The sequence below is a fragment of the Gymnodraco acuticeps genome, unplaced genomic scaffold (genome assembly GCF_902827175.1).
Source record: "Gymnodraco acuticeps unplaced genomic scaffold, fGymAcu1.1, whole genome shotgun sequence".
Taxonomy (NCBI): domain Eukaryota; kingdom Metazoa; phylum Chordata; class Actinopteri; order Perciformes; family Bathydraconidae; genus Gymnodraco; species Gymnodraco acuticeps.
The window spans coordinates 4443758-4506144 of NW_022992250.1; the positions used below are offsets into that span (position 1 = coordinate 4443758).

General features: G+C 40.6%; 3 protein-coding genes across 6 annotated transcripts; 1 reads left to right on the top strand and 2 right to left on the bottom strand.

Annotated features, from left to right (window-relative positions):
• Positions 1 to 4621: 4621 nt before the first annotated feature.
• On the bottom strand, positions 4622 to 9220 carry plac8l1 (PLAC8 like 1). 2 transcript variants are annotated; one of them, XM_034206461.1, is made up of 5 exons: positions 8427 to 9220; positions 7823 to 8081; positions 7084 to 7316; positions 6221 to 6357; positions 4622 to 5332 (listed from the first exon to the last, which is right to left on the bottom strand). In XM_034206461.1, exons 2-5 carry the CDS (start codon positions 7846 to 7848, stop codon positions 5201 to 5203), a joined length of 528 nt encoding a protein of 175 aa, XP_034062352.1. In that variant the 5' UTR covers positions 7849 to 8081; positions 8427 to 9220; the 3' UTR covers positions 4622 to 5200. The 2 variants fall into 2 exon arrangements, with proteins under 2 accessions (XP_034062352.1, XP_034062353.1); XM_034206462.1 differs by having other exon boundaries at positions 7823 to 8011; positions 8427 to 8512.
• A 6609-nt stretch (positions 9221 to 15829) lies between these two features.
• lars1b (leucyl-tRNA synthetase 1b) lies at positions 15830 to 38153 on the bottom strand. The gene is made up of 32 exons (XM_034206454.1): positions 37994 to 38153; positions 37543 to 37664; positions 36065 to 36152; positions 35834 to 35914; positions 35369 to 35506; positions 35090 to 35251; positions 34685 to 34797; positions 33947 to 34010; positions 33490 to 33578; positions 33086 to 33311; positions 32712 to 32799; positions 31839 to 31915; positions 31529 to 31582; positions 31266 to 31406; positions 29734 to 29811; positions 29431 to 29516; positions 29145 to 29210; positions 28884 to 28966; positions 27451 to 27589; positions 26794 to 27006; positions 26150 to 26207; positions 25675 to 25738; positions 24190 to 24373; positions 23216 to 23306; positions 22837 to 22977; positions 22037 to 22177; positions 20373 to 20483; positions 20045 to 20155; positions 19301 to 19405; positions 18476 to 18571; positions 17907 to 18039; positions 15830 to 16964 (listed from the first exon to the last, which is right to left on the bottom strand). Exons 1-32 carry the CDS (start codon positions 37997 to 37999, stop codon positions 16759 to 16761), a joined length of 3555 nt encoding a protein of 1184 aa, XP_034062345.1. The 5' UTR covers positions 38000 to 38153; the 3' UTR covers positions 15830 to 16758.
• A 117-nt stretch (positions 38154 to 38270) lies between these two features.
• Positions 38271 to 57255, top strand: rbm27 (RNA binding motif protein 27). Of its 3 annotated transcripts, none has more exons than XM_034206455.1 (21): positions 38271 to 38553; positions 39831 to 39949; positions 40366 to 40493; positions 40751 to 40818; positions 43611 to 43822; positions 44189 to 44503; positions 45194 to 45424; positions 46059 to 46247; positions 47069 to 47215; positions 47343 to 47496; positions 48576 to 48729; positions 48845 to 49078; positions 49435 to 49572; positions 50211 to 50336; positions 50432 to 50506; positions 50608 to 50784; positions 50939 to 51043; positions 53360 to 53587; positions 53702 to 53785; positions 53910 to 54029; positions 56210 to 57255. In XM_034206455.1, exons 1-21 carry the CDS (start codon positions 38495 to 38497, stop codon positions 56303 to 56305), a joined length of 3159 nt encoding a protein of 1052 aa, XP_034062346.1. In that variant the 5' UTR covers positions 38271 to 38494; the 3' UTR covers positions 56306 to 57255. The 3 variants fall into 3 exon arrangements, with proteins under 3 accessions (XP_034062346.1, XP_034062347.1, XP_034062349.1); XM_034206456.1 differs by having other exon boundaries at positions 50608 to 50736; XM_034206458.1 differs by lacking the exon at positions 46059 to 46247.
• The last annotated feature ends 5132 nt before the right edge of the window (positions 57256 to 62387 follow it).

Sequence of the window (62387 nt, forward strand, 5' to 3'; positions counted from 1 at the left end):
ATGCCAACAAATTCCTCCTGGCCAAAACACTCTCTTTGAAGTTGTCACAAGAGAGAAGCCACCATGACACCTTCAAAGGGAGTGTGTATCACCTCAGGTTTTCTGTGGGACATTTAGGAATAGTGCTTCATATGGTGCAATAGTGGGCCTCCAGGCCTCCAATGAGAAATCAAGGACCTGTCCTTTCATAATCATCATGATGCATGTTTCTGCAAGAATCAAAAGGCCATGAAGGCACTAAGGTTTCTGTATTTGATCTCAACAGGGACTCAAATAAATGTTGGACGATTATACCTCTACAAGAATAGCAAGACATTTGCAAAGCAGGATAGAAAGAAAAATAACCTGATTCTTTCTTTTATTCTTGTTTTAGCTTTAATCTCATGGCCTCTAATTGTCGAACCATTTCATTTAAAAAAAAAAATGCTTCTAATTGTATTGAGCACCAGTGTGCACAGAGACTGAGAAATGTTCTGCGATTGGTTTCGACCTTGAGCTTAAACGGTGTTTAGGAATAATCCTGATTATTAAATTGTGATTATTATAATATTTTGTAATCGTTCAGGATTATTTCGAACTTCATTTATCCTACTTGTTAATGTGTTTAATGTATAACCCTGTCCAAAGGTTTTTGAGACTGTCACACTCAATTACAATTGCATGTTCAATTCACTACCCTGGAAGTTAATAAAGTTGTTAAAGTTGGAACAGCCTGTGAACAGCCGTTCTTCCTCGCACGTCAGTCGCCGACAACTTCTTGCAGAGGACAGGAAAATCTAGCTAGAGCACGACCCGTATATTTTCGCACGCCGTGTTCTCAACAGACTGTACTCTTTGCATATTAATTATGTTTTCTCCTGGAAAACAAAGGTTTAGACTTTTGGACCTGTTTTAACCTTCTTTTTGTTTTCCTTATATTGCTTCAGCTCACTTATAAATGTGGTCACATAAGACTTCCTTTCAATAAGACACGTACCTCTAATTTAAATGTAACTTTGAAGTCAAGGTTCAAGGTTCTTTATTTGTCATACGAACATAGTTACAGTGTAGTTATGCCCATGAAAATCTTGTGTCACAGGCTTCTCCAAAAGAGCGACACAAATCACAGAACAAATATAGTGCTAGTAAATAAAAAAAGAAAAATCGTTTTAAAAAGTGAAATAGTGCAATAAGAGTCTATATGCAAGTTATTGAAATAGGATATACTGTATAGGTCAAATGTAGTGTTATATGCTTATTTATTCATAAACCTTTTCAATGTGTAGGTACAATGTTAACACACAACAAACACATTTGTTATTATTCAGTATCAACAACATTGTAACCATAGCCCATATTTGTTTATTTTAATTAATGCTAGAGGAAAAGAAAGCCATCTGCCATGTTTTCTAGTTCTGGCAACTGCCACAGTGTAATGACCTCAAAGGACACACAGTTTATATCGTGAAACAAAATCAACCTCCCTTTTCTTTTCATACAATGAATTTAGTGATACATTGTTTTCCAGAGGCACAACAACTACAAGAGCGGGCAAATCTCTAGTATTCTAATCCCTCTGTATGACAGTGGTTTTCAAATCATTCCTACAATGAAATCCTACTCCTGTCTGTCTTTGGGAGGAAACATCTATAAAACCGCCTCCTTAGCCTGAGGAGCGGAGCGGTGCCAACAAATTCCAGGCTTCCATCATCACACATAAACACACACAACCCAAAACAAGACAAGTGATGTGTGTGAGAGAAAGACAGAATGAAAAACAGAGAGGGCAAGGTGAAAGTGATATGAAGAGAGAGTGTGAGGAAGTGTGTGTTATGTAAACCCCAGGTGATGCTTATTGTCCTGGATAGAAGAATCACCAGGGGGACGAGTGCTCCAGCTTAGCAGCTCTCTCCACACCTCGCTCTCAAACACACCCACGAGCAGGAGTCAGAAAGAAGTAAATAAATAAAAGAGGACAGAGGAAATGTGGGAATAGACATAAGATTATTGAGGGTAGAGGGTGGGCAAGAAAAAGAGGATGATGAAGAGAAAATAGATGCAGGAGAGGCGAAGGAAGAGAGAAGTGAAAGGTATTATCCATTTCAGAAATGTCAGTGTGTCGTTTCTGGAAGCACAAACACTCCACCTTCAGCTGGTTGTTGTTCAGTCCTGTGCAGCTCAGGAGGGGATGAATTATTTCCCCCCCTGTGCGGTGTTTTGTGTTTTATCTGTTTACTGGCTCGTCCTCTGTACCAGTAACTGTCCACGATGAGCGCAATTATGGGAAGGGCCTTCCAGGATACATCTGCATACATCACACACATTTCCACACCCACACTAACATGGCTCCCAGAGGGGCCACTGTCGATAACATCCTACTCTGCACCTGATGCATGGGGGGGGTGGGTCGTGTTTGTGCTGAAACAGCAGGAAACATCCTCTGCAGAGATGCTTTATGGTCTCTGTCGGGCTGCTGAGTGAGGATGGGCTTCACTGTTCCAAATCTTGACCTGTAGGCTACAACTGCTGTGGAAATCCCAACTCTGACCCCAGATCAGCACTTAAGACGAGGCTGTGGGAATAGGAAACAGCCAACGGGGGTCCAGATCCGGAGCAACACTGCCCCCTAATGGTTCAGGAGTGGAGGTGTGTCTGGTAGAGATGACGTAAGGCCGGGCTGTGTGAGTATGTGTGGTGATCATGGTGGTGATGCAGTAAAAATATAAAATGTGTAAACTATCAGCAGACATGTTCATTCAATAATTGGATATTTTGTGTCATGTTCAATCAAACTAAATACATAAATTCACCCCAAATAGAAATAGGAAAATGTTAAAATTACCCTTTAAAGTGAAAAAGATTAGCCTTACTTCAAACAACAGTGATACATCACTTATTACTTAAAATCTGTGTAGATAAAGATATACAGTTGGAATGAGCATGTAGGGCATTTTAAATTGGCTTGGTAAATTGGAAATACATTTGCTTTGCAATTCAAATACACCCTTAAAGCTATTGATGCTGAAGCAATAACATTTGGTCAATACACAGGGAGGGAAAGATGCTACCACGGCGCCTGAAGGCAGCATGGCTCGAGGCAGATCTGCTCACTAACAACCCCCGGTAGGCAGAGAGCAGTGGAGCAGCACGGAGATGTATTCATTCAGAGCGACTCAGTAAACACTGGAGCCTAATGCAGACATCGCAATCCTTATTATCCAGAATTTACAGTATGTCACTGCTGTCATGAAACTTTCATTAACATATTTCTGTAACTGAGGACCGAACATAAAATATACAATCTTGGAAACAACAACAACTTCTGTTTTGAGGTTATTCTGGGTAGTTTTACTGATCTGCGCCATTTGCTATATTTTACTCTATGAATCATGTTCCAAGCTGGGAATTGAAAGACATTTTTTGCTGAAGTTTCTCTGATGTTCAGTGAAACACAGCAGCGACTGTTCTTTGTGTGAATTCAAAAAGTCACAATGGGACATACATCTGTAGGTGGAATCCCCCATAATGCAAACCAAAGCATTATTTTTTCACTAAAGCTTTTAGTGGGAAGAAATTGCTTGCACACCGCTGCGTTTGATTGAATGGTGCAAGGCCTACAATCTGAAGTGATTTGTTCTCATGCAATGTGGATAATTCGGTCCTTCTGACACTTCATCCGTCTTTACTTCAGTAACACCCCACGTCAGACAAGAATGATGAGTTCCAATATGTTTAAAATCAACAACAAAATAATCAGATAAAAGGGAAATCTAGTTATGAAAATGTGCAATGATTTAACAGATTAGTGTGTAAAATAAGATTATAATTCATTATTCACATCTCTCCACACTTAAACCCATTTTATTATTTCCCCCAGTTCATTTGAAGCAGTTGCATGGTAGGGCACCATATGCTTAAGAGTTAACAAATTACATATTTGCCCTTTGAGAACCCGTCTGCTTTGTGTCGAAATAACATTTTCCGTATCCGCTCTCGCTGGTTGACATTTTGGGCTCAGGGAACCAGAGCAATCAGGTCTGGATTGATAATATCATTGAATGCTTGAAGTGAAATAAAGAATAGAAAGATAAAATAATTTCAGAAATATGGAAATGATCTTTACTATCATCAGGCTGTATACTCGAACTGTGACTGTAATCAGAGCTACGGCCTGTTTTCCGGGTAATCGGAAAAATTGTTCTGTATATTAAATGGATTGGCGCACTGAGATCAATGAAACAACTCTTAAAGCCATTGAGTCTTATTTAAGAAACCAAATGACCACTTATATCAAATCGAGCTGAAAAGGCTTTTCTGAGCTTCTCCGGCTTTACTTGAATTTGTATCTGTGTGAGGCTGAAATGAGAAGTGTTAAGTCTGATTTGTAGATTTACTATGTTGAATTATGTCCACATTTCACAATTTATACCTCAAGGTCTTGAACGTTTTATGTTTCTACACTTCATCTTCCCTTTATGTCTAAGAGGGACAAAGCACAATGTCTGGTGCCCTTTGGAATACGTGACAAAATGAAAGAGTCGGTTCACCTAATTCACTTTTTGACTTCACCTGTATCGCTTTCTGTTAAAGAATGTTGGTCAATAAACTCTTCTCAGCATACTTCATTGAATATCTGGAAATATAAGTTGTTACTGAGTTTTCTTTATTCAAACATTCAAAGGCATATGGGTAAACTGACTTCTATAGAAATACATACAAACATGTGTATTGCATATAAAAAAATATATATATTAAAAATGGTTTTATAACTTATAATATGGCTGTATCTTGCTCAAGTTACTCAGGAAGCCACTTCAGTTTGCATGCTTCAAAACGTATTCAGAACTCAAGAAAGTTGCCCGTTTTTTGTTTATTTTCTGTTGACTGACTGTACCAGATGTTTAGCTGACAGTGACAGCTGCTGAAACTAAATAAGCGTGCGTCCTGCTACCTGCTTCACCTAACTCAAAATAAAGCTGATGAGTTCTTGTTGTTGTTCTTGCAAAAAAAAACGAATATGGTTACAATCTCAAAATCTCTGAGGCCTTTTTAAGCACTTCAAACTACATTTAGACTTTACAGTTCTAATTTTCCTGCATCCCCAGGGGCATCTAAAACGTTATTGATTTTGTTGTGCTATTCATACTGTAATCTCATAAGACCCTCACCAGTCGTTCTTGCATTGTAAAAGGAAAGTCCTTGTTTACTGTATAGAGTTTCTTCAGGAGCATTCAAGGGCAGTGGACACATGATAGGTCTGTGTCTTCATCCTCCGCTTCATCTCTCTTATCATCTGACATACAGCCAGAGGGTAACAGCAACACACTGCGGTCCAGTCCTCACACACACTGCCCTGTGAATTAACATGCAGACAGGAAAACACAAGCATGCAAAAAACAAACACAGGAAGCGGCACACATGCAGAGACAACAACATAGCAGGAAAACACCCGGAACCATGAGATGCATATATGAAAATACATTAAAAAGTAAGTAGTAATATTATTGAATCTTTTCTGTACTCTCCTGGTAGGTATTGGTTTTCCATTTATTGTGAAGTATTAAAGGTCACCTATTATGCAAAATCCACTTGTTCATGTCTTTTATACATACATACATGTGTCCCGTCTGTGAGAGTTTCTGAAAGTTTCAGGCAAAAAGATTAACTCGCTTTTTTTCCTTATCCATATAAAAACCTGTCTGAAAATGAGCTGATCAGATTTTGGCCACTTTATGATGTCATAACGATTTATTTGGCTTGTGTAACCATTAGCCAATCAGCAACCAAGGTAACCCCCCCCCCCCACCTTATCACCTGAATCTCCTCCGAGAGCACCATTGTGTTCTTTTTAACCGAATATCTTGCAGAAGGGCGTGGGGAGTGGCTCCTTATTTAATCTAAAGTAACAGACCCAGAATCAGCACTTTTGAAACAGGGCTGAAACAGAGGGGTTTATGGGATGCTACAATGATCTGTTTGGTATTTCGAGCCAAACACTTCAGAGACATGTTTTTTATATATCTGAGACCTATAATATATTGATGAAAAAGAGTATAATAGGGGACCTTTAAAGCAGATTTTTCAGTGGGTATCAGTGTTATGGATATGGTTAAGAAGGGGCCTACTTCACCTACTGTGCAAACATTCATATTGATCTTTTGCCTGGTAGGTGCAGTTTCGCAATATAGGTGATAACAACTGATAATGGTTATTAAATAGGCTGATATAAGAACACACTCACCCGTATCTTATAGCGCTCTCTGATCCCAACTCGCATGGCAAAAGTGGATCCTGGCAGCAGAGGAATACACAGACACTCGCCATAATGGTGAGCTAAACTCAGGTCCAAACAGCACGGCACCAGAGCCCCGAGGACACCTGCAAGCATAGATTAGCACAATATGTGTGTTAGTGAGGGTCCTTTGTGTATTTGCTTGTGACAAAAATCCGCTTTAAAGGTCCCCTATTATACTCTTTTTCATCAATATATTATAGGTCTCAGATATATACAAACATGTTTCTGAAGTGTTTGGCTGGAAATACCAAACAGTTCATGCATTGTAGCATCCCATAATCCCCTCTGTTTCAGTCCTGTTTCCAAAGTGCTGATTCTTTGTCTGTTACTTTAGATGAATACAAGGAGCCACTCCCCACACCCCTCTGAGAGATATTTGGTTAAAAAGAACACCATGGTGCTCTAGGAGGAGATTCAGGTGATAAGGTGGGCGGGTGTTACCTTGGTTGGTTATTGGCTAATGGTTACACAAGACAAAAAATCATGACATCATAAAGTGGCCAAAATCTGATCAGCTCATTTTTAGGTAGGTTTTTATATAAATGAATCGGGACAAAAAGAGAGAGAATCTTTTTTCCTTAAACCTTCAGAATCTGTTTACACAGAGGGGACACATATTTATGTATAAAATAAATGAAAAAGTGGATTTTGCATAATAGGTGACCTTTAAAAGAAATGTGAGACAAAACTAAGATTGAATTCATTGTGATTTGTTGGTTCCTAATTGCTGAGAAAGTCGTAAAGCTCTGATCCGTGTGTAGGACCCTGCGTATATGAGAATACAGCTTCTGTCTGTGTTTTCACTTTACATGTAGTCTTGTCTCCACAGACGTTGAACAGGCCAGTGCTCCAGCCCCCTCCCGTCTGTGTGATGGTGGTGATGGTTGTCGTGGTAATGCCGAGGCCGGGCTGTGTGAGTATTGGGTCTGTAAATGCATAGATATTGCTTGACTCCAAGTCATCTTGACTTCCTGTGGTGAACCCCCCCTCTTCCTCCTCTTGAATCGCTGATGCTGAGGCGTCTGTGACTGAGAGCCTCGGTCTGAAATTAGATTTGTACATGTCTTTAGATAGATGTTTGAACAATGTCCCCCCAGCTTATTAAGCCTTTAACTGTTGCTAAACCAAAGGCTCAATGTTAAACTAGTCCCAAAGTAGAACATTTTTACTTACCTGTGAGTAGAAATGTCATGTCACTCATTCAGCCAGTTTAATTTTCTTAGAGGAGCAATTTTTTTTTTATTCAGCTGGCTTTCTTTAAAAATGTTCAGCAGCATGGCCCCACAATTTTACTCGAATGCCACTGATATTATCGTACCACTTTATATGATACAGCATTTATTCATGAATTTGAGTGATTAAGGCCTTCAGCAACACTTCAATCACTGCACATTTTTAAGTTTGTGGAAATAATAGATTAAAGAAATGTTCCTGTTTAGTTAGAAGCATGTAAAAGCAGAGTAAGTGAGCTGTTTGCTGTAATTCCATTGCGGTCAGTGGTGACAACACAGTGTGCTGGTAAGGGCAACACAAAAAAAATACACTTACTGGTGTGTGACTGTCGTCTGCTCCATGACTAAAAGCTCCTGGCATTCAGAGAGGGGTGAGGCGAGAAAGGAGAGGGTGAGCAGGGAGTCAGCAGGAATGAGGAGGAGGAGGGGGCTGCGGAGTGACACTTCCCCAGTGAGAGGGTGTGTGGCTCCAGATAAACCAGCTGTCGGATGGCTCGGCCAGAAGCTGTGTGAGAGAGATAAGTCTTGTAGTTGTCTCCCGTCTGCGACTTTACCTCGCCCGCCTGCTAATACAGCTAATGCCAAAAGGGCAGATAGACATCAGGGTGCATGAACATACACGTGTGGCATTATATTATCAGATGTAAAATGCATTCATGAACATAAAATAAACACACCAGCAGCTCTGAATATGCCGAAAACATTGAAAAAAAGTACCATGATTACTTAGAACTTAAAAAAAACATTTAACTTCTAAAATAAGGACACAAATAAAAATAAATTTGACATAAGCACATTTTATTATGGATGTCCAACGTTATCTCAAACTCATTAAACAATTCAAACTGTTTGTTTGACCTATAGATTTAAAAACATTGTTTTAATTAAATATATCTAAAAAGGCGTACGGTTACACTTACCTTTAAGTCAGAAAGAGAGTCATGCAGTGAAGAGCTGGGAAGTGAAAGACATGTTGAACGCAGAAGTGATTTTGTGTGTGTGTGTGTGAAACAGAAAGAGAGAAGTGAGGGGAGATTTACGTGGTGTAAGGACACGTAGTGAAACTATTTTCTAGAAATAGGTGTCTGAGGAGGCACAGAGAGTATACTCACATATTGAGTGGTTTAGGAGAAACATTCAGTACATTAAATGTGGATGCTTTTATCTTATCTATTTCAGAAAGTTTAAAATGTATGAGTGACATGTTTGAGTATATGCATCACAGAAAGTAAACAGCCATAAACAAAACATGATTAAAGTGTTATTGGGTCTTTGGAATGTAAGGGAAACTTTTCTTAAATGTTTTATTATTGGCAGTTATTTAGTGATCCATTTGATGATCATTCTTTTGAGCTAGTCAGATTTGTAACTTAAATGCAAAAATGAACGATCATATTTACACACATCAAACTGCACTGCAGTGGTGCATGAATACAACACGTTCTCACTCCCAACCCGTCACATGTTGACGGGTGGTCAGGGCCCCTCCCCGTCACCATATTACGCACAGGGTACCCCTTGAGAGTCAGTTTTCAACGGGTAGGGCGTCCCATTGACTTGCATAGAGCTCCCTGAACGTTGGTAATAGACGAGTTGTGATCGCGGTGAAATGTTCTCCGCAGATTCATTCTCACAGCGTTTATTAACCTTTTTCTTACTCAATATCAAGCCACACTTATTGTTTTTACTTCTTTATTTTAATTGAATAATGTAGGACTTTTGTTGCCGTCAGTTATGGGGAGAGTAGGGGCTCAGAATACTGAAATCTGTATTGTTTCATCGTTTTTTCCTTCTAATTTTGTATTATTTTCTAAACCACACACTGTTATTTACTCAACAATAACACATAATTATCCTTGTGTTTATTTATTTGTTTGATTAATAAACACAAGTTGGAGTCCGTCAGGACCGAGGGTCGGACTCGGACTCAGAGCAGCTCATAGTAGTTGCTTTAGGAAGTAAGTATTCTCTCCGCTTCGCTTGACAAACCCCGTGATTAGTCCTCAAGCTCTGTGATTGGATGTTTGAGTGTGCGCCGAGGGTTACGCCGAGCGTCGAACAGCACTTTGAAATGGGATGGAACCACGGCAGACTGTCCAAAACTGGATTTGAACGGGTCCACCCCGTCCCCCCCTCCCCCACTCCGTCCCCAGAACTACACATGCTGGCTATTGTGTGTTCTATTTCATACTTACTGACCGCCAGAGGCGGTGCTTTAGCACTGGATATCTTCCGTCTTGCGCATGCGTAGGTCGAATATTTATATCAACAAAGTCACGTGTGACTTCGTATGACCCCGGAAGGCATAAGTTCCGGTGTTGTCAACGAGTTCAGTCCTTTTTCATCTTCTCGCTGCGCAGGTTACTACTTTTTGAGTAGAAGCCAAGCTAGCTTATTGAAAATTAAGATTCTAGCTCATCGCTACCTGTAGCCTTGTGATCGTCTCGATCGGAGCTGCGGGCTAGGAAAACGCTCGCCCTCCAAAGGCTGCGACGAGCTAGCTGTCCGCCCTCCCAAGGGAGGGGACTGCGGTGTTCACCGCTCGGACCCTATAGGTGCTCCGGACCGGTAAAGAGCGGACGCTCCTGCACGTCAGCCGGTGAGATCGCTACCATGTATCGCTGATTGTGCTATCTATTCTCAAGCTAATGAGATAACTGTGTACAAGTTAGCCGGGGGCTCTCGCTAATTTGTTACTGCGCTAGTGAATGGAGCGTCTCCGCCCCCCTCTCACTACATACATGTGGTTCCTTGCCTGTTCTATCGTCCAGTTAGCTGAGTGTTTTCGTTCAAGCTAACTGTTACGGCGCTAGTGAAGGGAGCGTCTCCGCCCCCCTCTCACTACATACATTTGGTTCCTTGCCTGTTTTTATCGTCCAGTTAGCTGAGTGTTTTCGTTCAAGCTAACAGTTACGGCGCTAGTGAAGGGAGCATCCGGTTTCGCTATGAGTGGTCGCATTTTCGAGAGCTCCCGCTTTGGAGGTTATTCTTCACGATTTTTTACATATGTCATCCTCCTGACAATATGGATTATGGACTCCTACCTCAACTCATCAATGAGGCAACATCACTTAGAGAAGGAGAGTAATGAAAGCGGGGATAAATGAACCACAATGACTTTTACCTTCTCAACGGCTGGGAAAGGAAACACCTCGCTTTTGGAAGTGCAAGCATTCATGCATTATTAACTGCAAACCCGACGCGAAAGTACTTACCCCCGTCAGGCAAACTAGACCGAAGAAGTATGATCATCTTGGTCTTATTGTTAGCGGGAGACATCCATCTGAATCCGGGCCCGGTGCAGACAAGAAGCCAGTCCCGCAGGCTCGAGGAGCTAGCATCACAACTAGCATCTCTTCCGCTGCAGCAACAACTACGCGACGACAACAGAGACCGTGGAGACAGCGGAGACCGAGGAATTAACGGAGACTTCGACATTCCCCCGGGGACGCCTCGGCAGACAGACACGCATGAGGCAGTGACGAGAGGAAGAGAACCGAGATCCGAGGGAACAAATATCCGCCATGTTGTTAGCCACCCTGCTAGCATATCAACGGCTAAAGCTACAACGGAGCCTCCCTCCCCCCACCACCACCCCACCTCTCCAAACACCACGGCAGGCCGCAAGCCGGTTGCTGTAACGGACAAAGACACATATCTGCAAGCTGACGACATTGTGCATTTAAGCAACAAAAATGGACTACATATTTTTCATCTGAACACTAACAGCCTGAGACACAAACTGGCTGAACTCAGGCAGCTATTCATGAATGGTAAGGCAAGCATATTATGCTTTTCTGAGACCAAATTGGACAATTCCATTACAGCTTCAGAGATTGAAATTGAAGATTATCTTGTAGTGAGAAGGGACAGGAACGTGAATGGAGGTGGTGTCTGCATGTACATACATAAAGACACCAATTTCAAAAACGGTACTGACCTGCATCATGAAAATATTGAATCTGTGGGTTGAAATTATTTTTGACAATGCTAAATCTGTAATAGTCGGGACAATCTATAGACCACCGGAACAGAGTGACTTTTATGATACATTAGATGGGTGTTTGGCTGATGTGGGGGATGTAGAGACAATTATTATTGGAGACTGGAACACGGATATGCAACGTAAAGACACGTCCGTCTTCAAGTCCTTCAGTAGGATTTGTGATCTGCACGGCTTCAGCCAGCTAATCACCCAACCCACCCGGGTATGTGAAACAACACAAACTACCATTGATCTCATTCTGACCTCTGACAAGTCCAGGATCTCCAGTAAAGGGGTTATAGCATGCGGTTTAAGTGATCATTATATGATATTCTGTACCCGCAAAAAGCTAAAACAAAGGGCCGGCTGTCACAAAACAGTCATATCTAGAGACCTCAAAAACTACTCTAGCGAGGCCTTTAACCTAGAACTGGAGAGCCTGGACTGGTCAGATGAGCTCAGTGGTACACAAGTTGAAGAAACATGGCTTGGTTTCAAAAACAAATTCTCTGCAATACTCAATGATTTGGCCCCCCTAAGAACAACCAGGGTAACAAATCGTGCTGAGCCGTGGATGCACTCCGGCATACTGACCGCCATGAAAACCAGAGACAAAAAATGCTCTGAGTTTCATAAAAGTCAGTCAATGCTTTCCAAAAGCACGAGCAGTGAACTCCAGGCCCACGTGACTGAACTCAAAATTGAAAGAAACGGACTAAGAAATGACGTAAGCTCCATGATCAAAACTGCCAAAAAGAATTTCATCAATGTCAAAACTGAGGAAAACAAAAATAAACCCTGTGAACTTTGGAAATTACTCAATAACCAGCTTGGCTGCAGTAAAAAACTCAAAACGAGATTTTCTAACTTAAACATAAAGACAGATAACAGGCTCATCACAGACAAACTGGATGTGGCCAAGTACTTGAAAAAATGTTTCACAAACATAGCCACAACTCTTGTAAATAAATTACCCTCCCACTCAGGGCTTTTTGGAGTAGATCACATCATGACCTACTACCAGTGGCGAGCCGTGACTTTTATACCTAGGCCCTCTGAACCCCCTTCCCTCGAGAAAAAAAAGAAGAGATATTACGTCACAGCGTATACTTCAGCGGAATATCAAAACCGCGGCCCGGGGTGCAAAACGCATTAATGACAGCGACCCTCTACCACACAAAACAACACCATTTATATAAACACCTATCATGACAGGGCACCCACAGCCAATAAACAATTACAAATGAATTAAGTCGGCACGGCGGCCCGCATTGAAAATGACTTTGGCCTACCTTTGATGATCAAATCACTTAAACACAAAGTCTATCCTCCTGTCCTTTTGGATGAAGCACTTGCGGGTCATTCAGCTGATCCTTTGTCACTCCAGTTTATCATTGTAACTCAATCTTGAAAATGACTCGGTTAATAATTTCGCAACGATGTCATCACTATCACTGAAGTGAGCCATCATGAACGAATTTATGCTAATTATAAATCTATCGATCATAAATCTATCGTTTAGATTTATGATTCGAAAATAATAAAAGTAGGGTAGACATGTGGATATTATCCGGCTGAACAAAACGTGCATTTATCTAACAGGTTCGTTTTCCACAGACCTTATTTCGAGCTATTTTCCAAAATCCTATGGAGAAATCCATTGCTCTTTTGTCGAGGGAATCCGAGTGAAGCTTACTTCCGGGTTTTAGGACGCGTCACTGCACCATTTGCATAGACTAGCAACTAGCATTAGCAAGACGTTGATCGCAACTGCGCAGTTGCGATCAACGTCTTGCTAGTGCGTTGCATGATGGTTAGTCATTTTGTCCGACTTGCTCTGTAGGCTCGCCTACACGACACGTTGAAATCTCGCGGGACAAAGACGCCCGCAGCCTTGAGAGCGAGGTTCCTCTCCACGGGCTGCGGAAGCGAAATGCTTGATGGGAAACGACTCGCTGGTATCTCGAGCTGAGCGCTCATTGGTGGTTTTTACCACGTGCTGGTGATGAAACTCTCCAATTGGCTCAGCAAAAGTTTGTTGTTGTTTTGTGTCAGTTTTACGTCGCTACATCCATTCCCATTTTTCATCATTGTTCCACAATGTTTATCATCATTAAATTAATATCTATATATTTTATACTATACTTGCACTGCTTACCGTTTTCATACTTTATATATCTTAGCATATTCATACACACTGTTCATACTGCTCACAGGCTGATATCTAGTGTATTCCTACCCCTCACTGTTTATTCATCATTCAATTCATTCTATATTTTATTCTGTAGATTGTGTACATTACTTTTCACTTTACTGCTTGTTGCACCTGGTTAGAAGCTAAACTGCATTTCGTTGTCTCAGTACCTGTAATATTTGCAATAACAATAAAGTTGAATCTAATCTTGAGCAGGAACAAATGTATTTACTTAGTACATATCTGACATTAACGATTAAACACATGTGTGCATTCTTTATAAATGCAAACCGAGTCAAGCCGACTCCGGAGGTGGCGGTATGCACCTTAAAGTTGTTTGCAATCCGCCGAAGAAGAAGAAGAAGAAGAAGCCGACTCCGAGCTGTCCGACTTCAGGCGAGCTTTTTGAGACCTCCCCTGGCTGCGATCGGCTATTCTCGTCTACTTTCGAGGCAATCCCAGCCGATTGTTGGGTAATCTATGGTAGGGCTAACCCATGCAGTGGTGGGGCTCAAGTCAGTATTTGCATTGTAATTACATACACACTCCCCTTGACAGTGAAACGCCACGCGTGAGGTTTAGATTATTTCCCTGTCTCAATCCAAATTGAACTGTATGAAATAAAAAGGCACATTTGTCTTGTAGTAAATAAAAAGGGCGACCTGGAGCCAATTCTGCAATTTCCCCACAGGTGAAAGAGTTGAGATGCTGAAAACCCAACCCCTGCAGGGGGGTCTGGGGGGCTTCTCCCCCAGGAGATTTTTTGAAATACTAACATAAAATACACATTCTGGTACTCTTTTGAGAAGAAAAATAAATATATTACTACACGACATTTAAAAAAATGAATGCCATTTTAGTTTGTTGTTACTTTGTTCTGAAAGCTGAACCTGCTGCTCCCCACAGAGAGAAGAGGGAAGAGGCTGTGAGTTACTTTACATTGTGGATAAGGGTGGATAGCCCCCATTGTTCTGTGTGTTAAAATGAAAGAAAGCCCACACACCTATCAATCATCAAACCGTGGGGTCTTATTTCATTACGTGTTGATTTCTATCAACACGTAATGTTGTATCGATGTATAGAGATGTACTACAGCAAAAGTATTCTCCGTCGGGACTTCCTGCAACAACACCACGCCGTTATCTTGATTCTGATTGGCCAGAAGACATTATCAAAGATGTTCTATTGAGAAGACGATCACTACGTCACAACAGTTTTCAAAACCGTTTCTAGTCTTCGGTATTCTTGTTTTTTGGCGTGAGAATAGTTTGGGCAGCGTGAGAGCGTGAGATTGAGAGTGAAAGCGTGTGTCACACGCCAGATGCGTGAGAGTTGGCAACCCTGATTTAAGTGTCAAATCTGATTAGTAGGTCTACTCCTTCCACCACTGAAACAAGCATTAATTCACTTACCTGCAAGTTGAGCTCTAACAAGCAACATGTTTTACACGAACCATGTCAGTCTTCAACATTTGGTTTGAACTCTCAGCCCGATTAAAGAAAAGGCTTAAACGTTTTAAACACGCGCATATTTTCCTACCGTAGTAAACTCGTAGTTTTGTTGATGTCCCGGATCAGTTGCCCAGCAACAACTTGAGACCGACCGAGATGCTGGTCGAAAAATATTGCGTTATTTCGTTCAATTAATCCATGTTTTTAGACTGGTTTTGCACGGATTAAAAACACACTACATAGAGGGTATTACTTTTTTCATTTGAGAGATGCTGGTAGGCAGGTTAGCTGTTTCCAAAGCAGACTTTATATCCAGTTGAGCTTAGCAGCTAGTGATGCTTACACCACCAGACATGAGGGTAGCATCAATCTTCTCATCTAATAGGCTACTCAGCAAAGCTAATACGTTTATCTGCCTCACTGATGTATTTTCTCCTCGAGTTTCTTGACCCAAACAGCTTTGCTAATATTTGTATTCAACTGGAGAAGTTATTGGCCACATCTCTGTTTAAGATTGCTTGTTGGGGTTGTTTATACTGCATTCTACAAGATTATTCACACTTTCTACACGTGGCCACGATCCAATGGCTTCACCAGATGCATGACACATGTCATATTCTAATAGAACAATTATGTTCTTGAAAAATATAAAACAGCACAAAGATGATGACGATAAACAATGAACACTGAGGCTGAATATTTCATAGGTTTTATTATTTCTCTGGAAAGCAAGAGTGAGATAAACACCATCCACCACTAGAACATTGGAAAGCTGTGTGACAGGTTGACAGAACATGAGGGAATGATATGCCTCGATGTCAATTTATAAAATAACACAGCAGACGCATTACCATCTATATGAAAATAACAGGCATTCAGGAGCATGTGGGAGCAGTCTCACAATGTAATAAAATAAAAGTGGATGGCCATGGCATGATAGTACACGGTGGTATGTTTGCTCAACACCTTCAGAAAAAACTCTATTGTGTTTCATTATAAAGATAGTTGATCACTTATAGTCAGTCATATAAACATGACAAAGAATGGCCTTCAGAGAGAAATATGACAAAATGTACCTTGAACCAACAATGAAAAGACGGAACAGAACACAAATCCTGGTGTTAATCTCCCATATTAAATTCTTGAGGGAAAGATAAGTCGATTTTTAAGATTATATTTGCTTCTTCAACCCACCAAATAACCTTATTGAGTTACTGAAAACCTGATAGTCTGGGGATTTATCAGGGAAATATTCTATTACAGATCCTCCACCATCTCCATTTTGTGCAGACCAAACCCACATCCGAATGTAAAGTAACTGTGTTCTTGTTAAGCGAAGTTGTAAGGTCCCATCGGTTTAGGATAATTCCTTAGGTCACATTCAGCAGGAAAAAGGTTCAAACTATGAACATCTTTGTATCTGTGAAACCTAACACCATGTGCATCTAGCAAATGATACAGTACAGAAACATGAATAATGAAACATACATAGGCTATATGTTTGAGTCAGTGTTTTATGGCTTACCCATTTTGTGGCAACATTTCCTGATGCCTTTTAACCTTTAACAAATCATTCACTGCTGAATGTGCCTGTATGTCTTTGGGAGCGAGTGAAAGTGACTTTAATTAACCAGATAAATCAGAGAGTCTCCGATGTCAACAGTCAGGCTATTGTCAACGAGAGTGACCTTTTTCTCATGCAGATTGACATTGAACACTGATTTGTTGGAGACGGGCAGCTTGCCCTGCTCCTCTCGTCCCAGGATGGGCACCTGGCGGGGACCCTGCACCGGATCCTCGTACCTCATCAACTTGACTCTGGACAGGTCTGTTGGAGGGGAGAGGGCCAAAGTGAGACACATGGGAGGGAGGAAATTAGTTCGCAGAATGTTGAAGTTGAGCAGGGGAATTGATTTTATAATAAGAGCAGAGAGAGATTTTCTTTTCAAATTTGCCAGAATCATATTGCGTTACAAGAATGTGACGAATGTAAGGACAGACGGTCTGATAACCCCAAATCATAATTCCTACAGCCACCACTTTCGCCTGAGGCACTTTCACTTCATCAGGCAGTACAGACTAGTGTTGCACGGTGTACCGATACTTGAAAGGTACCGCGGTATCCTGCCGTTAAAAACGTTACGATTCCTCCGTTTCATTAATATCGGTACTTTAAGAATGACGGGGAAAAGTACTCCGGTGAGAAAGCGCTGTTTTAATAAGAGCCGTGTGTGTTCAGCGCTCTGCTTCCACTCCCTGCACTGCAGCCGTGCCTGCAGTCCCTCCCCTCCCTCGTGCGCGCTAGCTGCCAGAGCATGTGAGAAAGCGAGAAGCATGGCTGCAAGTGGGAGTGCAACAGCTGCTGCGCCTTGGCTTGTTGACAAAAAAGACGCCAGAAGCAAAAAACAAAAAAGTTGTTTATAGATGATGCTTAATTGTATTTAATACAAATTATAGTCATTTTATTTATTGTTCTCATTGTTTAAAAGTTTGTGTTATGGTTCTGGTGTGAAATAATGCACAATAATTACATTTAAGACTGTTTCCCTTTTTTTTAAGAAAAGTATCGAAAAATAATCGGAATCGCAATTCTTGACTTGGTATCGGTATCGAAACCAAAATGTTGGTATCGTGACAACACTAGTACAGACACAAAAGGAACTGATTCAATGTATTTAATAGTGTTCTTCTGGCCCTCTCTAGTTGTTATGCAGATAGTTCCAAACCATCGTCTATGAATTTCTGCTGTATATCCTTTCATCGTACTAACCTTTGATGAGTCTGTTGACCTTGGCTAGCCTGCGGATGATGCTGTCTCCACTGTCGCCCTGCCGGATTTCAACCTTTGTAGAAAACTGTCCGTTGAATGGCTGAGGGTTGACCAGGGACACACACACTCCAGGCTGTGGAAATGGAGGCAAGACGTATTCATGAAACACACATTGTCGATTTGAGGCAAAAAGAAAACATTTTACACACACACACACACACACACACACACACACACACACACACACACACACACACACACACACACACACCACACACACACACACACACACACACACACACACACACACACACACACACACACACACACACACACACACACACCCACACACACACACACACACACACACACACACACACACACACACACACACACACACACACACACACACACACACACACACACACACACACACACACACACACACACACACACACACACACACACACACACACACACACACACACACACACGACTAAAAGGATGTGTTCATGTTCTCACAACTGCATCCTTCTTTGAGAAACGCCAGCACAGCTTATAGCATTTACCTCTGATCTGAAAACACTGAATGGTTTCCCTGGGCAACAGTCCTCCTTCACTTTGTCGTCACCCTCGGTTGCAAACAAGACGTCGATCTGTTCCAACTTTAGAGGATATGAAAAAGAGGGATTATCAGCTAATCAGTCCACCACCAGAGTGTGTATACAGGTGTGTTTGATATGCACACTCAGAGGGCTGTTAGCCAGACCCCTGCATAGATCAGAGAAGTAACACCTGGTTTTAAACTGAATTGTTGCATTTTCGGTATTGGGGATGCAAAAAAAAAACAAATAGCCCAGAAAACTTTCAAAACAACACAAACCACTGGTTATCCAACAGCTACTTTTAAACCCATTTGTTTCAGAAATTATAGATGAATTATCACAGTGGTAGTCCTTAGTAAGTAACACCCCCTTTTACATCCTACATGATTTCTCTATATTTGTCTTTCTGTGTGGCAGCTTATCTTTAGTAGTTATCTGGCTTCACAAAAGTATCCTAGAGACTTGGCTTTTACTTATCGACCATCCAAAGTCTTTGTGCAGACAAAAGTATAAAGGGCTTTCCTGACTGACAACTGAGCTCAGATTTGTCTCAACCTACTTTTGCAGAAGTGGTAAAACTTGGCTTTAAAGCTGAGATATTTTTGAGGGAATCGAAATGCTGCACCTGCAAGTGACAGCTTGAGATTGTAAACACAAACAAAACCTGCTAAAGAGAACTTCTTCTGTTTACTACTCAGTTTTGAGAGAATAGTTAAATATATTAAACCGCTAGGGCTGACTTCAGCTAAATTCGTTTTTTTAAGGGCAGTTTCAGGTAGCAATTCATACCTCTAGAGAATTGGTTAAGTAGACCAGATTTTCCATCACAACTGTCCGCTCATCAAACTCCAGCTCCAGATCCAAGACCCTGGGCCCGTTCTTCTCCAGGTTCTCCTAAAGAACACAAAGCAGAACCAAAATCATCAGATGAACCCAACAATAAAAGCATGACTAATGGACCGTTTGTATGGGAACAAAGTCAAATCAATCAATGTGTAAAATGGCGAACAAGAACAGTGATACAAAGAAATACAGATGCTCTACCTAGCTGTTGTTGACACAACAAATGATGAACCTGGCAAATAAACAAAAGGAAAAAGCTGAGACAACCTGTAAAATGTGTCTTTTGTACTCTTTCAATCAATAAAAACATTGACTACGAAGACCAAGTGTTCTAGATATTTCTTTGAAAAAGCAATATAACACTGTTGTTCAAACAGCATTGGCTACAGTCTTGCACAAAGAAGAAGAATAACAAAACAAAACATATTTAAAGATGCAGACTCCAATCTTCCAACAGAATGACCAGAACAGGCTTTGGACCAATCAGAAGAAGAGCTGTGCACCAAACAACAAATAAGCCATCTTATGTACAACTTGAATAACTCATAGAAACAAAAGAAAACAAAATAGAAAATGCAGTGATTTATTGTCCATGTTAGAGGTATAGAAGGTTAGAGAAGGGACTGGATGTGCCTTTACACAGACACACAAACACTTCTCAACTGTCTGCCCTACTTCCTCCAGGTTTACCTTGATCATGGCTACAAAAGGCATGGCTTTCTTCATGTATTTCTTCAGTTCAGGAAGGGCTCCCAACTCGGTCGCTATCACTTTGTTGTCTGGAAGAGCCCCCTTGTTGTCCTGGAAAGACACGAAGAAAGAAAAAACAAAGACAGGTAAGACAGGAACACAGGCCAGGAGAGGTATACTGGGAAACTGCACAGCATTACCCCCATGATCATTTAAAGAGGCGGGTGGGTATTTCAGGGCATCACTACACTACGGACCCCTGTGCCTTTGCATACAACATACGTAAAAGACTGCCGCTGTGTGTGAATGTCGTGCATTAGTGTGTCACCTTGTAGTGCTTGCCAAGCAGGGATAAAGCGCTGTGCTGCCACGGTGGGTAGCTCTTGGCCACGTAGATGTTGCAGTGGGAGGGCTTGGCTGGAGGCTTTGTGTCACCTTTCTGTTGGGAGGAAAAAACAGCAACAGAAAAAAAGAGGACATTTTTAGAATGATCCATGTATCTACAGCAAGGTACATAAGATGATTTTTGTTGGAGAATTATGGTCACATGACATCTGACTGCTTCAGCCAGAGGGGTCAAGGTTATAGAAACATTTTCCAAAAGAAATGTCTCTGCTTCCTTAACAGATAGGTACAAAAACAGGGTTTCGGAATAATAAAAAGACAGCCTCTTTCCTCGATTATCCTTCAATCTTGCCTCCATGGCAACAAAACATTTACAGCAAATCAATAACAGCAATCTGGAAGCGAGACATATCGGCTTCTCAAAGCTTGTCAATACATGTTTTGTTTATCTCCAAGCTGCCTACAGCCACTTATCCAAGTTCAAAACTGTAATCAAACAATAGATTGATTTTCCTGCTGTGAACAAAAGACAGACTTGAGTCTTCAAGTGTATTTTAAAGGATAGTCAAGTCAATATTATTATTGTTTTATCACTAAAGCATCGAGATGCAGGACGCGTAAAAAGATGGGGACAACATCGATAATCTACAAATGCTACTTCTGAACTGTGGAGCATAAACCAATACATATGTGATTTCTACATATTGTGTATGCATGACTAACACAGGGGCAGTGAAATTGTATTGGAAACAAAAATATATATATATATATTAGCAGAGTTAAAGTTGACCTCTTTTGGCACAGTTTGTAATAAGGTCAGGGTTTCCCACACATAGACTTTACTCGGGTGGGCCGCCCAGGTATATTAACGTCCGCCAAAGCATGTAGCGCGATCCATCTAGGTTTAATCTTCCCCCCCCCCCCCCGTCGATGAGCATGTGCCATCAGCGCCCCCCTTTGATGAGCGTGCTCCACTAGCACACCCCCACCGTTCTCGGCTACCACCACAAGTATATTTCAGATCTGTGGGAAACACTGAAGGTAACTCTTTTATAGTAGCTTTTTTAAATTCCAGTTCCAAGCAGATACATGTATAGTATTTGTATTATCCAAGTAAAGTAAATAGTGCCGTGTTCTTTCTTTATAAGCAAATAATTACTAAGTCAGTTAATTGTGTATTCAAACTGCAACAAAGCTTGAGCTTTAGCTCTTGGTATTAGATTGTCTAATTATTTCTGAACCTTAATAGATGAGATAAATGGCTTGAATTGATTGAGAATCAATACTCAAATTGTTTACAGTTAGGGGTGATGAAATGCTATTAAACCTAAATCTACTTTTGGATGCCTGATATTATTAAGCTTCTCATTGGGCTGTTTTCTGTTATTTTCTGCCTCATTGTGCTCTTCATTAAACAGCCATGAATCTGTTAAACAACACCTAAGGGAGAAAAGACTCTTGCTACGACGCTGCCTCCGATTTAATTATCAAACTCGATACACTCCGACAAGAAATAGATTTTATAAAAACTATTAAAGAAAAAAGCAATCAATGCTGAAATCAATATTAAGTTCCCCAAATGACTTAAAAAGGCATTATTAGCAGTGAATGCAGTGAAGCGTGTGAAACAACAGAGACGTCTCTTACTTTGCTTTTGGGCGGCTGAAGGTACGCTTTGAGTCTCAGTCGGAGGTCGTGTGCGGTCTCCATCAGGTACTGAGAGGAGCGGATCAGAATCTCGTCTACTGGACCCGCCGCGGGCCATAACGCCTTCATCAGAGAACCCGTCTATAAAGGGAAACAGAGAGAAGAAAGAAGGGATGAGGATGAGAAAAGGGATAACAAGTGCATTAGTGTCACATAAAATAACAAAACCAGACACATGTGGAGAAATGCCCGACTGTTTCGTGACACCATGTCCACTGATTGCCTCTTAGCTCTTTAGAAAGCGAGGCTGAATACATGATTGGAGTGAACACTGGTTGTAGGGCTTTTGTTGCTAAGCGACAACCAAAAAAAAAACGACTCCAGAGCAGCAGCACTCTTTTATATTCATACATTTGAATGTTAAAAATATTCTCTACTCTCTGTGCTGTTGGGATCGTACAGCAGTTTGTGTGCCACCAACAGAAGGAATGTGTGTGTGTGTGTGTGTGTGTGTGTGTGTGTGTGTGTGAGCAGCAATTTCACACGAGTAAAGAGCAGCGGGAAAAGCACTTCCGCAGACCTACATGAATATTATCTTAGCCCGTTGATCCCAGGTGTATTGAGGAAAATAAAAAACACGGGAAGATCAAATGTTTCTTTCATAAAGTAGTTCTGTTTTACCTCCGCGTATAAAAAGGGATATAAACATAAAAGACTTGGGGACTTGAGGATGAAGGGCACATTTGAACCCGTAATCAGCCGAAACCCACGTTATAATGTCAAATCCAGTTTTTCCTCACCTTGCCAAGCAGACCCCAAGTGTATTCACACAGGTGGGGGCAGATGGGGGCCAGCAGCAGAGTTTGTTTCTCTATGAACTGGAAGACAAGGTCTCTGTGCATGCCTTCGATAGCCAGCTCACGATACTTATCTTTGGCAGCCTGTAAACATTCACAAAAACAGTTGATGTTATTATGGGATCTCCAAACTCTCCCAGACACAATCTTCAATCCAGTGAATTCCCCTCAGAATGACATTTGAATCCTCACGCATGTTACGCTCCATCTCCTGCGGTATTCATAATAACGTCATAAAAGGCTTACGGAGGATTAAAATCATCCTCGTCTTTAAAGACATAAAGATGATTAAGTGTCGTTTCATAATGGACATTTTATTCACCTGGTACTCAAAGAAGCCACACTTCAGAGCCTCCTTGTACATCATCCTGTCGTAGTGCTGCTCTGTCTTCAGGATGCCTGCATTCATCTCGCTGGACACACAGGACACAAAATCATTGCAATCAGTCTGCGAAGCCAGTTCACTCGGCAGCACCAGAAGGACCACGGTCAGAAAGGCCAGGGTTTTACGAGGGAACCATAGAAACTCTGAAGGACTGGCTCACTTTGCTCGCTGCATACCTCGTTTTAGAAGAAAATCACTTCGACAATGATCACAAAATCACACTGCAATGCAACATTTATCTAAATTAGAGATGCACGATGTAACTATGACACTAGATATTAGCTTAGATGTTAGATACAGTAATATTGCAGTGTTTTTCTCTTTTCTTGTTTTAAAGACTACATTACAGTAAACTCAAAATACTGTATAGCTGCCCATTATTTGCCACTGTCATTATATCCACAAAATGTATGATAATTCATAAAAAATCTTATGCGCTCATAATAATTTAGCTCCAATTGTCACAATACAAAATGTGTGTTGATTGAATATTAAACAACTATTTAAACGAGGTATTAGGCTCTTTATGGTTCTAATTCCAGACATGAATTTTAAGGTTTTGGTTTAATCAATGTGAACATTTGCATTTTCCTTAAGGAAAACCCACTGTCTCAACAATAAATGTAATAATAAGACAAGTAAAAATAAATAATTATTTCATGATCAAACTTATCTTAATAATTTCAACCCAAGCTTCTAATTTCTAGTCCTAAATCTACGGACATGGCAAAGACCCCATTGTTGCTGAGATTCGTTTTTAAAGATGAATTCTAATTCCTATCTCCTTGATGTCAATTCCAATGTATAAGGCCTTGCTGAAAGTGATAATAATAATAATAGTAATTTAAAAGCTATACTGAATATCTCGGTACATACAATACAACCCTATCTAAATGACTCTCTGCATGTACCTGGCAAAGACCCGGTCGTTGAAGGTGTCTGCGGGTCCTGTCCTCAGGTTGTTCTGGTTGGCGATCATCTCCTTCACCCACTCCACCCAGGTGTAGAGGCGCAGGATGCCGGCGTCAGCCATGGTCTCCACGAAGTTGGCGTCCTCCACCGTGTCCCCGGCATCAGCTAGAGCCAGACGCATACCTGGGAGAGGAAACGCATAGGTGTGTTTAAATAGCAGACAGAACACATGCAATATAATCAGTGACGTGGTTTTTTCCCCCCTATGTTTCAGAGCTAAACAAACGGTATGATTAATGCCTCTGTCTCACCACCACCTGTGTAACTATGCGAGTCCCCTTAATCTTAGGTTGCATAATAAAACACTGAACAGAGCACCGGTTTTCTTTTCCTCCAAAAATACCTTGACAATAAGGTGAAGTTCAGAACATTTGTGGAAAATTCTATAGTCTGAGAAAACTTGAAATACCCAGCAGACATCACTCAGAGCTCTAAGACAGGAAGTCTACCTAATTCAACTATCTGCTGTCAGAACTTTCTTTTACTCCCACAGCAGGGGCGGCTTCTAGAGACGCAGCAGACACATCTATATATTATTCAGCTTGTTCAAAACACAACAAACTGTGGCCAGAAATATTAAATAAACATCCAATCCAAAAAAAGTACAACTGGACCAACCCTGAGGTAAACTAAGGGCAGGAGGTGTGCCAGGGTTCAGATAACTTTAACGTAAAAATACACTCAAACAGAACAAACCTTTAGAGATGAACCATAAAAACATCTCTTATGTATCATTATTATTATTATGTATGCCTTACAGGACTGACAACACATAAGACTTTTGATATGAAACACATTTTCATAGACATATCCTTTACATCATGACTCATTGTTGGGCTCACGACTCCTTTGTGAGAATCTGTCTTGCTCTCATGTTCCTATAAATATTTCATTTAGAGTCTATACTTTTCTTCTTTCTTATGTTTCCAGTGGTCTGTGGAGAGACGATCGGGGGTACGAACTATCTGGAATGGCGATTATGGAATAAAAACTCATGATTGATTGGAGAATTTCTAGTGCAAAAATGTCGAAAAGCTGCAGGGCAACACAACTGATGGGAAGACCAGGTTGAATATTCACTGCTTTACTGATTACTTAGATTTCAACATACATTATACATACATAAACAAACTCATTACTTACAGTGCATGGAAGTGATCTGATGTATAGAAAACCTCAAAGCACTCAATAACAACACCTCAGCTAACTTTCATTTTGTAATCATCTTCAACGCGAGATATACTATGCTTAGTATAATCAAGTGTAATGGCCCGTGTATTACGAAGACGCATAATAATCCTTTTTAAAACGTACACTGATGTGTTTGGGCTGCAGTGTTGCAATGAAACATGACAGAGATAAAAGAGTAAACAATCCCAAAGAGCAGACGGGACGAAGATAAATCAAAAAGAAAGTGTGTGTACCGTCTGCTGAGAACTTATCAATGGCTTGGCAGAGTGTGAGGAAGTTTCCAGTTGATTTGGACATCTGGCGAAAAGGAAAACAGATGTTAGCAGACAGAATCTTTCAGGCGCGTCCGCCCACACAAGTTCATTACAAAGCTAGGTGGAATAAATCCGACGAGTCACAGTCTGCCTGTATTCAAATCAACAAAAGAGAAAAATCAAGTGCAAATCAACGGCACATACAGTAATTAAAATACTCAACAGCATCAAACACTAGTTAATTACTGGCGTGTAGGAAGAAAAGTGTTTAAATACAAAGGTTTACGGCAAATTGTAATGATGGAAACATTGTTATTTCATGTTTTAACAACCCAGACAAAATGACACATCAGATGAAACCAGAGCTTTCCTCCTGAGAAACTAAGATATAAATGTTAGAGAGTCATATCAATTTATAGAGATGAATATTTCCCAACATGAATATTTGACACACCTTTTCAGAGTTGAGGAGGAGATGTCCGTTGGCTCTGACCGCCTGTGGCCACTTCCCACTGTAGACAGGAGGAAATGTGCTCATCTTCACCATCATCACCATCAATACAATCAAGTTAACCCTACTTCATGACTTACTTAAAAAAATGCATGTAATACTTGAATAGAGAAATTCTCTTAATAATAATCTTATACCATTTCCACAGCTTAACAAATGCACATTCAGGCAGGCAATACGTTTAAAATCCTTATTATGATATCAATTAATTACTATTATTATTAATTAAGGACACATTTTCCATTATATACACACATCTCTATACAACCATATGCAAAAATGCATATACGATGTTCAAATAAATGGTTGATCCATCAAATAATACTTCTCATAGAAGTTCAAACTACATTTTTTTTTTAACAAATGAATGTAAAATGACCGGATTTAAACAGTCCATAACATTTGTAGCAAATCTCAGCTAAGTGTACTGTTTGTTTTTTAAACTCATGAAATCACAATCCTGCTGGGAAAAACATGTACAATTTCACTTCAAGATCTTATACCATCTGAATTCTATAAATGTTATTACATGCAGTGAATCTTGCCCATAATCTCTCAGTACTGGACGATCAAGTGGGCGACCTCACCTGTCTTTGGGCCACATGGCCACGTGGTTGTACAGGTAGTAGGACAGGTGGTTGGGCACCAAGTCTTTGCCGGACACACGGACGTCCACAGGGTACCAATACTCAAACTCCCTCCTCAGCTTCTGCAGACACTCTTTAGGGATGTCTGTCTTTGGGAAAGGAGATGTCTTGAAGAAGATAAAGTCCCACACCTCTCTGGTCATCTGCCCCGGCCTGTAAAAGAGAAAGAAAGGAGAAAATAATGATTAAGCCAGGGTAGAGCAAGGGCTGTATCGGGTTGAAACAAGGCGAAGAGAAGTCATTAAATGCAGTGTTTCAGTTCTCTTTGCAGTTTTATCTTAGACCTAGGAAAGAGATTTGAGGACACTTAAATTAAACATTAAGCTACGAATTGATTTTTTTCCTGTAATAGAGCAAATATATTTATTTAATTTCATGGATGAATACCGGGCGACAAATTGACTTTGTCTAAATTTGAAAAGATTACATTTAGTTATTAAATTGCAGTTGTTTTTCCCTCAGGTGAACAAAATCCATGCTTGTTTGGAGGCAGAAAAGCAAGGACGGGAGAAGGAGAGGAGACAGAGTGAATCAGTTAAGGCTTAATCTGTGTTTACTCGAGTGTGCAGGTGTGTGTGTGTGTGTGTGTGTCCGTACTTGATGCCCAATGGTGAGGCTCCTTGTCCGTTGAGCACGCCTCCCTGGAGGAGGTGGGCTACAGTGTAGTAAGCCATGTAGATGGTGGAGTCTGATAGTGACTCAATCAGCCACTGCTTGTCCCAAGGCAGCCGCGTTCCTATGGTAACCAGGAGGCAGGCACACATACACGCGCAAGCATCAATCCAAAAACAAAGAAATACATGCACACAAACATGGGAGAGAAAGCAAAAAGACAGAAACAATAAGTATTTAGAAAAACAATTGTTGTCTCCTCTGAGCTGAAACAATCTTTTGTTGCGTTTTCCATCTTGTCAAGCTGGCTCCATTCTGGTGCCAAGAACAACACAAAGGAATAAGTCCTGGGCTTCATTGTGTAATCCTTGGCAAACAAGCCGAGTTGTACATATTTTATTGTCAAAAACTCAGCCGGACCACAAGTGTCTGACCTGCTGCTTTGACAGACTCAAGCAACTCATTGTTTTCACTCAGTGATTTGTGGATTTTCCTCAAATTCTAATTTTGGTCATTGTTAGGCGTGTGTGCGGGGTGGGGAGGGTAACATACTCAATTCGCCTCAAATGCAGTAAGCTCTCACTGAAATCAGACAGTGAGTTCTTATTGGTATGTTTTAGTTGCATTCTATGGTTAAAAACCCATTCATTAATGTCCACAAGCAGTAACTACTAAATCAAGATGTTAATTTGTTTACTCTTGACTTGTGCACACATTTTTCATTCATTTGTATATGATTTCAGAAATATAAAACATAATTCATAGTATTGACACACATTAATAAACAGATATTGGTAGGCATCAAGAGTCGATTTACACAGTTTATAAACTCTGTGACTGGGATACGGTGTGACTATGGCTCATGGGTTCTACCTATGCTTTTTCTGTGATTTCCTACTTGAAAACCGACTTCATTTACATCCTCACTTTTGAGCTTAAAGTGTTTCAATTATCTTTGTCGAGGACAACAGCAAAAAACCTAAAGTATATTATGCTTGCACAAAGAGGTGAACAAAGTCTCCACAACCACCACCTTGGTCAGGTATTCTTGTTGGTGAAACGTTGTGCTTCATATTCTTAAAATATTATTGGAGATTTGTAAAGTAGAAGTCAACCACAGGCCTAGACACTGGCATGTACCGTATGCCAGATGGCTCTTAATCATTTTAATCTGCATTTATTCCTGTCTGAACAGAGAGGGAGGCTGTTGCTAGGTGCATTATCATCAGTCCTCTGTCTCCATCTATAGACCACAAATGTAAATGAGAGAAAACATCTTTAAATGTTGTTCATCTCTGGCGGAGTGTCTTTAAATCTCAAAACAAGACTAAGCAATATTAGCATTCATAGAGTTCTATAAGTCTCCTATATTAACAGTTACTGCAGACCTGAAACAAAACACACACACACACACACACCAAGTCCGTAGGTACGAGAGCAGGCGTGCTCCTGCAGCCAGGCCAGCGTCGCCTCAAAGTTTCTCCTGGTCTCATCACAAAATCTGTAAATATTTGTGCAAAAAACAGATCATTAAATCAGAGGAAGATGATGATATAAACTTTGGCATGATAACATTTGTTTCCAGCTTAAGGTCATAGTCAATAATATCTCAAACAATTCTACTTGATCATTTAGACGAGAGAACAGGAAAGCACTGCAGAAAGCTAGATGTGTCTTACGTCTCCAGAGACTTGAGGGCTTCATTTGCCTGCTGCTTCCACTCTGCATCCCCATAGTCCAAATACCTGAGACACACATATAACATTAGCATGCACATAAGTTTGTCTTCCAGAATGAATCCATTCAACCTCACAAGAAAAACAATCTTTATATCCATTTATATTCCCTGGGTTCTAGAACACTGCCATGCCGCTTCAGATCCATTTATGTCCAAAGTCCTTATTGTTACAAATCAAACACACACTAGATTTATAGTATAATATTTAGTGAGCAGAATCCACTCACCACTGGTCGCAGTGAGCCACCACGCATACATCGGCTGAACGCGACATGACCTGTTTTTCCGGCTCCATGTAGATCATGGCCTCACCCTGTGATACATTGATAGAGAGCCAACATCATTACTGGCTAATATAGATGAAACATCCATCACACATGGCATATAGTGAACTCTAACATAGTCTGTAGCAGTTCACGGACAAAGAGAACACCAAACAGAAATCGTTTGAAGTTCTTGTACCACATCTATTTTGGATATACTTGATTTTTAACTTGTCCTTTATGTATTAGAATCAAATAATGTCTTACCCTCTCAACCATCATCTTCTGGATGGGTTTTTTGACATCCTGGACCTTCTGCCCTTTGTAGCCATCAACCAGCATGATCTGAGACAGGAAGTCATTCATCAAAACGTTTCATTCACACTGAATTCCTTCACAATTCTGACAACAATAAGTAGGTCACGTCTCCTGCAGTGCATTCGACAGTCACAAACAATCCTAAACTGCTCAGTGCGATGACACATATGTGACCTGCTCCATCGAAATCAGTCGCATTGACCCAAAGACACATTTTGAGTTGTATACACTGTTGGAAAGAGGATATTCCTACCTTTCTAATGATATCAGGATTGTTGTTCTACTCCAAATATTAAGCTAAATATGTCACATTATATAATGACTGTCACCGAGTCCTCATTTTGAGAAAAAGGCCTTCAAAGTTTCCTCTTCTCTGGAATCCATCGATCTGATTATTAGTGGAGCAAATGATCAAAATACTATGGAGGGAAGATATTTTCGTTTGGAGGGGAAGCTCATGAGTGTGTGTGTATACCATAAGTGTATACGTGTGTGGGTGTGTGTTTGTGTAATTTTGCGTTTGTGTGTATTGTGTTTGTTTCCCGGGGAAAACCCTCACGAGAAACACCGGCTGTTGTTATGCCTGCTGTGACGTTAAGTTACTCCGTTCAAAGTTGTATTTATCATCTGAATTTGACGAAACAAGTTTAATATTCTGAAAGCCAAGACTTTGTTTAATTTAAATCAGATGAAAACAAACTGTAACGGACCCTGCCGTGTTATCTATGATTACTATACTCTTACATTCATAATTTCAGCCGGAGGGAGGGGGGGCGGCGATGCGGAAGAGCAGATTGCGAGTGAGAGGTGCCTGTCTTCGTCCCTTTACAAGCTTCAAAAATGTATTTATCGTGTGATTTTGGAAATAAAAGTTTCATATTCTGAAAGCCAAGACTTTGTTTGTTTAAAATCAAACAAAACACCCGAACCCCGAAAAAATAGTTTTTTACGTAAATCCACGTTTATTTTGAAATGAGCCGTTGCGACTTCCGACTGATTTCGATAGAGCGGGTCACATATTCACTTTACACATAATATGCAATGTGTTCTGCTAGATGTGCTATCGAGTGGCTCCATGCAGTGCTTTCATTTGAATTCTTATTTCTTTTCAAAGTGCAATCAGTTGACAGTGAAGGGAGCTGAATGTGAACAATTTTACAAGACTCATGTCATAATGTTGTGACAGGGGAAAATAAAAAGCTTAAAAATTCCTCGTCTCTGTTAGCGAGTCATGTTGTACACATCCAGCTTTCTGTTACGAACCGTTTTCCCAATAGTAGACAGAATCAAACTGTCAAGGGGCCACACAGCAATAGCCAGTGCATTCATAATTTAGTCTAGCCTTAAGGTGTAACTCAATTGGCTTGTGTCTCGGACATACATCGAACAAGCTTCAAAACTAAACTTTAATCCACTAAGGGGTTGCGTTTTGCTGACCTGTGCACTTGTTTTTTCATTTATTAGAAACCGAACCGACTCACCCCTTCGTAGAATCCCTTCAGGTAGACTTTCTCTTTGGCCTCAGCCAGCTTCTCCTTGTCATTCTGGCTCTGGATCTTCAGCTCATCACACACCAGAGGAGCGGAGAGGTTCCCATAGCCTGGGATATCAATGATGGGGACCTAACATTTGCACAGACACACACATTAAGGCTCCATTCTGAAACTTGGACTGAATTTAACTTTTACTTAAATTGGTGTGTTCAATTCTGACTCGATTCAAACAGACTAGCGGGTCAGCTTACCGGCTCAAAAGGCAACACCATCTTGTCCTCAATTCCATACTTCTCCCGTAGAGCCTGTTGTAAATTAAACATTAAGAGACACATCATAAAAATGCAAAAGTCAGTGACAATAGATGTGTCACTAATCAAATTTCTCTCTTAACAACCGTGGGTTTAGTAAACCTAAAAAAGGCGGAAAAACATTTCTAAAACTTAATTTCAAAACTGCACTTTAAGTTTCAGAGATTTCCTTTATTTCCCGGCAGACTTTATTTGAGGAGAAAAGGCTTCCTGAATAGCAGCATTCATGTTAACTATCTGTAACCTTTACCTGTTTTTTCTTGAGGTCTCTGAGAGCAGCGATGTCATCAGGAGCATCAGAAGGCACACTGGTAACTATCCCTGTACCTGAGGAAAACACAGAGCAGCCAAAAGGTAACGAAATGTATTCATGCACACACAGATCATGTGTTTCTCATTGAAATGTGCATTATATACATTCAATGCTATTGTTTCCATGCTATCATACTGGAGTAACTAACTAACTGTGAAAAGGGCGAGCACAAATATGCGTGATCTGGAAACTGATAAATGTCACAGGTCGGGTTTGATTCCCCCTCTCTCAAAGCTCTCCACAACCCTTCAAAACCGCGATGACACACTCGACACAAGAGATTTGTTTTTATTGAAATTCTGACATTTGACTTTCTAATTAAGGCTGTTGAGAAAGAAATCCTCAACACACAGGAACACGCTGATGAACTACTCCCCTCGAGCAACAGGTCAGAAAATAGATAGGACAGACTTCTAAAAGAACAAAAGGCACTGGGACCAATTACAACATTTTATACGTTAACAAATGATCTGCCTCAGGCAAAAATAAACAGCCATTATTTCTATTCATCGACATCACAGTACATCACTTTGTAGATGATAGGGTGACCTTGGCCTGCTGTTTAGAGGATTCCCAGTATTTCTGCACAAACTTCCACAAGAGGAAGGAGGAAAAGGGATAAAGCTCAGCGCAGATTCTCTGCAGGAAGTAATACCTGAAGCATAAGGGCCACATCATTTATCTTTATTTGAAACACACGGATAAAAAGACATCCACAGAAAGAAACCTTTTGAAAACGATGACGCTTAAACCAATGTGAGAAATGTCTGCATGTATCACTGCGACTTTTTCAAAGTGTTTGACTCATACCTTTGTCCTCCTTGATGGTGAGCATGGGCAGAGCGTAGATGATCTTATAGGAGGTCAGAGGAGCGCTCAGGGCACAGCCAAGGACATCCTAGAAAGAAACAAAACGATGCAGAACCTGATTTGATCTACTCTTTCACATAGGCATAGGCACCCTACCTGATCCTGTTAGGATAGACTGACTTACATATTTGTGGGTAAAAAGAAAAAGGCAGAGCAGAAGTAATCAAGTCGATTGCACCATAGCTAGGAAACCTTGATAATCAAACTGTCTTTACACTTCTAATTGACCTCTAAGACTTGATGGGTTCAATCCCTGATATGAAATAGAACTGACTGTATCTTTAGCTCAAGAAAAACACAGACAACGTTCGTACCTGTCCCAGGATTTCCATGGCCACTGGCACCACTCCATTCTCTTTGGTGAAGCCCTGGTAGGACATGTTCCTGGCAGATCTACTGGTGCCGATGAAGATGTCTCCGTTGGTTGTCTCGAAGGCGACGTACTTCATGTCGGGCCTCACCCAGCAGTTGGTCTGACCGAACATGGTCTCTGGTCTCAGAGTGGCGGCCACCAGAAAGATGTTTTTGCCTTTCATGGCGCTGTGAGAAAGACGGCTTGAGACCTTTAGTTGTGTCTCAATTTAAAAGTTAGTAGTACAGTGTTTATCAAGATGAGAATTACACTTACGTGTATATGCAAAACTGTCTGTGGTGTGGTAGTGACCATCCTTTACAAAATGTTGGCATTATAGTGTGTTCAGTGTATGTATTTCTTTACCTGCTATAGAAGACTTTGGCCTTGAACTTTGCCGGGTACGGTTCTACTATTTTCATCTTGATGAGAGTGTACTCTTGAGGTCCAACTCCCTGCAGGCGAAGACAAATGTTACTTGGGGGAAAAACAAATGACAGCTCTCAGATAATGTCAGTTCAAATCAAGAGACCCTTTTAAAGGATTTGTTTGTTTTTACTTTTGGTGCTGACATTATGAAACATTTTTTTATTTATTAAATAGACTACGTGGAATTTGTTTTACATCACTATGAAACTGCTCAATTGTAAGAAATGGTAAATCAAACCAACTCTATGTTTTTGATGTGAGGTATGTGACTTGGCATCAAAAGAAGAATCATTTCAAAATGTATTTCTTTTTGAGAAACCATTCCTTTGTAATGTTTCCTGTGTTATTGTTTGTCACAACCAATACATTATTCCACATATCCAGGAAGGTTTACCTCTCCGGTCTGCCTGTCATGGTCCATGCAGGGCTGTCCATCCTTCGGGGAGTAAACGGTATACCTGCAGAGGAGTCGAGGAAAGTCACATTATATATTACAACAACAATCAAAACACAGAATGCCAAAAACAACGAGACTGCCTGAGCCTAAATCCAAACTTTAAAATTAGCTGATGTCTTCACTTTAAATATGAAACATGCTTCTACCCCATGGAAAGATATGACTTTGGTATATGACATTGTTTTCAGGCAAGAGAGTCCAACTTATCTAGATAGCAAAAAAGATAAAGTGTGAGACATTATCATTTTACATAATGGCACTTCCTTACTTGTCTTTATATTACTGAAAGGAAAGTGCTACACACAAGTAACACAGTTACAGACACAACACTGAACCAGACTTTCTCAGGGAAAGTAGAAAGTCTGCGAGTAGATTTGGTAAAATATTTCTTTAAAAAAATATCCAAATTGTAAAGACAATAAACATGGATTGGAGCAGAATAGGGAGATAGAGACGCAGAGCTGTTCAGAGGTTTTCAAAAAAGACTGCTTGTAAGAGCTGCACAAAAAGGAGGAGCTCTTCAAAAAAATGCTGGTGATCAGAAATAAAAACTATATGGACACTCAGCTTAAAGGGGACCTATCATGCAAAATGCACTTTTGTACGTTTGTCTCTATGTGGTGAATGGTCCTTGGTCTGAAAAAGTTTGAGGAACAACACTCTTAACAATCTCACCTTTTGCCAAATTTGATCTTTTTTCTCTCCTTGAGTGTGGTGAACTGCCACCTGACGAAGGAGTCGTAAAAGGGGTTCACATCGGTGGTGATGAATGAACGCCTCCAGTCCACCTGTGAAGTGATAACATGAAACAGAGATTTAAGCACAGTTGAATAAATAACCCGATTTAATCATCCCCATGGCATATATATCTTTTGGTGAATTCTCAAACAAAAATCAGACTATTGACATGTCACTCCAGTGTTTACCTCTTAACACATACAAACAGATTATTTAACCAAATGACATTGCAAGAAGGCTTTAAAGTGTAAAAAAAAAAGTCAAATGAAAGCAGATGTGCTTGTCGTATTTTATTTTATTGCATTACACAGTTGTTAGCTAGAGTTACGTTATATTAGTCACCTTGACTCCCATCTGTTTGAGATCTTTGATAGCCAAAGGAGGGAAGTATTCCAGCCAGTGTTCGGCGTGGGCAAACTTGATAATCTCCTGGTCACTCAGGCCCAAAGACCTCATGATGTCCCATTGGAAAGTGGCAGTTCCGGTTTTGGCCACTGCTTTACTCTAAAAGAGGAATAAAACATTATAATAATGAAAAAGAGTTATGGTTGTCATTTACTAAAACACTGTATTTGTTCCTTCATATGTGAAAACTGTCATCAATCTGCATCCGATCCTGACCTTCTTGCCCTTTGATTTGTCCTTGATGATGAATTCATCGGACACCTCTGGCTTCACCATCTCCTCTTCCTCCTCGTCTGGAAACTGTGGAGGGTTTCCATACACCTCCATCTCTCTCTTCAGCTTGTCTGCACAGGCCTGGTGGATACAATATAGATGTGTGAATACCGGGAGAAAGGAAACGCTAGTGTCTGTGTGAGGGGGTTAAAGGCAGGTATGAATTGATGAATTAATAAAGTGGAAAAACCTAAAAAGCCGAACTGCTACTAGTACTGAAGACCATATCATTTCGTTTTCTACAATTATGAAGGGAAGTACAGACAGAAGAGTGTATTTGGCAACAACTTATGAAAGGTGGGATGTACAGTATATGGTAGGCAATGCTAAAAATGAAAACATTCCATAACTGCAGGTCAATGCCACACACACAGGACTTATTTATTAGACAGGAAAAAAGCCACTAACTTTGATTGGCATTCCTGTGCAGTGCAGCCCGAATGGGAAGAGGCATTTCTTCCCTTTCATGGACTGGTATCCAACAGCAAACTAAGAGAACAAAGTAGAGCATCAATGAGTGAGAGACTAGTGATCATAAGTTGAACATACTGTATGCATATCAAGTATCTTTCATGGATGCCAACTCAAGAAGTACATTTCTTAGTGTTTATCTTCGTCTGTCATTGTATACAAACTTACCTCACACTTTGACAAGCTGAACGTGTGTCCAAGGTGCAATCTGCCATTCATGTAGGGGTAGGGGAAGGTGACAAAGTACTTGGTTTTGCTGTAATAAATGAAAAAAAAGGGTGTTATGTAGTGCTGTAGCGACGCGTCGACTTCAAAATATCGTCGACGACATATTTCCGCGTCGACGCGTCGCTACACACACGTGGGTCACCCAAAGCAACAAGCAGTTCGCAATCGCACTTCAAACACAATGGAGACTGAAACGGCTACCACCTCCTCCTCACAGGATTGCGCACGAAGCCCCCAAACGAAAACATCTCGCCCTAGGTCTTCAAAAGCATGGGAATATTTTAAAGTTAGTCCAAAACGCAAAGATATTTATATATTTATATCTCACTGAGACTGCTGCATAGCCTAGCAGAAGCAGCAGCTAGCTCTGGTGGCTACCATTAGCAGCTAGCATTTGCTCTCCGATTTTTACATAAAATGGAATTATGGATTATAAATTCAATCATTTTTGTATACATAGACGTTAAAAACCTATGGATTAACCGATTCAGCCGCGTTTTTTCTCATTTTATTGCCATTGAACACGTCTTTTGATCAGATTACGGTGGTGAGACGATCTCCCGAGAAGCTCTGTGAAGGTACGTGTTGTGATGACTGTATTTGCTTCCCCTGTCGCGAGTCCGGATCACTCAGTGATGATACTATATACCTACATAATCTGTGGAGTCTCAGCTTTAATCGGATATATTGTATGTGCAGCTACGATAAGTAATAAGGGTACTTTTATCTTGAGATCTGTGCCAATGTCCGTTAGCATTTTTCGCTCAGGGGTCATTTAGATGCTTCTTATGAGACTTGTGTTTTGTTTTGGTAAACATGGTTTGTATCGTCAATTAGCTGAGATTATTTCCGTTAATCTGGTATAAAACATTAATAGGTTCTTAAATATTAAGATCCCCTGAGACACAGTATCGTGAAAAAAAAATTGTTTACATTACGTTTTTTATGAATTGAACAACAGAAAAATAATCGTTAGATTAGTCGACTAATCGATCAAATAATCGCCCGATTAATCGTTTTCAAAATAATCGTTTCCCCCCAGCACTAGTGTTATGTACAAATTGCCATGAACTGGGGAATAAAGCGGAGCAATGAAGGCTCATCCTTGATACGTTAACTGTTCCACGGAAGAGCTTCATCAATACTTGCATGACTTGTTTTTCCAACAGCAACAACAGACATGTCATAACTACTTCCAAACACATTTAAGAACAATAGGTGTTCATATTGTATCAGGAAGAGATCAGTTGAAGGAAGTAACCAGCAAAAACTGCTCTGACATTCCTGGGTATGGTAATCTATGTGAATTGCTTTATTAACAGAGAGTCAACTGCATATTGAGCTATTCCTGGGTAAAGTATGTGAAGTAGAGTAGGGAATTAGTCATATGGTACCTCCTCATAACAACAGATACTCACTTTGTGCTTTCCCCAATTGTTGTCGGTGCATCATTCTCAAATGCCTTCTCCCTCTCCCATTTCTCCTGGATCTCTATCTCAATATTTCTCAAGAAGTCCAACTTCGCTCTTCCTTTTCGCTCCTGGAAACGAACACAATTGATAGTTCATTAGAGAAAAGGCAGAGCAGTAAAACTATTACTTACCTGACAATATAACATAATAGATAATAATTAAAAATAATAACAATAGAAAGTCTGTTCGAGAAGTGTTTAACAAGAAAACAGCTGTTATCTCTGGTCCAGCTGTGTCAGATTTCTCTCAAGTCTATTTCTGCAGTTGGCTCGTCAACTAGCTTATGTTAGCTAACTTAGCTAACAGCTACAGTAAGTTATTGAGACAAAGCGTAACCATTGCCTATAAACCACAGGAAACATTCCTGATATTGAAATGAATTGAACATTAAACATACCGTCATTTTGAACCAAATTGAGAGCAACTGATAACTCTATTGTTTAAACAGAAGAAATAAGAGAGTGTGTAGTTTGACAAGGGAAACCCACGCCACCGGTGCCTGGCTGATGACACACAAGCTTCTCGCATGGTTTTCTGGGAAATGAAGTTCGAAGAAGTTTCAGTAGTCGTGTCGTTAGATATCTAGTGAACTATGCATATATTTTCATGGATAAATTATTCGATTAATTTTGTATATTTGTATACACATACGGTAGGGTCACTGCTACCTATTTACCTATAGCAGTTTAATTTTGACACGAAATTATTATACCCGTCCGTCATCAGGCCTGCGTTACGACAACTCCTCCTGTGTTGCCATGCCGTAAAACACTTTTCCCCGACCTGCTTGTGAAGAGAGACAGAAGAAGGCCTTAAAGCTTTTACATTTATAGACGATGAAAGCAGGGTTATTGAAACGCACTTTCATTTTATAGACAGTATTATAGTCTTTCTCACGATGATCATAGAGAATGTGGAAGCATTGAAGTCGTGGCTGGCAAAACTCCTGGAGCCAATGTGAGTGTTGAATTGAAATGACATTTAGCTCGCATGCTACATAGCTACGTTAGCTAGCTAGCAGCTGGTTTAGCCTGGCATCACTGGGACGAATATGATGGCAATTTCTTGCACGAGTTAGCAAACCCCCGTTGCCGCTAGCTGGCTTTTCACAGCTAATTGAGAGTATATGGTTTATTCAAGGATTAGGAAATCATGTACAGCGTTTGTTGCACTTTTATTTTTTATTAATAAGGCACGATGTTAGCCCACAAAAATGTAACTTAATCACAGCTATGTAGCAAGTTAGTAAGCTGCAACATATATTAACTTGTATGCTGCTAAGGTTGCTATTGTAAATTATTATTAAAACATGTGTTGAATCTATTTAAATATATCCAGCATTATAAGTTATATACATGTTTTAAAGATAAAGAATTGTTTGCTCTCTCGAGTTTCCATAGTTACGCATAGTTACTATGTCTGCCTCTTTCAAATGTTAATGTTTAAACTACATTGGAATAATAACAGGACATAGTTGTTATAAAAGGAGGCACATACATAAATGTAATGATTTACATGTGTAAAAGAGGAGGATTCGATGGTGTTATGCACACATGCACTGGTTAGGTGAAGCAGTATGAGTCACCTCCTCACTCATATATTAAGGCATGCTCTTAAAACACTGTATCAACTTAACACAAGTCATTCTCACTGACATTAGCTTATTTTTAGACACATTATTAACATTATGACCCTTTATAGTTCTCTGAGGTCAAATAGAAGTGATGGTAGTTTTAAGATGTTATTTGTGTACTAATACATAACCCATCTTGTTATGTCTTTTAGTTATACATTAGCTTTGAGTTGTGAGTGACTTTGTGATATTAATTCAAAAACTGGACTAGCATTTTAAGCATGGTTTTTAGCATTTAAAGATTTTGTAAAATATATACCATTTAGAATAGATGATATGGTGCGTCATTTGGTTTAAACGTTTGGTTGGTATTTTCTAAAGTTTTTGTAGCAATTTTTGCTCTGCAGGTATTTTTAAAGTCTCACTTGGTACCTACTATTATTAGGCTTATGTTGCCAATGATATACAATTTGTTGCAGTTGGTTTAATTATAAACCATATTTAGTTCACTGTCTCGGTTTTGTCTTCTACTTGTCTTCCCTGTTTAATTTATTTAGTAGTTTAGCCTTTATAACCTTTTTGGTATGTTTCTTTTCTTTTGTATGGGTAAAGCAAGGTAGCTGATAGCAGACATTAAACATGTATCTATTTTAATCTACAGATGTGATGCTGACCCCTCTGCCTTAGCCAACTATGTGGTGGCTCTTGTGAAGAAGGACAAACCGGAGAAAGAGCTGAAAGCACTTTGTGCTGATCAGCTTGATGTCTTCCTACAAAAAGGTAGGAGTGCAACGCAAAACTACTGCTGTAATGAGTGAACGCATCAAACTGTTTTTCTATTGTTTCTAGCTCAGGTGCGTCCGGATAGTTGTCCAGCAGAGATTTACATAATTCAGCTAACAAGCTAACTTTATTTCATTTAAGTTATTCTACAGTCACATGAACATTTTCCTCATCCTCTACTTGTGGATCCCCAATATAGCAATAAGAGGTTGTCTTACGTCATTTGAATGTATTTTATTCCCCCTCGGATGACTCTGGGAATAACCTTTATTACATGAAACATCGTTGTTTAGCTTGCGTGGTGCTTTATTTCTTGAATGTTTGAAATGATTTAATCTCTGTTCGGTTTCTGTGCTGTTAATTATTTAGTATTCACTAGACATCTAATGCCATGATTCATCTTGTCTTTGCAGAGACAACAGGATTTGTCGATAAACTTTTTGAATGTCTGACAACAAAGAACTACCTGGGAAACCCTGTTGCCAAGGAAGTTCCTAAAGAAGAGGTCAAACCACCTGCAGTCAAAACTGATGTTGTGGAGGTAAGAAAAGTTTGTGCGTTTATAAGAAAATGACTGAAATTAATGTAAAGAGCCCCGTTACAAACATTTTTTTTTACAAAAATGCTTTTGTAGATGATAACCAGACAAAAACAATATATAGTTTACGATGTTTCTAAATGGGGCTTTGGATCCATTCTCACCAGACTCGGAACTATATTTGTATTCCCGAATCTCATTCTGGGTTTTAAAACATAAAATGTAGATTTAAAAAAACGAACTGTTTTGTTTCCCAAAAGGCTGAAACTCCGGAGGAGGACCGAGAAAACAGGCGGAGGAGAAGTCCTCTGAGAAACAACGAGTCCAGGTATGGCTGTGGCTTCAGGGGTGTGTTTCATGTCAGCTGAATGAAAAAGCATAATGTTCTCCAGATACTGTTCTTACACGTGACACATGCAGTCCTAGTCTCATGCTGACACTACCAATACCACTGTGTAGTTGTGTAGGGAACTTATGGTTGCAGGGTGACAGCTAGTTTCATATCCCATGAGTCCTGCTCTTAGCTTGATGAGGCCCTGGTGTCCAGTAGCCTGTCCCGTGTGTGTAACACAGCTAGTCAAAATAACCTGTCATACATTCAGAACAACAGATGAAGTGTTCAATGAGCTTTGATAATGCATTATTTGTATTCTAAAGCACAGGGTTCGTACGGGTGCTGGAAATCCTTGAAAATGCTTGAAATTGTACGAGGTGTTTTCAAGGTTTGAAAAGTGCTTGAATTTTGGGAATAGTGCTTGAATTTGGGATAAAGTGCTTGATATTGTAAATGCTTTACTTCGCTTTTAAGATTAAAAGAAAATAAAGAAGACGGAGCGCGCTTAATTGCTTCGCTTCTACATAAGCGTAGCGCGGCCTTCCCGCGCTATGCGCGTGACCTGCAAGTGTTTGATTACGTGTGACCTGGGCATTCTGATGAGAGGGATAGATGACTGTGTGCCAGGAGGTTGCAGTTTCAACGAGCGTTGGCTAGCAGAAGACAAATACAAGCCATGGCTAAGACGAGGGTCAAGCCCACGAGTAGCCTCCTGCAAAGTTTGCAAAAATAACGATGCGAGAGTCTGCGCTGACGAGCCACATGAAAGGTACGCCGTAGAAGAGCATTTTAGATTAGGCTAACGTTGCATGTTATGTTTGTTTAAGCTAACGTTAGCGAGCTGAATAGCGAACTCGATTGAGGGATAATAATAATAATTGCAGGGGACAATCATTTCAGAGGAGCGTTATATGTTATGTGCGTTACAGTCGCCATCGTGTGGTGTTCAGAGGATGAAGCACTCACGGCATTTTGTGTTAAAGTCACGAAATATAATCTATTGATTCGACACAGAGCGATTTTGAAAGCAATGTATTTCTACTTGTATGTTTCGTGCCTAAACCAAATGTGATCTGCTCTCTCGAAATCAGTCACATTGACCCGAAGACACATTTTCGTTTGTATTACTGGTCTGGGGGAAGCTCGCGAGTGTGTTTGTGTATTTTTGCATTTGCGCAAGAAACACCGGCTGTTGTAATGCTTGCTGTGACGTTAAATTACTCCGTTCTCCGCTTGTAATTATGCCGTTAAAAGCTTCAAAGTTCTATTTATCATCTGAATTTTCTGAAAGCCAATACTTTGTTTATTTGAAAACAGATGAAAACGAACACGAATCAATAGATTACATTTATTTCGTGACTATAACAGGAAATGCCGTGAGACTTGGTTGCATAATTAGACCTTAGCTTGTTAGTATGTTGTTATAAATTATAAACTGAGGATTTGACCTCGTCGCTATGGTTGATACTTTTCGAGACAGGCTTTTATATAAAATCTTGAAGTATTATACAAGTAAAACTACATTTTGCTTTAATCCCATGTAATTGTAGAATGAACACAGTCCTCCTTTGAAGATGTATAAGTCAGGTGTCTTGAGTAGTCAACATTACCTACAAATCATTGTACACATTTGTAAATATTAGTTACCTTTGTAAGTCTATTTCTATGCAGCTCTGCGTGATTTTGTGGCTACAATTCAGGCTAATACGCTACCAGACGTGGAATAAGTACTCAGATATTGTACTTGAGTAAAAGTAGAAGTACTCAGATCTTGTAGTGAAAGTAGAAGTACTCAGAGTGTAGGAATACTCTGTCACAGTAAAAGTCCTGCATTCAAAATGTTCCTCAAGTAAAAGTAGAAAAGTATTCTCATCAAATTATAGTTAAAGTAGCGACAGTAAAAGTAGTCACTGTGCAGATTGGTTTATTTCAGAATAATATATATGATATGTTTTATAATGATTGATCATGAAAGTGTTCTCAAAGCTGGTGAAGGTGCAGCTAGTTTGAATGACTTTGTATACTGCAGGGTAGCTGGTGAATTTACTCCAGGTGGAACTAAAGTCTGATTCAACACTTGATTAGATTTCACATCATTCATCCACATCTGTGAAGTAAGGGATTAAATACATGTAGTGGAGTCAAAGTACACCATTTACCTCTGACTTATGTTTACTGCCAACCTAAAAGTACCTCAAAAATAGTAATCAATAATGTATTGAAAAGTTATTTGGCTCAGCCAGGTTATATGGGAGGCCCAGTCTACTTACTGGGTCACTCATTTTGAAATATTAAACTTAGTTTTATTTTCTTTAATTGTTCATCCTCGTGTATAATGCTATTATGAAACACACATTTGGTTGTTTATAGCATAAAGAACATCTGATTTAATGTGAGGTAGGGAAATAATCATTTGAGTATATGTAATTTACAACAGCTATAAGATGCTTGAAAATGCTTGAATTTTACTTTGGAAAAGGTGTAAGAACCCTGAAAGCATTTAATCAGTGTTTTTATGACAGAAACGTTTTAACTTATCACTTACGATTCCTATTCCTGTTCTATCGCTGTGTGAAGTTAATTGTACTTCACACTTCCTGTAGATTTGAAAAACATTCTAAAAACAACTTGTCTAAAAAAAAGGCCGGTTCTCTCTTCAGTACTGTAAAATAAAGGCCACTAGAACCAATTAAAAAAATATGTGTATCTAGTTTTTCAGACCTACATTTGCCTTAGCTGGTTTAAGATGAATATTGAATTTTTCCTCTAACTTATCAACCACACAGGGCCCGCGACGACAGAAGGCGAGATGAGCGAAAGCGGCGCGACTTCGATCGGCACGGGAAAAGCCTCAGCGACTCGCACCGCGAGCGGGAGCGTCACGAGCGGCGCAGGGGCAGCCCCCGGGGGAGGAGCTACAGCCGGAGCAGGAGCCGGAGCAGGAGCAGGAGTGGCAGCCGAGGAAAGAGCAGAGACAGAGAGCACAGAGGAGGCAGAGGTGAGAAAACGTCCACAACAACCAATAACAACAGCCCAAGGGACCAGACCCAGGAGTGCAGAAGCTCCTGAAGCTTCTGTCGGCACAGTCAAACTGTCCTCACTGATGCAGAAGTGCTGCTGGAGACTGGATCTAGCTATTTGTATTGTTTTCTGTTGGTCAGTGTTGCTGGGAGTTTTTATCAATAAGAAATTATGTGGACAGCTTTGCAGTCACATCAGTGGGGATTCAATAACATGGCCTGGAATTGGCCTTATCACCTGCAGGGTTACGGTAATTTACATCTGTGTTTTAAACAGGGTTTTGTCTACTGTAATACTTTATATATGTTGTCTTTAAATACCTCTTCCTGCTTGTCTTTGCCAGACTACAAGTCCAAGTTTGAGTTGGAAAGGAAGGATACAGACTGCTACAACTCTTCCAACACGTCCGTCTCCCAGCAGCAGCACCAGTCTCCTCTGCTGCCGCTGCCCCTGCCCACACCCCAGCACCCCTTTTCTTCAACGTCGTCCGCAGGAGTCCCGGGAGCTGGCGGTGTTTCCGTGGTTACAGCGGCCCACCTGCCCGATAGCACCACAGACAGCTGGTCGGGCTACTACAGCGCCCAGAGGCAAGATGGTGTCGGCAAGCCGTTCTGCAACAAGAATGTTTCGCTCAAACAGCGCTGCAGGGATTACGACGGTAGGAACATTATCATTTTTTCTCCTTGTCTTTTCATTTCTTCTTTCTATCAATCTTTTTTATTGTTTTCTTTTGCTGAAACTTCTTCATGTAAGAGCCTATTGATTTTTACAATTGTTTTCCAGAAAAGGACGAGGTCATTGTGAGGTTTCCTGTGTAAACTCCACCATTATCTTCCCATGAGGGTTATTGATTGCCTTGTTTAGTCTCATCACTAATGACCACTGTTTAGCACTCCTCTCTGTTCTCCCCAGTGAAAGGCAGCAGACCCACCCCCCCTCCCCAGAGACATGCATAGGGTTTAAACTTACCCACTGTCCCTGAAGCTCACTGCTATCTGTCACATTGCTTAAACACAGCCATTAGGGACCCAGTTTCTTAATGAGACTGTGGGGTACATACATGCACTGTGATCATGTCCTAGCTGCTTTTAACTTGGAGAAACTTTCATCTTGTTTATTTAGTCCTATTGCTTCTTTCATTCCAGTCATTTATTTGTGAATTAATTGGACTTTCAGGGCCCCAACCCTATTGGATAGATAAGGGTACAAATAGGTATTTAATGGCATCTAAGGAGATTTTAGGTTTTGCCTAGATGATAGTTGTTTATGCTTTCCTAAACTTCAGAAATACATAACTATTTCATATAAAAAGGATAACATTTGATCTTTGTGTCCCTCTCTGTCACAGAAAAGGGATTTTGTGTCCGTGGTGACCTTTGTTTATTCGACCACGGCAACGACCCTCTCATCGTTGATGATGTGAATCTACCGAACATTATTCCGTTCCCTCCCCCGCCTGTTATGCCCCCTCCCGGTGGCCTGCCCATGCCTCCGATGACCGAGCCACCCCCTCCCCTCAGGATGCCTGCGATGCCACTTTACGGCCAGCCGCCACCACCGGGGGTCTTCCCCATGACCGGTAAGTAGCACCGCCACAGCGAGCAGAAATGTCAATCACTATAAAACACAAAAAGTATTGTGACAGCAACTGGTGACTTTTGGTTAGTACAAACCACTGCAGCTAGTTATTCCATAAGGCGCCGTTAGACACATTTTCCTCATTTGCTGGTAATTCGCTAACTTGGACTGATTGGTAATCTCTTATCTCTTTACTTTACGTACTGCATTGTATACATGACGTGTATAGCTGAATCAGGTAGCATCTGACATAACAAAACAAAACTTGGTTGTTTTTGTGACCAAATTTGACTTCTTTCTTGGATGTAGAAGCAGCCCTAGGAAAAAGCTTTCATAAGGCTGCTCTTACACACCATCCTGTCTATTGGGCCCATTCCAGCCTTAATTATAATGGTTCTTGAAAATTAGCTATTAGTTTAAAGTTTGGATCTATTTTTTGCTATAAATCAGATCCAAAGATATATTTGATCACATTGTTGAAGCATTACATTTGACAGATGTTATCAGTTTCTGCCAACATCATACTGTCTTTATAAAGCAACTGGTGGGGCATGAAAAAAGTTGTAGTGGCACAAACCAAAGACTCACTGTCCTCATAAACCTGAGACAATAGCTTGGGCTTGTGTCTCCCTCAGGACCCCCACTGATAGCAACTAGTGGGATTGAAACCCCCAACCACCCAACGGCAATCACTGCTTCCCCTCCCATCGGACCGCCCGGTGTGGGGCTGCCGCCTACTCTTCCTCCTCCTCCTCCTCCTCCTCCACCTCCTCCCTCCTCGTCTTCATCTGTGTCTCTTCGTCCCCAATATGTCCAGTCTGAATGTAAGCAGCGATGCTTTTCCTATTCAGATTTGGAAATGACTTTCTTTTTTTTTCTGCTTTCATGTTTAATTACAGTACAATACCATTCCTAAAGTTAAAGACTAAGCTAGTATTCTGTTTCCTGTCATTATAAATTGGGTTATGATTATGTGAATGCAGAATGTGAAGCACGTGTTCCTTCAGGCTGCAGTAACAGCTGTTGGCCACAGGGTGGCACTGTTTATTAACCAAAGACAAATTAGCTATGAGCAATTAAACATGCCTCATTTGTTATGTTGAGTGCTTTTCCCATAATTCAACTCATAAATAAATCAGGTTGAATAGAAAGCTAAGCCTGAGTTCAAAATGGAGTCGGTCTATTTTTAGATACTTACAAACTCAGGTTTTTAAATTTAAATAAAGACTCGGATAGTCAAAATCGTAACTGTCATGTGAGGTGCCTTTTTGCTGCAGATAAGAGTTATTCTCTTATGCCGTTTCATCATCCTATAATATATATTTATCTAGCAGTATAGCCGTACTTTTATTTTAATCTTTGAATTAGTTCCTTTTTCTTCTTGATACAATATATGTATCTTATAATGTACTCGGAGATGTATTTGTGTACAGTCGCAGGTTGCTGTCACTGACATGTTTAAATTGAAACTATTTTACACGACTGTTATGTGCGAGATAAGTCACTAAATGTCAGGTAGTATGTACTTATGTATACAGGACTGCATAGGCTCATTGTGCGGTTTATTTTTCACACTTTAAGGCTGTTCAGAGTGTTTTGTATTCCCTCTAAACTTAAATGTGTTTTTTCATTTGTTACACATTAGATAACTATGACCCAGAGGGCTATAACCCAGAATCCCCTGCCCTGACTGCCGCCGGTCGTAACCCGTACAGTCAGTTCATTCCCCGGGTGCACACGCAGCGCTCCAACCTCATCGGCCTCACCTCCAACGAAGGACAAGGCTCCAGAGGTAACAAGTGTTAGCCTTCTTAATACTCACACTCTTCCCCAAACCAAACGGAAAGGTTGTGCACAATGACGGACAGCTAGTGTTTATGATTGTTTCTCAGTAATGTGTCTGTGTGATTGTCTTCCAGCTGCCAACATAGTGATCCAGACAGAGCCTGCCACTGCAGCCAGCACTCCTGGAAGCAACGTGTCCCGTTTCAACGCAGAGCAGGACAACAGGAAGAGGAGCATGGGGCCCAGCATAGCAGAGGGACCAGCGCCTAAGCAACCTTGGGTTGATAAGTAAGAACAGAAACATTAAAAAAGTTTCCCCTGGCATAAGATGGGAAGATTTGAAAGGGAGATGCCTGGAACCCATGTAAACTGTACTGCATCAGGGTGAAACCAACACAAAATAAGTAAAGGTTTCCTCACATACCAAGAAAGGAAGGGGGGGACCTGATCATAGACACTCTCACTGAACAGGATCTGGTTTTCCTCATAAATGTAAAGAAAAAAAGTGGACCAGGTGAAATTTGATCAAACAATTCTGTGCCTTACCCCCATTTCCTGTTACTGCAATAAGAGCCTTGTTTCAAACCAAGGTGACTCATAGACCAGTAGCCTATCTCTTGAGATGTTTATGTTTATCCCCATTAGCTTTTGCTCTTGACAAAAGCTACTGTTCCTGGGGTCCGACACTTAAAACAATACAATAATAATACAACAACATTCAAGACATAATTCCTGACGTCATTAACAACATCACCAATATCATCAACAATTTCCAACATCATCAACAATCTCATCCACTTTCAATATCAATCTCAGCCAAGGATGAGTGCACAGAGACACCCACCAGTACAAAGCATGAGATCAAATTAAATTAGGGCTCACAGCTCACAAGGGTACATGGTCATTAGTAGATGGCCCTTCAATCTCTTCTTGAAAGAGGCTCTGGACTCTATTTCAGTAAGGTAGTTTGGCAATGAGTTCCATTCCTTTATAGCTCTATAAGACACAGAAGATTTCAAAAGATTTGTCCTGGGTTTAGGTGCCTGGAGATGGCCTGATGTAGCTAGTCTAGTCTTAGGTGACAAGACTAGACTAGAAGAGGTGTTGGAGGCAGTATCACACAAAGGCCTGCAACGGCTCCACTTGAAATTCATCTCGAGTGTCAACCAGGTTCATGTGTTCCTCTTTTTAAAGTATGGCTTGTAGGATCTTCAACATAATGGCAGAAACTCAAACCTTAGGTCCACTATCTTTGCTCCCTTTCTCTGGCTATCATCAAAATGTTGTCTGTTTTTTTCTTTTATTCCTCCTTAAAATCATGACCGTGTTAAACTTCAGATGTAATCACAGTGTTCTTCTCGTTTTAGGCCAAGCTTTAACATCCAACACAAGAACACTTTTCCCAAGAGGTATCACTATGTGAACACCAAGTTGGAAGTGCGCAAGATCCCACGTGAGCTCAACAACATCACCCAGCTCAACGAACACTTCAGCAAGTTCGGAACCATCGTCAACATCCAGGTAAAATGCTGCTTTGAATCAAGCAAACCGACTAAGGGCTAAAGTTCGAGTCTACATTGTTTACAAGCTTCATCCTAAACGCATTCCTAATCTGCTTGCTCCACTCTCAATCCAGGTTGTGTTTGGTGGTGACCCAGAGGCGGCGTTGATCCAGTACACAAAGAATGAAGAGGCCAGGCGAGCCATCTCCAGCACCGAGGCGGTCCTCCAAAACCGCTTCATCCGTGTGTACTGGCACCGCGAGCCCGGCACCAACCCCACAGGACTGCAGCAGCAGGAGCAGAGCTGTGGGGGCCAGGCGGTGGGGTCCGCGCCCATCCATGGGCTGCAGCACAGCAACATGCATAAGGTTGGCATCAACAGCTTGATCTCAATCTCAATCTTTATTTATTTATATAGCCCATTTAAAACCACCTCAGTTGACCAAAGTGCTGTACTGGGAACAAACACAATACAAAAATAACACAATAGGAGTAAAATAATAAAACAATAATTAAAAAGCACAAATAACTAGAAACTTAGAAAAGCACTTTCAAATGTCAAAATGTTACGTTTAACTAGTATTAAAAGCCAGTGCAAAGAGGTGAGTTTTTCGCTGAGGTGAAATTTGCTCAGAAAGACGTTTTTAACCTTTTCATGCTGATTATCTCTTGCCCTGCTACCGCAACCTCTCATGAGATATACCTTTTCTCCCTTTTCTTTTAGATGCAGGTGATCCATCAGCACAATCCAGCTGCGTATGTGTTGAATAAGACCGTGCCCAAGCACCGCATGCCAGCCCTGCCGGAGGTCCCAGCTCCAACCAAAGCAGACAGCCTGAACCCAAACACAGATGCTGTCACCGTATGTTCATGTCTTGAAGTTATGACCTGGTTCATTTTCCAATTTCAAATGATTTTGGAATACCACACTTCTTAATGTCTTCAGCAGAATACATAATGTCAGGCACCATGTGTGTCTGTTAGGGGCCACTTAAGTTAAACAAATAACACAGCTGTGGGCGGCTGTACTTTTCATCTTAATGCTAATGCCAGCAAGCTAACGTGCACATGTTTAAGCGGGTACTTTAAACTACGTGAACTATCTTAGATAAGTGTATTTGCTTGCTCGGTATAAAATACTGACCTGAAACCAGTGGGTCCAGACACTTGATTTTCTGTCACAGGCTAAAAAATATCTCAAGGTTGAACATGTCGGTTGAACAGTAAAAACACTGCGTTGTGTGCTATTGCAAAAAGGGGAACTCTATTACCGCCATGAAACTAGAGAATATTCCCGTCCAGTGATGCAGACCAGCCATTCTTACAGCCTCAGGGATATAAGAATATAAGCAAAAATAGCATTATAAATAATAATTTGATGTTATATATCAATGCATTCTTGCTCCTTTAAATTGCAGATTTATAAAAGTAATTCTGATGAACTGATCAGTGTTTCTCTCTCGCTCGCTCTCTCTCTCTCTCTCTCTCTCTGGTGCTTAGGTAATACCTGCACTGACAAACACCCAGAAGAGCCCTTACAATTCAACAACCCTCAAGTCCTCCTCAAAGAGCTATGGGAGAACAGGAAAAGCACTAGAAGCACAGGAAGTCCACAAGAAGAAACAGGCATGTGGCTTCACTTTTGAGAATGTACACCAGCATGAACAAACGTGTTTCAACCCCAGGGAATTAATTTGTATTCAATTTATTTTCTTTTTTAGGAGGCATTTAAACTCCAGCAGGACATGAGAAAGAAGAAGCAAGAGATGTTGAAGACACAGATGGAGTGTCAGAAGGTAAGAGGGGCTCAATATTCCTTCCTTCAACTGTCCCTTCACTTTTATTCCCGTCCATTCTTTTACACCTTCGTCTCTCACTGGTTATCTTCTTCCTCCAGGCCTTGATAAACCGCCTGGATAAGAACCGAGGGATGAGACCCGAGGAGCGAGCCAACATCATGAAGACCCTGAAGGAGCTGACGGAGAAGATCGCGCAGTTGCAGAATGAAATGAACCCCGCCTCCCAGGTATCCAGCGCCAAACCAAACCACGCCCAGTCCAAGACCAAGACTGATGTGAGTCGAAGTCACTTTGGTCGGGAGCATGGTGGAGTGCTTCATCTCCTTTTTATACACACACAGCCAAGTGGAGTTTTGACTAGCCACTTTAGAAACTGTACATTTTCTTTGCTCTTAAGTGTTTGGTAAACAAGGTTTTCTCTTTGTACAGGCCCAGAAGGAGTTGCTGGATGCTGAGTTGGACTTTCACAAGAAGATGAGCTCTGGAGAGGACACAACAGACCTCAAGAGGAAACTAGGACAGCTACAGGTCGAGGTAATGACACACAAACACACACACAGTACATAACACTGCTTCACAAAGGCCTATAAAGACACACACAAAAACATAGACAGTCATCACCTTACATTAGCAGCGCTTTTCTTGAGTGCTGAATTTGAGCATGCCATACAAAGAAATGCTTTAGAAGATGTTATCAGGCCAGATTAAATAAGATATAAGAAGGAGAAGACTAACTAGCATGGATTCACAGGTGATGGGTGAAAAGAGAGGATACTAGTAGTGTTTGCACACTGGCTGAATTGTTACGAAAAACATCTATAAAGCAACATTTGATTCCCAGAAAGGAATAAATAAAACAATATTCTGAAAGGTTTTCAGTTGTGTATTCAAATTCACATGATCAAGTTTATTTGATAAAAAAGCTAGTAGCGGGAACTGTTCTTCACTCAGATCTAGGAAAGCCAGAAAAAAAGAAAAAAAACATTTAGCTGAAGAAAATGTGTTCTACTGTTGTTAGCACTGATGCTAATTTGAATGCCAATGGTTGACATTCAAATCCTATGAAAACACCTTGACTAGGGGTGTAACGGTTCACAGAAGTCACGGTTCGGTTCGTACCTCGGTTTGGGGGTCACGGTTCGGTACGGGGAAAAGCAAAAAAAGGAAAAGCAAAAAAAAGTCCCAAATGCATAATTTTTTTTGCTGTTATTTATTTTTAACAGTAGTGCAAGTTTTGGTATGAAAGTAAGGAACTCTAACATTTGGAATCATTAACTGTATTACACAGTTAAAAAAATAAACATAAATATAAAACAAAATAAAATCTGTACCTTTAGGAGCAATGTCTAACATGTGCAATTAACTTGTGAGTGTGTGAGGCCATTATGCCTAAATAAAGGTACTCAAGCTTTACTCTATTTTCAAGTTTTTCTTCAAAAAGATGAGTTTGTCTACGTTGTCAGTAGTGAGGGCAGATCTGTTGGCGGTAACTATGTCACCTGCCGTCGAGAAAACCCTCTCGCTGGGGACTGAGACTGACTCGGATGTGATTGAGCATGTTCGTGTTACCACCAGCATACCGCACCGCTGTCGAACAACGCCGACACACCGTCCTCGTCCGATCCACAACTCGCACCCCATCATTGTTGTAGTCCACAGGGAACCCGAAATGTTCCCACACTTCTGATTTAAAAGAAGCAGGTGGGTCTTCTAGCTCCTGTGTGTTATGTGAACTCGCCATAGCTACTAACTTTTCTTCTTCATGTATTGTGTTCGTTTTGTTCTTGTTCTTCATTTGTTATTTACGGGCGGCTGGCTTTTAGGCGCAATACCGCCCCCTGGATTATATATAGTGTAATACTGCCCAGTGCCCTGAGTGACAGACTTTTTTCCCCACTCGTAAAAAAAGGCGTATTCGCCGTGTGACTGCATGTGCCGAACCGTGACGTCCGAACCGTGACGTCCGAACCGTGACGGTACGGGACGAATACGTTTACCGTTACACCCCTAACCTTGACTGAAGCAAATTAGTTGATATACTTTTCTAACATCATGAAAATATTTATATATGAGATTAGAAATAGCTCAAATATGATTCCAAGGCTGTTATTGAGTTTAGACTTGGCCCACATTTCCTCTCTCCTTTAAACCAGCAACGTGCAGACCAGGTCGCCTGTGTCACAAGAGCAGCCCAACAAGAACATGGCTTTTGTTAGCAACACCCTGCGTAGCATGTTTCCCCCCCCCCCCTTCCCCTGTGAGTCCTAAATTAGCTAGATATTAAAAATGCATATCCATCCAAACCCAGCCCTCCTCCTGCACTTTAAACTGCAGCCACTTAAGCAAGCCCAGAGGAGCGGCCGCTAACGAAGCCAAATCACACCCGTCCTCCGCTGACGGAGCCCGTCACATTAAAGTTTGAGCCGCCGGGCCTCGTTAGAAAATTGCGGGATGACAATTAGTGGGAGAAGTGAGCGAGGGACAAATGGATGTGAGAGTGGTTGTGAGAGTGTGGAGTGGTTAGGAAGCGAGTAGATGCTGCTTTAAATATGGAGGAGTGACAACTAATGGTAAAGGGTGCAGAGTGACAGAAGGGGAGTTGGAGAATATATGAAGGCTAAATAGGGATGCCAAATTTAATTATTTATTTTAAACACACTGTCGTTTCTTGACATGTTTGTTTTCACTTTGAAAAGCCGCTTCAAGGCGCAGGTTTTCCACATCTGTTCCGACTGATTATTTTATCACAGCCAGATTTCACTCTTTTAATCTTGTCCACGTTGGTTGAAAGAAAAGCAAAAGCAGTCAGTCGTTTCATAACATTAAACCCCCCCCTCTGTCCTGTTTCAGGCCACCAGGCTGGGTCTGATTCGGCCTCCAACGGGCCGAGGGCGGGGCCGAGGAAAGATGGCGATGGAGCCCGGTGCGGGACACGTGGGCCGGGGCAGGGGGCGGAGCCGGGACATGATGGGGCGGGGGGGGACTGTGAACCGCATGTCGGTGGACCACAGACCCAGAGCTCTGGCTATTTTGGGGGTCACTCAGGAGGAGAAGGAGGAGCTAATGCCGCACTTTGTGGTGAGGACTGAGCTACTCACACACTTTTTTTGTATCATTTATTTGTATTTAGTTTCTGATTTGATGATGAAGAATTCAACTGAAGTTAATACTGTTTTTTCTTTTTTTACTTAGAAATTTGGTGAGATTGAAGAGGTCCGAGATCAAGACGCCAACACTGTTGTCATGACCTTTAAGTCCCGAAGTGAAGCAGAGAATGTAAGTCCCATTACTCCCATTAGTCTGTCTTTGCTTCTTTCAAGTGTTTTTGTTTTTTGAATGGCACAAAAACAGTAAAGCTTTTAGTAAAACTTGGCCACTGTATTCCCGTATTGTTTTCCAGGCAGCTAACCAGGGAGCTAAGTTCAAAGGTCGTGTGCTGCAGATATCCTGGTACAAGCCCAAGACGCCCTCCGTTACAACTGAGCCAGAGGAGGAAGAGGCTAAAGATGATGAAAATACGGTACGACACACTAACCCAGGCACTTAAAGGGGAACATGCAGGGGCGGACTGGCCATCTGTAGAATCTGGAGAACCACAGAACGGCCGGTCGTCAAAAGCCGTTGACGACCTTTAAAAATAAATGGTTTAAAGTCATCATTTAAGTTGCGCTGACGGCCGACAGAGGGCGACAGCTAATGCAGTTGTGTGGTTCTTATCTGTCAAATAATCACACACGAAGAAGAAAAAAGACCGGTCAGAGAGCTGAATACATTGGTGTATCATACGAAGAGAAGGGATTAGACGGCAGACAGGGAAAATGAAAAAACATGGATAAAAATCAAAGAAAAGGAAAAGAAAAGGGTGGGGCAGAGAAAGAGGAAAAAAAGGTCACTCGCAGGCAGAGGTGGGAGTAAGTCCTACATGTGCAAGTCATGAGCAAGTCTCAAGTCTTGACCTACAAGTATCAAGCAAGTCCCAAGTCACTGTGGTGAGAGTCAAGTCAAGTCATTGCTCAGGTCAAGCAAGTCAAGTCAAGTCATACGAAATTCTGATGAATAAGCCCAGTTTCCGCGTTTAAATCAGACAGTGGTTATGAAAATGGATTTAACCCACACTATGATCTTCATTACATACATAGTTAATCATTTGAAATCTAATTTAGACCGATGACAATCATATTAGATTCATATTAACCCTAGAACTGCAGACAATATAGCTAGGACTCAAAAAGTCTGTTCAAAAAGGCAGAATTCCAGGTAAGAAAATCATATATGGCATTTGCCATTACACATATTTAATTTAAATTTCTGTTAACACTAGAACCGCCAACAGCGTCAGCACCTACATAGATATCATTTTCAAATCATTTAATTTGTTCCTCTTCATAATGTCCTTATAAACTAAGTAGGACGATTTAAAACTCACTTAATTGGGTTGATTTAGAAATTGCTTTAGTTTATCATCATAACAGATCAAAAAGTTCAGATTCATTTTACAATAAATGAAGGAATGATGCACTTCTACAAACAAAAACAACATAATTAAAACATTTAAACAAACTACTAAAAGTAGATGAACTACATTATTCAAAGATTTACAGTAACTTCTGATAATAAACGAGCTCTCTCTCTCTCTCTCTCTCTCTCTCTCTCTCTCTCTCTCTCTCTCTCTCTCTCTCCTGACAGCCCGTCAGTATCAGGGTGTCACTGATCTTTATGCTGCAGACCCTGCATACCGCTGTTCTCTTCTTATTACCGTCATCGACAAAATAATCCTTGAATCCAAACTTCACTATTTGTGGAGTAAAGCTAGCTGCTGCCATGTTAACTGAGACAGCTGCCTTCTAGTGGGTTGCCAGGTTTGCGCGCACTGCGCTATAATCACGTGTTTTGAAAAAACTAAACGTAATATCTCACTACAAAAACAAACGCAAATATTTAATTTTAAACAGTCAAGTCCTTTCAAGTCATCTGTCTCAAGCTTAAGTCAAGTCTCAAGTCATGAATACCAAGTCAAAGTCAAGTCGAGTCTTTTATCAATGTTAGTCAAGCAAGTCTCAAGTCAAAAAATATGCGGAGTCCCCACCTCTGCTAGCAGGTGAAGCTAGCACTATCAGCAGCTTAGAAGTGCAAGATGATGAAGAGAATGATGAGGGCGTGAGTCTGAGTTCAGATATACAGCCAGCCTGCGTTCATGATGAGGGACAGAGAGTTGAGCTGGTGGAAGAACCAGCTCAACTGACACATACAAGTGCAGGGCAAGAGCAAGAGGTGGTACTACTATAGAGAAGACAAGTATATTCAATCTAGTTTTTCCAGTTGGTGTGTGTTGCTCATGCAAGCAATAAAATAAATAAAACAATTGTTACATGAGTAGGTGTAATATTCAATATTAAAAAAAATGATAGATCAAACAAAAGTGTATTACTCAACATTTATTAAGTATTAATTCAATCAAAATAATTTGACAGTTCACTAGCGCTTCTAGGTTCATGTGTGAAAACATTGCATCATTTAAAATGTTGAAACTTAACCGATGTAGCATTGACACAAACAGGACCTAGATGAGTCCTACTTTAGTTTGACTAACATCCCCTCACTGTGTGAAGCAAATATGTGACTGCGTGTAAAGAACTTCATCTTATCCGTTTAAGTGTTCAAAGCTTAACTGGAGATGTCTTTTTTTCTACTTTCAAACAGAAAAAAGTTAACTCTTATTTGCCTGGTGAGGAGGAAGAGGAGGAGGAGGATGACGATGAAGATGACGAGTACGAGAGTCGATCCTGGAGACGATGAAGGCGTGTGATTCATCCCAATCGTTGAAATCAATTCAACGGAACTCCATTTTTTTTCCTTTCCAGTATTTTGAAACAAGTAATTTTTAGACTAATCAAAGTAAAAACAACTTTACTTAACTTTATTCGGAGGAAGTTTAGAGGGCCGATAGCTTTTGTATCCATCGACTGAACAATTATTTAAAACATCTCACTTTTGTTGAGAAAGATAAATGTTAAGTTGTTCTCATAGATAGGAAAACCTATGTAAGTTTCAGTGTGCATACCAGATGGTTAATATCAGTAATGCACAACATTTGTGTCTACTGTGAATAGGTATTTTTATACATACTGTATTTAAGCTCTTTTCTCACCAGTTTTTTGAAAGATCTTGTCCTCGATTCAGGGACAGCCATTCCTTCACAGATAGAACGTTCTCTGTTGCTACCAGAGAGATATTTATTTTTCCACTGCATAGATGCGCTGTGCCGTACCCAGATTGGCACAGTGTGGTATGGTTTCCCATTTGCTCAGTTTGTTTTGCGTCGATGGGAATGCCCAAAATGTTAAAGGAACCCGATCTTTCAGGCAGTGGCTGCTGGCCTGAAAACATGCTAGTTTGCGCATGTTGTACTCAAAATAAACAGCCACTCTTGCCCAGCACCCAAAGGTGCAGACACTGTACCATAACCATATTTGAGCCAGTGCAGGTACAGAAGGATACCGGTGCAATAGAAAAGTCTAAACTATGTTTACAAATTGCTGTGCCATGCACGTCAGATACAGTCTGGTAGTAAATATTCAAATTTTCCCTGCTTGTGTTCACTAAATGTCCGGTGCCACTCTTTGTAAATATAAACACCCACACGGGTGTTCTACATTTCCTCAGAGTGTGTAACATCTTTCACTTGTTGTATTCTGACTCCTGGTCATCTGAAGAGCATGGCAGGAAGAGGATCAGATCGCCCATTTTTTAAATGGGCGATCTGAAGACCGGTGTTTGAATGTAAAACTGAACAGTGGATTTTAATATATATATCTATATATATATCATTTCTTTGCCTTACACAATCAGCAGATGGCTGACATTTTACAAGATGTGTGATTTACTTTTGTAAATTTTGTAAATGTTTGAACAAGAAATGAGTTGTACTTTTTGTTGTTTCTTTTTCTGTCATTTGAAACAAATGGCAAGGTTCAGTCAGGTAGAGCAAGAGTGCTTAGCGTCCCGGTTTATTCTCAATCATATTCATTTTTAAAGAAACCAGTGCACGTTGGTATTTCACTAAATTGGTCACATGAGGAGCACATTTAATTTGCAAACCCCTTTCTGAGCTGTGAAGAAGGCTCGGCTGAAAGGCAGTGGGAGTCACGCATCTCTCCATATAATTTCATCATCAGTGCAGCTTCTCCTGCTCCTGAATAGTGTCAGACGGAACCCTAAATGCACTCTACGTGCAACTCAATGTGCACCCTTCATCACAATGTTTTTATTTCGTATTTGGCCTTTTTTGCAAATATTGTATTTTAAAAAATCCTCAGGGTGGGAGGAATCAAATTCATTTTAGTTGATTTGGAAATATGCTCAATGCTAGACCAAACTTTTTTTTAGATTCATACTTGAGACATTTTTACTTTTGGTGCTTCCCTGAGACACAACTATGTTTACATGCAGCCTAATGAAGTATTGTTTGATGGGTATGCGTATCATAACTCTCATAAACTGATCATATCCAACTGACGAGCAGTCGGAGGGGAGCACCAAAGTAAATGATGTGTTCACTGAAGCAGTGTGCTTTACACAGACATGCAGGTGGAGATCTGCATGTATATAGAAATCTGGATGTAAATACACATGCTGATTTCTGCCTGCATTGGAATACAGTCGGTAACAGAATTTCTCCTTTGTTCCCTATCATTAACTTGCGGTTCAGAACTGTTGGAAACACATTAGGATTTCCTCCCACCTATGTTGGTAGCGCTCTTTGTTTGATTTGCATATCTCTCCGTTGACTGACAACCCAAAAAACTCCTGCCAGTGACCTCGGTGTCCCATTCGAGCTAAAGCTAAAGCTCCTCTCTTTGGCACTTAATATGATTTGCTTGTGATTTGTTTTTATTGAAGTCACTGGCAGTTGAATAGGACAAACCTACACTAGTGGAGTGAGGATTCAGACAAAAGTCTCTCTCCCACTTTTTGTAATATCTTCTGTATGCTACTATCACAATGGTGTGTAAAAAATGTAAAATGTTTATTGGATAATAGTTTTGGATTTGTTACTGTTTATATTTGCAGGATGTGGATGTATTTTCTTCATGTATTTTGTTTGTAAAAAAAATTATTTCTAATTTACTAGCATGTTTGCTTTTGCCAATAAAGATGGAGGAATGGGGTGCTTGGAAGATGATACAAAAAAGAAAAAATACAATTTGAATTGGACATAGGAAGAAAAAAAAGTTGGAGATTTAAAAAGAAAAAAATGGAGCAAAAAAAAGTGCAAGCAAAAGCATTCCAGAAAATATTATCTTAAACTCTTGTGTGGACTCATTCATTGTTACGTCATCTTATATGTTTGTGTTCATATAATTATTTGCAGACGTTAGGAATTACACATGATAGACACACTTGGTATAAACCACTCAGTGCGAAAGTGTCCTTGGATATAGAACAAAGCATTAATATCTAATTTTCTAGAATAGGAGATCTTATTGTGGTCATACCATGACTTCAGATACAATTAGCCTGTTTTAATTTATTTTAAAATGACACCCACATAGGTGTGTTCTTCTGTTTTGACTGACAAGGCTTCTGCCTAGGCTGAAGGGGTGGCCAGAGCTTTAATGGGAATGTATGAGGTCTCAATCGTCATCTACCAATAGGAGAATAAAGGTCTCATTAGTCCCGCCCTATCAGGTGCAACGACAGAAAACTCAAGATGTTCATTCGTCAATGCAAACCCACACTGTCCTAATCCACCAGATTATTTAAAACTCCTGCAGTAGGTTTAATCATGATTTATTTTTGTTGCACACGAGACACATTGCGTATGGATAACTGAACTGTTAATATAGTTCAATAGCTTTCGTTTCATTTTTCTTAAGAAAAAAATATTGGCACAAACTTTTGTTTTATCTGAGCACGGACAATGCGACTTGCAGTGGTGATTTAAATCACCATAATTACACGAAATCCTGCACTGCAGCCCGTTATTTCCAATTAAACAGACGCTCTTTGACCACATCACGCCCCCAAACAAATCCCACACGTCACAGTACAGCGTCCGACCTCTATGACACTTACGTTTAATTACCGCAGCAAGCCACTATTGAAAGATCCCTGAATAATGAAAGAGCGTTTTTTTTCACTTTAGGACTAAAGGAGAAACACTCAGGGTCTGTTCAGTTTGCAGTTGCTTTCCCGCTCTCCCCGGGGGGAGGGATTCCAAACTGGGGGCCTGAGTGACGCTCTGCTCCAGTCAGATCCTTCCGCGGCCCGCTGACATGCTGTGAAGGAACCAGCACCGGTGAAATGTGTCACTAAAGAAGTCAATTTCTTTAATCAAAAATGAAATGTATAAAAAGAGGATTTTTTTCTAACATATTATTATAGAATCATTCAACTTTTTTCTAAATATAACATGACAAGATTACACAACGTTTTACAAAACAGCACCTGTCAGGCCTTTAATGCCTTAGTAAATCAAGTTATGAGATACTTATTAGAAACTCTTTAGTTTTATGAACATTAGCATACTCAGTATCTCTCATGTAATCGAACAAATACAGTTAGGGTTTGCAATATATTGATACAAAATGTTTTTAATGTTTAAATTTGGGCAGACATTTGTTATAAGGAACACAGCGTTTTTGAATGGTGGCCAGCTGCAGTGTACTGAAACTTCTCACCATAGTGGGGGAAAGAAAATGCATGCTGGCACAGTTAGGCATCTGGTGGCGTGTATTCAGGCTTGATGGGGGGGTGAGAAGAAAAGAGCCACTGTCACATTTGGCCTAAACATCACAACACTCTTCATAAAACATGATAGATGCAATCTTCAGAATGTGAAAAGGCACAGAGATGACAGCGCTGTAAACACTGGACACTAAATTATGAATGGTCCCGGCTTTATAACAAGCTTAAGGGTGATGCGAGGGTGAGAAAAGGGATTCAGGCTTTTTTCAGGTTAACGTCTTATCAATTCAATGTGATGCATGGCACACTCTCTTACATGTTTTATGCATGTGACTTTTTTATGTTTGCCCACTATTCTATTGCATATTCTACTAATCTACTAAATATTAATACATGGTATCAATGAATATGTTCAATCCTCTTGTTGAACATCTTCAGGGTATCTGCAGACACACACAGCACTAATATATAAAAAAAAAGGTATCTTTCTCTTCCCTACGGCTCTAACCCTTTGGCTCCTCAGCCTGCAACAGGTTTGCATCGTGAGAAAAAATCCTCGGCTGTTTTAATCTGTGTAATGAATAAGAACATGCCAGCGTGGTAATGGATGCCTGCCACCACGCAGCTAAATTATTCAGAGTCTGGGGAACCAGAGAGCCGGCTGGCAGGATCGGATGGACCCACAGTGTCATCGGTCCGCCTCCGCACGCCTGGCTCCTCTTTCGGCCCGTGCACCCCGGCTTCCTGGGTTTGAAGCCACGTGAGAAGGCTGAAGAAGCCCCGAGGTTGAGCGTGAGGAGAGCAGGCCAAGGCCCTCGGGTCAACTGGTCAGAAACCTGCAGGTCTTAGACTAAACGTGAAGTATATGTAGTACAAAATATAACCTTTATCCATCCTTTTAACATATTATTACATCTACACAGTAAGCAGAGTTCGGAGAAGTACTCAGATCTTGTACTTAAGCAAAAGTAGAAGTACAGTATTCAAAATGATACTGAAATAAAAGTACAAAAGTATTAGCAACAACATGTACTTAAAGTACCAAAATTAAAAGTACTCATTATGCAGATTGGTCAATTTTCTAATCATATGTATAATGTGTTTTGATTATAATTATATATGTATTAATGTGTTTAACTCATTTTAATTACTTTGTAATTACTGCAGGGTTGCTTGTGAATGTTACTCCAGGTGTAACTTAAAGGATATTTGAGTGTTTTTTATATTTTACATTATTAATCCAAATCTTCAAAGCAACTTAATATAATATATACGTGTAGTAAAAGTACACTATTTACCTCTGAACTGTAGTGGGGTACAAAGTAGAAAACATTGAAATACTCAAGTAAAGTACAAGTCTGTCAACATTAAGTACAGTAGGCTACTTGAGTAAATCTATTCAGTTTATACCACTGACAGTGAGTAGCATGGACAGCGCTGGAGCAACCTGCTGCACTAACCTCAGCTGTGCTGTCCATGGTGCTGAAACAAACAAAAAAAACTTCAATTTTAATACCAGTAAAACTTTCTAAAATATAATATAAATTCACAACAACGATCTCATCAATAAACAACGTTTAATAGCAATATTATTCATGATTATTTGTACTTGACGCTTGCGCACAGAGGCCAACATTGTTCAACTTGTAAGTTGAGCAGGTCGGAGGGAAGGAGGAGGAGGAGGAGGGAGGCTGAAAGAAGAGGAGGGGGAGCAAGGGGGGGAGCGAGGGATGCCGGGAGGCGCTGTCGATGTTAACAGCTCAGTCTAGTGAAGGAGAGCAAGAGGAGCTCTGCAGCCGTCCAATCACCCGGCGTTCATGTCAGGGGCCACACTGCTCGAGAGGTGCTTGCAGGGAGGAGGATGATGACCATGAACGGAAAGCAGCATTTCTCCATGCACCCGGCCCTGCACGAGCCCAAGTATCCCGGCCTGCACTCAGGCTCGGAGGGCATGCGCAGAGTCTGTCTGCCCGCCCCGCAGGTACGTTCAGGTCGGGGGAGAATATAGCTGTGGAGAGTAATGGGTGAGAGGAGGGGGAAATATCACAGTGGAAATGTCTGTAAAAGTTGATTTGACAGGACTTTGTTCTATCTTCTATCTTCTCTCTCTCTCTCTCTCTCTCTCTCTCTCTCTCTCTCTCTCTCTCTCTCTCTCTCTCTCTCTCTCTCTCTCTCTCTCTCTCTCTCATCT

What these genes read in the sequence shown, in the direction of transcription:
- plac8l1 (XM_034206461.1), bottom strand. Translation starts at nt 7,848, where the DNA reads ATGGAGCAGACGACAGTCACACACCA. An exon ending in CTGTGGAGACAAGACTACAT is followed by an intron (nt 6,358 to 7,083) that starts GTAAAGTGAAAA and finishes CTATGCTTGCAG; the next exon opens with GTGTCCTCGGGGCTCTGGTG. An exon ending in GAGAGCGCTATAAGATACGG is followed by an intron (nt 5,333 to 6,220) that starts GTGAGTGTGTTC and finishes GTTAATTCACAG; the next exon opens with GGCAGTGTGTGTGAGGACTG.
- lars1b (XM_034206454.1), bottom strand. An exon ending in TGGTGTTGCCTTTTGAGCCG is followed by an intron (nt 31,407 to 31,528) that starts GTAAGCTGACCC and finishes TGCAAATGTTAG; the next exon opens with GTCCCCATCATTGATATCCC. An exon ending in CTCTCGTACCTACGGACTTG is followed by an intron (nt 27,590 to 28,883) that starts GTGTGTGTGTGT and finishes TGGTTACCATAG; the next exon opens with GAACGCGGCTGCCTTGGGAC.
- rbm27 (XM_034206455.1), top strand. Translation starts at nt 38,495, where the DNA reads ATGATCATAGAGAATGTGGAAGCATTGAAGTCGTGGCTGGCAAAACTC. An exon ending in TAGGACAGCTACAGGTCGAG is followed by an intron (nt 51,044 to 53,359) that starts GTAATGACACAC and finishes GTCCTGTTTCAG; the next exon opens with GCCACCAGGCTGGGTCTGAT. An exon ending in AGCTAATGCCGCACTTTGTG is followed by an intron (nt 53,588 to 53,701) that starts GTGAGGACTGAG and finishes TTTTTTACTTAG; the next exon opens with AAATTTGGTGAGATTGAAGA.